Below are 67,176 nucleotides of genomic sequence, written 5' to 3' on the forward strand. Positions count from 1 at the left end.
TGCAGTTGCCCCGTCACCATCGACAAATCCCTCCCCAATATAAATAGTAGAGCCTCCGCCGTACCATAGCGTGCCGTTGCGGAAGTCCAGACCCTTCTCCTCGCCGACCACCCATTCGCCTCCAGGCATGATCAGGTGTCCTTCCTGGGGCCAATACTCTGCTTCAAGCCACTTGTTGATTATTTCGAGCTCATTGACCCAGTGTCTTCGCATTTTGATGTCAAGGGTCACGGTCTCGTCCAGCGGATCTCCTCCAAACACATTTGGAGAGTTGAATCTGGCGATAGTAAGATGTGCCGAAGGCACAACATATCTGGAGCCAACCTGAATTCCTGACTCTGTGATGGTAGCATAAGTATCGCGCCGCAAATGATGATATGTGTAACGGTCATCATCAGCCGTCCGACCATTTGAGGGTGACTCTCCGGCAGCGGGCAAAAAGCTCAGAGCAAGAGCCGCCGAGTCGTAGCTCAAGAGAGGCTTGACAAGTCTGGCTCGGTGCGAGCACGTGTGATCAGCAATCGCTTTGAAGTGGTCCTTGAGCGTATTCATGAGGCCAGTGATCTCAGCTTCGGTTTTAGAGTGAGCGACTTCCATCACGGTCATATGTAGATTGTCCAGAGGCATAAGCCAGAGGTCTGTATAGTGAGCAGAGGGGAATTTCCCAGCAGTATGGAGCCATACCTGGAGCAGCATCTTTCAGCTTGGACTGTATGACGTCGACCAATGTCTTGACTCTCTGAGGCGGTCTCCCCCAGAAGACGAGACAGTGCCGAGGGTCTATGTACGATGTGTCCTTCCTGGGTCCATCAAGCTTGACCAGATGCTCGTCAAGGATCCAGCCTTTGAAGTCATCGCCAAGGATCTTCTCTCGCTGTTGTGCATTCCGTGTTGTCCGATGTACAGCGTATCGTTCCTGAATCTGCTTCTGTGGCCATGCATTAGGTACAATCAGAACACACAGGGGCGAGTGCGGCTGACAGGGTCACCATGACAAGCATTGATCAGGCCGTCGAAAGGGTTTGCAGTGACAGGAGTAGACGTTCCGGACAGATCTTCAAAGTCAACTTTAGCCATGGCTTCCTCCTGCCGCCCGTTCTATGGTCGGCCTGACCTAGATGGAGGGGTCGAAGACGAGGTTGAAGAGCACCTAGTTGTGACGTCTATGCAGTGGCATGTGTGTCTCGGAGAAACAAAAGTCCGCTCCCCCCCATTACTAAGCGATCGTACTTCGGGTCACCTGCCCCAAATCTCGGCGGTTCGCACATTTTCGCACTGTGCGTCTTGGCATCTGGCCGCGGTTTGCGCTCAATCCTCGAGGTGCCAGTCGACAAATTCAGTCAACAATAACCACCGAACCCTCGCTCAAATCTTTGCGGCCAGTCACTCAGTCAAGATGGTGAGTAGCTCTTCTGTCCTCAATATGTGATGTGCTATGTTACGATTGCCCCCCCGGACGACACACGGTGCCGGCAGTCGAACGATGAGACGCCCGAGGAAGCGATGGGTCACAATGCGAGAAGAGATGGAAAGCCAAGTCTGTTGCTCAGATTCGGGTCCAGGATATGAAGGACTCTACCATTCAGATCTCAGCGGGACTTTTGGGGCCGTGCAATTTGAGGCCCTTTGAACTGGACTATCTCGACCAAACTGCGAAACCTTAGTGGCTCTGGAAATGCTAATAGGTGTCTCTTACCATCAGGTCAACGTTCCCAAGACCCGCCGCACCTATTGCAAGGGCAAGACCTGCAAAAAACACACTCAACACAAGGTCACACAGTACAAGGCCGGCAAAGTACGATTGCCCCTTCTCCGATCCGATCCGTGTATAACGACATTCGGTGAGATAAACACTGACACGCCTTTGCATAGGCCTCGCTATTCGCGCAAGGAAAGCGTCGATATGACCGCAAGCAGTCCGGTTATGGTGGTCAAACGAAGCCCGTGTTCCACAAGAAGGCCAAGACAACCAAGAAAGTCGTGTTGAGATTGGAATGCACAGTATGCAAGACCAAGGCACAATTATCGTTGAAGCGATGCAAGCACTTCGAATTGGGGTATGTTTCCAACTTCTGCCTCGACAGAAAGCATCAAGGCTGACATGAATTTCTCTGCAGTGGTGACAAGAAGACGAAGGGTGCGGCTCTTGTGTTCTAAACGTGGAGGAGATTTTGCAGTGCTTCGGTGGGACGGCGAGATAAAGGCACAAGTGCGATCAAATATCGAAGATTCGTCTCAGAGGACATCAGAGAGCACGATGCAACTCGACAGATGGAATCGAGATGGCGATACGACCATCCAGCACGACTGCTTGTGAGGTCCTCACATCCGTTCCAATTTATTGCCTGAGGGTCATGATAGACTGGACTGGCGCTCTGTAAGAGCAGCCTGCAATCTAATGGCCCGCGTCCGCAATTGAATGCTACCGTCCGTTCTGTTTTGGTCTCATTGAGGGTTTGAGTTGCTTCATGTGTTTCCAGCCCCCGGCCCCGAACCTGTCCTCTGGAAGAATGGCGGCCGTCTAAGGCTCTAGATTTCTTCCCCAAGGATCAATACGTTCTCATATGCGACCACACTAAACTTAGACCCTCATGGCAGAGTCTGTAGGTTTCTGGTCTGGTGCCCAACTCACAGGTAGCCAAGACAACCCAACTGATTGATGCTCAGGGCCTGGCCCAGCGGAAAAGTCGGCACCCCCAAATACGTGGCCCCGAATACGAAGCCCAAATAACGGGTGATCAGCGTGAGTGAGTGACTTTTGTGGCTTACATATTGTTACCCCGCGAAAACAGGCTCCGTCAGGTAATAGTAGGTCGAACAGCACTCACTTCCGGCATCATACTAACTTCTCCTCCTCAACCAGGAGGCGATCCCCTTCTATTATTATCAAATTCACTCACCGCGACTTGATCGACGTCGTTTGTGCATTCCACGAGCGAAAACGACTCACCTCTAAATAGGAGCGAAGGGTGCAGCAGGCAACTCGTTGACTCGATCGATTTGATCAATCCAACTTACCAGCCTCCCTTTCCTACAGGCCATCTTTCCCCCTTAATACAGTGATCACAAGGCTATACTGTACATAGACACGAGGACGGAGAAGTTGGTCACCCCACTTGGCAGCCTCTATCGATTTCAACAGAAAACACCCTTTTTCCCCAGGGCCCAGCTGGAGTCCCAACCATCATCGCAACCGAAGAGGCTCGAATATCGCCGACATTACTTCTAGTCCGAGCACAGAGCCATTTCTCAAACTCCTTCCTGGACGAGACCAACAAGTAATACTTGTCGCCTCTAAACATCATCACAAACACACCAACCTCAAGATCTCCCCTCCCACTCTCTGTCTCTCTCTCTCACACACACAAATCGAAGAACAGAATGCCCACTATTTTCACCAACGAGTACTCGCGGGGCCCCCTGTACCAGTACTGGAAGGAGCGGAACCAGGAGGAGAAAGCCCTCCGCGAGCAGCGCATCGAGGAAGCCAAACTCCGCAGCAAGGGGTTCCGGCCCATGGGCCCGGCGTTTGGTCCCAGCAGCACGGATTCCTACGCTCACCGCGCCACGAGCGGGCCACCGGCTTACCGTCACGACGCCGACGCGGGCGCCGAGGAAGGGGCCGTTGAGGGCTCGTTGGCTCGACCAGGACGCCAGGGATCGGCTGGGCAAGACGACCCCCTCCCTTCGTACGGCGCATCGACGGGACAATCTGACACTGCGGCCGACGCCTCACTTTTCTCCGCCGAAGAAGAGAAATCCCGCCTGCGCCACCTCGAGGAGCAGCGCCAACAGATCCAGTCGGACGCGGCGCTCGCCCAGACCCTTTCTGCCCAGGAGGAGTCGGAGGAGGACCAGGAACAGGCCGGGAGCAAGGGCAAGCAACCAGCACGGCGCAAGAGCACGGCGGGCAAGATCGGGCGGTGGCTGGCGGACGCGGCGACCGGGTACACCAGGAAGCAGGAACGCTGGTAAACCATTAGGAACCGACCGACCTACATACCTACCCAAAGATACCCAGTACGAGGTATTGTGATGAGTTATGACTTCCATGAGCTTTCTAATTAGTTCTGTACCTCAAAAAGGGGATGATGCTGGGGGGTATTTTCTCTTATTGCTGCGTTGATCTGATAAGGGAGGGAGGGAGGGAAACCGTCGATGACATGACAGGGCAAGGCAAGGCAGGACGAGCGTGTCAAGTCAGTCAGCCAGTGCTGTTCATACATTAATTGTCTTTCTCTTTCTTACCATTGCCGTTTGATTCAGTTGATTCGTCGTCGAAAGGGACCATCATGTATGACCACCATGAGCGACACATTAATCTGATGTCCTCCCTCACATCATTTCACACCTGGACCGTGATCACAACCAGAAATAGAAAAGAAGCAGACGCTGGAGAAAGATCTTTCTTTCTTATTCTTCATTGGCAAAAATAAACCTTGTGAGAAATTATCTAATTAATCAGCCATTCCTCCATATTCCCAAGGACAACAATCCGAAATCGTGAGAGACTGGCATGATAATTAATCATCACCTCCATATCCCGTCTGTCCCACGTCGTGGAATATTTCATCTTACCGGTTGGCAAGTGTCGTCGTGTTCATCTGATTCAATCCCTTCGTAAGACATTCGTGATCATGATCGAGAAATTTCCCAACGCTTGAGTGGCCGTCATCACTTCATGATCCGTCAAGAAAGCCGAACTCCAAAATCCTGCTCTTCACAAATCCAAGGAGACTCGTTATGTGTCTGTGTTCCTTATTTCTCTCTAAAATGCTCAACAGGGGCTCCGTCTGAAACATCCTCATGCTTATCTGCCTCGCTTCCTCCGGCCATCGGGCCCAAGCAACCCATCTAAGAAATTGCCAAACACCTTGCCTGCTGCCCCCTTCCCAGAAAGGATCTCAGTTAATCGTTCCGCGAGGGGATCTTCACCAGGCTCGGGTTTCTTCCGCCCCTTCTCATCGAATCTAGGAGGTAGCTCGATCGTGGCATCAGAATCAGTGGGACTTGTTACGCGTTCGAGTTCTGGGCCTCCTCGAGATGAGCTTGGTTCATAGGAGCGCCGGCGATGGTGATGCCGCCGTCGATCTCCATTTTCGCCAGAATCTGGATACGATCGCGAGGAGTGTTCTCGGCTTCTTCGGCGTTGTTCGTCTGGGGTTGAGTCTGTGTCGTCCTCTGCTTCGTAGCCACGCGAGCGTGAGTACTTGTGTCGATGACGGTGACGTTCGGGACTTGACGCTTCAGACTCGACCGCTGCGGCATCAGAAACCTCCGGCGTCTCGACGAATTGAACGCTTTTACGGTTGGACGGCGCCGGCTGGGATTGAGAACGGGGAGGAGACACACCTCGTCCGGTCGGCGGAGGATACGTTTCCTGACGCGGAGGGTTGGGGGGCGGAGGCGGAGGGATGGTCGGGTCGTTGGAGGAAGGGGCCTGTGTACTTGAGAAGGGTGGAGCCGGAGCCGGCGCCGAACGGTTTACACCTAATGACCCAAACTGTTAGCCAGGAGGAACTGTGTTGTCTAAAGGGGGACGAATTCAAAAGGTACATGACTCTGACGTACCATCTGGGACATGGGTCTGGTCATTACTGGGAACAGTACGTGCAAAAGGATCGCCAAATATAGGATTCGGCTCAGCACTCACATTTTCAGGACCACGTGGTGCGTAAGGGTTCGCACCAGAAGCATACGCGTCGTATGGTTGAGCAGGAGCCGGCGGAGCACCAGGAGGAGGCGGTGGGGGAGGATAGTTCTGTGGAGGGTACGGGGCAGCCCCAGCTGGAGATACACCGGGGCCCGCTTGCGGAGGATACTGTTGAGGTACTGCTCCTGGTGGCGGCGGGAACTGGCTTGTCTGAGGGTAGAACCCTTGTTGAGTAGCATAAGGATCGATAACGGGAGCAGGCGGTGGCGGCGTAGGAGCATATTGGGCACCGGGGTTATAGTTCTCCTCGTAGGGATCACGGCCATATCCTTCCTCTTCTCGGCCTAAGTCGTGTCAGTAACTCACAAGCCGTCAGGGTCGAATCACTTACGTTTTCTGGCGCGGCGTTCACGTCTCTCTTGCTTCCTCTTTTCATACTCGCTGGCACCGATTGCTCCCGCTGCGGCAGCCGCTGTCATCTTTGCCGCGTCCCGCGAATGCCTGCGTCTGCTCCGGTCTGGCGAGGAACTCGAGCTGCGGGATGATCGTCGACCACCTCGTTCACGACTCAAACTCCGGCTTCTGCTTCTCGTCCCGCGTTGGGCCCCGTAGCCGGCTGCAGCGCCGGCGGCAGCCGGCACAACAGCATTCGAATAGTATCCATCTTGCGGCGGCGGTCGCCCATAGTAATCGGGGCCAAAATTGTTCCCATACATTGGTCCATTTCCGTATTCGATCAGCCCAGGATCATTGACGGCACCCTGGGGTGGCCCGTCGTAGTACGCATGCTCAGACCTGGCCCTGCTTCTGGACCTGGAGCGAGTACGACGCCGCTCGTCCGCGATCTCTTCAGCTTCCTTCTTCGCTTTGTGTTTCTCATACAGCCCGGCGACCGCGGCACTACCCAACCCAGCAGCGACAACGGGAAGTGCCTGTCTGATGCGGCTCCGGGAACGCTCCTTGCCATCTCGAGCCCTGGACTTGCTCCTAGCATGTTCAATCAAGGCTGCAACGATGGCGCCACCCGCACCAGCCTTTGCAATGGTGTTTCTACGATGCTTGGGGTTCCGCGCATCGTCAGATGGCGCATCAGGATCATTTTCGAGACTTGACACAGACTCCCTCCGGCGTCGAGAGCGAGATCGACTGCGAGAACGCCCCCGGTCGCCGTCATCGTTGGACTTGTTCATGCGCTTGGAAGCAATAGTTGCGGCAGCCGCAAGGGCGGCAGCGCCGAGACCGACCGCTCCAAGGGTCTTGAGCTTCGATGGGGATGAGGACCGAGACCTGCTGCGATGTCGGGAGCCAGATCGAGAGCGGTGTCGGCTCCGACTACGGTGCATTGACCTCGCACGGTGGATGCCTTCGGCGGCAAGAGCGCCCAGAGCGCCAGCACCAATATCACGCCCGACACGGCCGACACCGTGGGAGACGTCGCGACCTTCCTTCTTGTTATGATTTCGGAGAAGTTCTGCAGCACCAACGCCAGCGAGGACGCCGGCAGCGAGGCCCCGTTTACGCTCAGGACTAGGGCTTTCCTCGCGGACCTCTTTGCGGACATAAACCATGCTGTCATCACTGCTGTAGCCACGGTCGCGGCCTCGTTGGGACACCGAGTCATGAGGACTCACGGATCGTCGTCGGCTTCGGCGTTCATAGTAGTCATCATCGTCGCGTCGGTCGTCAATGCGCTCTCTGACTTTCTTCTCGTAGAAAAAGTCCTCTTCTCCACGAGGCGAGCGAGGTGGGGGGTCTCGCCGGACAATGCTGCGTTCTTCGTCAATGTCCGACTTGCGGACGATCTGATAGTCGTCGTCGCGCACTCTCTCTCGAATGATGATGGGTTCTTGACGAATGATGATGGTCTGTGGGGGAGGGGGAGCGAAGTAGTCGGTAGTACGGGTGTATCGTTGCAGATCACGGTCGTCATAACCACGCGGCGAAAGCACCTCGTAGTCGTCCCGGAAGCGGGTGTCGACGACTTTGCGGTCGTCGTACCGAGTCACCTCGAAATCATCGCGACGGGGGTCCTCGCGTTCAGTGGTGCGTCTGATGACGAGTTCCCGCTCTGCGACAGGCTCCTCCCGTCTTGTGTCATAGGCATAGTCTCGCCGAGGTTCCTCATCTCTTTCGCGCTTGATAACCAACTCACGCTCTGTGTAGCGGGGTTCTTCACGGCGCACGGGTTCGTCAATCTCGCGGCGAACGATTCGGGTCTCCTCGACCCGTTCACCTGCACGTTCGGGGACAAACCGCCGGTCCCGGCTCACAGAGGAGCGACTGTCATCTTCTTTCACCACATATCGCTTCACCGTTGTGTACCCGCCATCACGTCGGCTTGACGAGACTGATGTTCGGGAGTCGTCGAACCGCTCGCGGTATACGGAGCCCATTGTGGGCTTGGGCTGGAGGCTGGAGGCTGCAGAGGTTGCAGCAGTTGAAATGACTATTCGGGTGCAGTCAGGAGGGGTTTTCACATGCACGGTTTGTCAGAGTGGCGTGGGGGAAGAGAACAATGAATGTTGCGTAAGGGACTTCAACCGTGTACTCAGACGTCGAAGATGGTGCCCAGAGGTGAAGAGGGACAAGTGAGACAAATGCAAGAGCCGGAGACAGAAGACAAGAAGAAGGATGAGCGGTCGAGTTGAGGTGGCAGCAGGTGACAATTCACTGCAGAGTTGGAAGGATCAGATGGTGGCATGTAGCCGGGCTGCGGATGGTTGAGACGGGGGACGGACGAGCCGGACCTCCCAAGGGTGTGTGCGCGTGTCCAGATTTATCTTGTCCCCTTTCCCACAGAGGCCGACTGCGCCAGAAAGCCGGAAACTCTGGACGATACGAGGTTCGAAAGCAGGCTTGGGCAGCCGCAACGGTCATGCGAAAAGTGGGCTTGGAGGGGATTGAGTCGGCGAATGGAGAGAGGGAAATAGAGGAATGGAGGGGGGCAGAAGTGGTGAAAGAGAGTAGAGGAGAATTATAGTGGCAGGTGGAAGGTGGAAGAAGAGTGCGCCAGCAGCCAGCAGCCAGCAGCCTAAGGGCCACCAGGCCTAAACCGCCCAACTAACCAGCCAACCAGCCTCCCGTTTTGGAGGCCCTGAGAGAGAAAACAACGGGCAAAGTCAGGCGTGACGTACATGGCAGATGGGATGGCCCCCCTGTCCAGCCACGCCAGCCCAACGGTTGACCTGCTTGGGGCCCGCCCAGTCCCAGTGTGAACAGGCTGCCGCTGCACTTCGCCCAGAAGAAACCGCCTCGGTCTGACATGTCTGACACCGGGGCCAGTCGGCCCCCGTCAATGCAACTGGCACCACTGGGTGTCAACAGTAAGTTTGTAATGACCAAAGCCAGAGACCATCACATTTGCTCGGGGGAGTCCACGTTATGCTGCGGCCCAACCTGCAGTGCGAAACCGGTCAAGGAGAAAGAAGTGCAACGCATACTCTATTGGCACTTTTCATTTGGGCTTTTGATTGTCTCTTTGCAGAGAGGGTCACCGGCATGTAGATGCCATCCATATATATATATCAAAAAAAAGGCGGCCGTCACCAAGGAAAAACAACATGCAACTGACGGTTGCGCTGACACAAGGCTCGATCGATTCCTTTTTCCACCCAGTTTTCCATTGCCCTTACGCGTGTTTGCTTCGCCTGTTTCTTCGCCGACCATTGTATAGCCAAGCATAAGCTTGCAATCCCAATGCTTTTCTCTTTCCGGGACACGGTCCTTTGGGTATCGCGGTCGTTAAATGCCCCCTCGCAATAGTAGGCGGGTCTTTTTTGCATGCACAAAGGAGATTCGTCCCAATCATAACTCCCAAAATGGTCTCAAAACGTCTTATGCCTTTGGTTCCGTCGGATCTCCCCCAGGATCATCTCCAGATTTGTCGTCGTTGGGTAACACCTTGACCCGGCTGCCAATCTTGGCAGACCTCGATTTAGAGCTCAGAGGTAATTGATACTTGATCACGCCTCTAACAATAAGATCAAACGGATGTTGCAGCACTCTCTCCCAACGTGCAGATCCGCCGACTTCAGTCTTGTTGCCCGGCCTCGCGAGCCGGATCTCACCAACAGAAGAAGTGTGGCTGTGTCGCAGTGGTGATGCATCAAAGACTAGCGGCGAATCGAAGACGAGAACTCTTCCGAGCAACATTTTCTGTGTGCCTGGCTCAGGGTCGTCGATCGGATCGGTACCTTCATCTACCCCATCATCAGAATGCCACGGCGGCCACTCGAATCCCAGGGTGTCTGCGCTCCCTCGTGTGACCCATCGGAGCGCACTCCTTTGGTCAGACCCATCCCAGTCAGATGTCGAGCCAACATAAGGGCTCTCGGCAAAGAGGTTGACGTCGAGATCGTTCACCGTGATCGGGAAAAGATTCGTGTTGATCGCCAGCACATCCAGATCCAGCATAAGCTCCTGCTCCGATGCAAGCACGTTTTGGATATGTTTGATGGAGACATCTACCAACGGGCGGTTGAGCGCCATCACAAACGTTGTAATACCAACACAGATCAGGAGAATAACAAGCCCAAGGAGAATGCAGCCACTGTACCCGCCACACCAACTGCGGTCGTGGATGTCGTTGTACTCGAGATGCCGAAGACTCACACTGTGCGGACGACGACTGTGTCGCGTGCGATTAATGCGGACTGATCCAAGTAACGGGGCCCTCTCGTCGTCGGCGACAGCATCCTCATAGGCATCAAACGGTTCCCCCTTACGCAGGGTGCCCGTCACTCGTCCGTTGGAGGTTCGTGGGCTATTAGGCCGAGAAAATCGGGAAGGATTGTTGGTCGTCGAACGCGAAGAATTCGTCTTGTTAGCCTGTGTAAAAGGTGACTCCGTGTCCAAGATCGAGGTGTGGTGAGGTCGTCCATGCCGACTGATGTGATGATGACGAGGCGTTGAACTAGAATTGCGTTGGCTTCCTCGTCCTTCGGGTCCAGACTCGCCATCCAAAAGATTGTTGTAGGTGCTACTCGAGAACTTCATGCTCTTCTTCCCCGTGATTGCTTGACTGCCACTGCGGAGGCCATGTTTACTGCGGTTTCCAAATTGTTCTTGGCTAGCCAGGGACGTCGCGCTAGGTGTTCGAGAGTGATGTCGTGCAGGCCTGCTGTCTGGTGGGTTCGACTCGTAGACAAAAGTCTCGTCTGAATCAGAGGAATCCGCTTCGTCCACCGCGCTGGCAACTTTGGCCTCGAACAGGTCGGCTTTGGAAGTTACTGTGCCCGCATGGAGCGAAGGAGTCTTGCGGGATTTTTTCTTCTCCTTTCTCGGCCGAATGGTCTCATTGCTCGGTTTGGTCCTTACACTACCATTACCATCCCTGCCTGAAGCACCTCGGTCGGGACCCAGCAATTGAGGCATGGAAGTGACAGTCTCCGTCTCCACGGTCATGGTTCGAGGGGGGTCACCCGCGGGCTTGGGCTTGGCCACCGTCAAGCTGGTAAAAGAGCGTTTTGCTAAATCTGAAGCTGAGCGGGAATTGCTTGGAGCCCTTGACCTCCGACCACTTTCTGTTTTGGCGGCTGTGACTTTCGAAGGGCCGTCACCACCACTGCCTTCCCCATCCTTGGCGGAAGGTAGATCAGGCCGCGACTCTAATCGCTGGTCAAGGGATGCTACATCCATCTTGTGTTCCAGTGGCGAAGTCGAGATCGGACCGATTGCAGGAGTCGTGGGGACACTATTTTCTGCCACCGTTTCGAGGGTAGTGCTTGGGCCGCGGCCTGATACCCTCGAGTTGGAATGAGGGCCGGTTTGTTCATGGACGTCAGGTATCTGCATGGCAGCGGCTTGGTCAGGGTGAGAGGGAGGTGCCAGCCTTTTCAGCGAAGTGTTTGACGGCGTCTGGTCTGAATCATTCCGCTTGACTGACGGCGCCTTCGCGCCAGCCTTCGAAGGCGGAGGAGACTTCAACCGGGGCGACGTGGGCCATGATGGCGGATTCTGACCTGTCTTCATTTGTCGTTCAGATGGGCGGCCACCCTCAAGCACGGAGTCAACGCTGGGAGGTTGTAAAATCGGCCTCTGGGCAGACAATGCTCGCTGGACGGCAGCGGCTGAAGGTACGGTTGACAGGGATCCTGCTATCCCACTGTTCCGTGTCGGACTGAACTCCTGGCTTCCCTTGCGCGACCGCGAGAGCTGAGGGATGTGAGACGCGCTGCGAGAAGTGCGCGCTGGAGACGTCTCGCGAGATGTTTTGGATGGGTCAGGTTGACCAGGTCCCAACGTCGGAATATTCTCTGATGCCGGCTCTGACATGATTTGACGAGTATATCTGTTTTTCTATGTCGTTTACTCCTCCACTGACTGCGGCGTTCTGGAAGGGTCTAATCGACAAGTCGGATCTGTGGGATCATCGCGGCCAAGGTGCCCTAAAATCGAGAAAGGGTGAATTGATGGGGAAGCCCCGAGGTGCAGGACAACGCCGTTCGCAGAGGCGGAAGAATGTCTATAGGGATCAACGAGGGCAGGGGCGTCAAAGTGGCAGATCGTACGATGGTCGTTCGACGGCTATACTGGGCGATTCATTGGGGAAGATTGGGCGAGAAGAACCCGAACAGGTGGTCCTGGGACCGTTGAAAAGCACTGCTGACGAAGAACAACAGCAAATCGAGTCGGGGTTCGGAGGCAACGGCGAAACAGCGAGGCGGGTTTTGATGGGGAAATAGATTGCGTGAGGTTCTAAGAGTTGAGAGGATGTAAATGGTGGTTAGAAACAGGGGAAAGAAAGAATAATGGGGATCGCAGGTGGACGGGATGCACCAACAGCAACGTAATGGTAAATGGGCAAATGGCGGATGGGAAAGGGAACGGGGAAGCGGTTACGAGTGGACTCGCATCTGCACAGCGTCATCTTTGGTCTTTGCTGCTTGGGCGTAGGCGGCGGCCACCGTTGCTCAGATGTGGCTGCAATTGGTGGCTGGCGCCCCCGTCCGCTCAGTTTTACGCATGGTCTAGGCTCCCTCCGGCTGCTGCACGGCTTTTGGTTTCAACGTGGCATTTTGTGCTGGCGAGCCCTGCCTGGGTTGCCGCTGGTGCCACCATCCGTCCCCTCTTCTCGCGCCTCTACCGCTCACAATGAACTTGCTGATGATCTTCTCACATTCAACATCAACCCTGATATTGTCGACCAGGTGTTTAGTCTGACGTTGAACCTTGTACCCCGGCTATCTTTCCCTTCATGCAGGATCTGCTGATAGACTAATATGAGTTCCGAGCCGGTTCTTTCGGTCATCGATTTCTCCGTCAATTGATCGTCATAGAGCTCGGAGGAGACTATTGAGACTTTCTTGAATTTATTAAAGCTTGAATGATTCGGGCTCCAGAGTCGATGGCAGGAGGATTCCTGAATTTACCGAGTTCTTGAGCAGTAGTATGAAGAGAGTCACTGAGGAGTGAAAAGTCAGGCTGCAGCCAGATGCATCCTTGAGTATTTGCCATAATTAACAAGAACAACTATCAAGTCCGGAGTACAGGTGTTCGTCTGTTGGGGCCGCAGGTTAGCATGGTTGTAAGCCCACCGGGTCCGAGTCTCGGTGGCAGTCACACCCTTGAACACGTGCCTCCGGCTGCAGCTTCTAGGCGTAGCGAGGGCTAGTGCTGGGTTTGTGTTTTCGCTCCTCCGTTCTCACCACCACCATCATCCCTGCTGCCACCGTTGTCCCCCATCAGCCTCGGATTTGGGTCCAACCACATCGTCCGATCCTCAGCTGGCACCCACCGCATCCACGGAGTTGGCCTCCGGTACCTGTTGTCCCTGACCTGGGGATTCTTAGGTCGCTTAGAGTCTTGGACACGTTTCGCTGACAGAAAAAATTCCGACGAGGCAACATCCCGTGAACGGAAACTGCGGCTATGGCTTCCCAGAGCCAGCTGTCCTTCAGCCAGCGTGCTCAGAAACACCCCCATCCTCTCGTCAGGCGACTCTTTGAAATAGCCGAGCGGAAAAAGACCAATGTGGTGCTGTCAGCAGACCTGACTACGACCAAAGAACTTCTTGCCATTGCCGACAGTAAGTGGATCGAGGGAGCGATATTCCAGGCTCTGTCTCCCATATATCAACTGTGCACTTTGGGAGATATAAAACATGGAAGGCACCGATCGAACACTATCTAACACTTCTGGTTCGTCTCGTAGGTTTGGGTCCGCATATTGCTGTCCTCAAGACGCACATCGACATTGTCTCAGACTTCGGCCCTGCCACCGTGGAGGGACTGAGCCAAATTGCCCAACGCCACGACTTTCTTCTGTTCGAGGACAGGAAGTTTGTGGACATTGGCAACACCGTCCAGAAGCAATATCGGGGGGGAGCACTCCGGATCCACGAATGGGCTCATATCGTCAATGCCACGATTCTTCCCGGGGAAGGCATCATCCAGGCGCTGGACCAGTCCATCCGTGATGGTGGGATCCCTGAGCGAGGCATTCTGATTCTGGCCGAGATGACCTCAAAGGGATCCCTGGCAGTGGGAGACTACACTCGAATATCGGTCGAGATTGCAAGAAAGTACCCCCAAAGTGTCCTGGGCTTCGTGTCAACGAGGGAGTTGTCCAGCCATTCTCCTGGCGCCACGCGGGATGAGGATTTCGTAGTGTTCACCACGGGTGTCAATATGTCCAGTAAAGGAGACACGCTGGGTCAGCAATACCAAACGCCTACAACGGCCGTGGAGGGCGGGTCTGACTTCCTTATTGCCGGAAGGGGGATATATGCTGCCACTGATCCGGTGAGTGCAGTGCAGGAGTATCAAAAGGCGGGCTGGGAGGCATATGAGCGTCGGGTAGGCTAAGCACACGAGAACCGAGTCAGCAGGTTGGGCATGAAGATGCCACCATCGCGACAATGGACGACTCGACCGTTGCAACGTGGGCCTCTTAGATCAAAGTGGACAGACACCTGTCAGGGAAGCAAAATCTAGCGCTGAAAACGGTAAGGGTCCTGCAAGGGTCTGGGAGCCTCACTTTTGGGGATTCGGACGTGGCAGCGGGATGGATGCAAGGCTACCGACACAATAATAGCAGAGTGATTAGTGTGACCTGGTCATCCTCATAGATTCTACTGCGTACTCGGTACCTTAGGCATATATGACCCGCTGACAGACCCCTCGGATCCCGCTGCACCGCCAGTTAGGGGCATTGTTTACATACTTTCCGCTAGACTCCGCCAGGCTGATGCTTGAGAGCAGATCAAGCTCGTGGGAGAGGAGTGGCATTCGTGCTGGACTTATGTAGGACACCAGACAATTCCAGGTAAGGATCTCCGACGTTGCACAAGGGTAGAAATTGCACAGCTGGAGGGAAAATACCTGATTTCGCGTAGAGGCCAGAGACAAATTGCTCTGGGGGTGGAGGTGCCGGAGTGAAGTCAGCTGGTCGACTTGCTCAGTACTCGGTACACAGTACTGAGTACAAGGCACCCACAAGGTACACCGTTCAGAGTACCCTGCTCGGGAGCCTGTGGGAGGAATCCTCCTTGTCTCCTCCTCGATCCCAGATTGTCGCCCTGAAAAAATGACGATCCATGGCGGCGTCGGTGGCGCCCAGCCGAGCCACGCCCCTAGTCTGTTTTGGGCTTTGTTTATCCTTGGCGCCTGCAACCCACCGCCTGGCACCGTGGACGCGTCCTGCGCCTGACACCCACCAAAAAAAAGCGTGTCGTGGCCTCTGAATCTTCTGTCCGACGACATGACCCGAAACTCGACCACGACAGATCTTGCGATTCGCCCACTTACAACGCGCATCCAGCGCCTTTTGCTGCAACTCTCTTGCTTGCCTCCTATCAAACCCCTCCTCCTCCAATTGGCACGACCTCCTTCCCCCAGTCCTCTTCGCCACAAACAATATTCGTCATCCGCGCCTGCTTCCTTCCCATTGCGCAGCGCACGCGATCGCTTCGAGACCGTGAACCCTGAGAGGATAGACTCACCACCGATTGCCACCCGACCTCCCCGGCGACCAGAGGACTAGAGGGGATCAGCGAGCATCCTTCTCTGCTACCTACATACATACAGTCAACAGCCAGCATTCAACTGTTGCTAGCTCCCTCTCGTCCCCGACTACATTCCACCACCTCATCCTCCTGACACTTGGTCTTCCGTCCATATCGCGTTGACAGACAGCTGCAACCTCTCAAGTCCTCCGATCCTGTCCTACCACCCTCACTTTACCAACTATCCACGAAATATTACTCTCCGAAACGGACCATTATCCCCATATTATCGTGGCTGCGCCTGGACCTCTGTCTTCTTGGGCCTCCGCTGGCACCCGGCACCCCCTTCTCTAGACTCATGCCACTCCTCGCGCGATGAGAATGCGAGATCTCCGGTAGATCCGTTCTGTCAACGATCCCCGCAGCAACTATCCTACACCCAAGAGTGTGCACAAGTCAAAAAGAGCCTCGTCTCGTTGAATCTTCAGGTTCATGGCAGACTGTTTGGCAGAGAATCGGTTTAGTGTGCTGTGTTGAAACAGAGTGACGTTGGGCCAGCCATGATGGCAACATACTCTCCTCATCGTGAGGAGCACTCACCAAAGAGTCCCTTCTCACACTTCGACCCCCATTCGGCTATACGCGAGATACGCCGTTCACTGTCTCGCTCACCCTCCAAAAGTTCGGAGTTTCGCCAACAGTCACTACGATCCCCGGGACCAGGCAGTTTGCCTTTCTCACCTTCTCCACTGTCACCATCGAGAAACCCGGCAGCTGAGACCTTTCTGCACCTGAACAGCATGGCCTCCCAGTCAAATCGAGGCACCTCAGCTTCGCGCTTCTCACGCCCTCCGCTTCGTCGTACCAACCAATCTCATGGGGTATCTCGCCTCCGAACGTCACCCAGGAGTCCTACAAAACGTGTTCTGGCGGATTCGAGCGACAGCGGGAATTCATCTCCCATGCCACTTCGCAAGAGGAGTTCGGCAGAGGCAGAGCGCGAACTGGCATTAAAGAGCCTAATCGGAGGGGAGGAAAAGGAGAACGACAAGTCAACCAATGAACCACTGAGCTGGAAGAGTGTCCATTCTCGACAAGAGAAAAGACGAAGTGGTGGTATGTTGATTACAGCGGTTGCCCCTCTGAGTCCTATGAAAAGATCGGATGGCTCGAGGGCCGACGAAACACCAGGTTGTGAGAGTCCTTCAGCCAAGAGAAGAAGTCTTCACGGACCGGGCCTCGATTTCAGCGTGTTCGAGTCCGACGGTCTGGAGAACGGAATGTTCGGTGACAGACGAGCGCAGGATGACAACGATTGGTGTGTGGGCAACTCTTTACTGTCATCGTCACGATTTTCCACAATTCCGAAGCGGTCGTCGTCATTGAGGAAGTCGACCATTCAGCAAAGACAGGTCGACCGGTCAAGCAATTTCAAAACACAACATGCCAACGAGGCGGACAAGTCTTGGTTGGACTTTTCTCCAGCAGCAAACCCCAAAAAGGAGATACGAATATCGCTGGATAACCACATGAATCCGTTCCCACGCGATAGTCCCTTTCCAAGCCAAGGGAATCTCTTGAGCGCGTCTATCCACCCGGTGAATGCCAGCCAGAATGGCTCATCCTATCAGCCTCGACATCCCCTTTCTCGAACCATGACCCAATCATCGTCGCTGCAAGACGAGCAAGACGATTCGCCGACTCATGAACCGATGCACCGCCCGAACAGGCCTCGTTCTCATGATTTTTCGAAATCCTTGCCAGTCGGCTCGTCAAGGCCAATTCCATCGCCTGGAGACAACGAATTCTCCTCCCAGGCTTCTTTCGCCACGCCAGGCAACTACAAAGCTGCCAAACCCTTGCCGGCGGCTTTCATGTCGACTGGGCTCATCTCGAAGAAGAACCGTAATGTGGACGATCCAAACGCGGGCCTACCAAAAGCCCACATGCCAGATACTCCCTGCAAGAAACAACCTGCCATTTTCCAAACCGAGGAGAAGTTTGCGCCCGCCAAGAGTGCTGTCAACAGAATCTCTCGACAATCTTTTGGTGTCCCCCCGAGTCCACTCGAGGTGAGCCACGGAGCTTCCAAGGTCTCGGCCTTTCCCTTCTCCAAGAGCGTTGGCATATTCGGACCTCGCCCCAGTCGACACAATTTGCTTCGGGACGGAAGTTTCGCATCCATCGACCCCGACGACAAAGCGGTCGGTCGTTCCCCATTAAGTCGCGCGAATAGTCAGTCGACAGACTCTGACTATCCCCCGACACCGACCAAGCACTTGACAGAGCCTCATGATAGGAGTTCAGTTTCTCCATCACCCCATCACTCAGCCTTGTCCACCAACCGAGCTGTCGCTCCTCCGACCCATGTAACTCGTTTGGCAAGCAGTAAGTTATCTCCTATTGTGGCATCGTCAGGATGCACCGATGTGGACAGTGACAGCGCGATGGAAGATTCTCCGTCCGCCAACCTGAGACCAAAGTCGGCGCTGAATGTCGTCAACCTGCCGGGCCCCTCTTTTACCCAAGGACGAGCTTCGAAAGGTCTCAGAGATCCTCTTTCGACAAGGAGGGCACTTTCGATCCTGGCCATGTATCCCCCTGCTTTGGAACGTGCTAAAAGAATCTCTGTGCCACCAGTAAGCCCAAGAGTCGAACGGACGGACCGTGGATCTCCTCACACACCTCTCGACAGCTTCTTTCCTCCTGATCCGAGCGGCTTGACCATATCGGGACGCGCCGAACGCCCGCCGACGAGACAGAGTAACATGGCACCTATCATTCCAGCGACACCAACTGGGCCGCGAGAGTACTTTACGAACTTCTCCAACCGCCCAAGTCTGAACCTTGCCTCGTTAGACGCGGCAAATATTGATAGCAGCCTGACATCAAGATTTGACAAGGTTGACCTTATTGGCTCGGGAGAGTTCTCGCAAGTATACCGGGTTTCGCAGCCCCCAGAGGCATCTCCATTCCATAAGATCTATTCAGTGTCCACCAGCCGCCCGTCCTCAAGAAGTTCTGTTCCTGAAAGAATCTGGGCCGTCAAGAGATCCCGGCATCCTTACACTGGTACCCGAGACCGTCAGAGGAAGATTCACGAGGTGGACGTGCTCAAAGCCCTGGGTCATTCAGATCACATTGTGACTTTTGTCGACAGCTGGGAGGAAAACGGTCATCTTTATATTCAAACAGAGTTCTGCGAAGAAGGTACACTTGACGTCTTCCTTGCGCAAGTCGGCCTGAAAGCGAGGTTGGACGATTTCCGCATCTGGAAGATCCTTCTTGAGCTTGCCATGGTAGGTCCAATCCCCTCCATGCTCTCGTCCAAGCTGACAGCCACTAGGGTTTGAAGCACATCCACGATTCAGGATTCATCCATCTCGACCTCAAGCCGGCCAACGTCCTCATTACATTTGAGGGCGTCCTCAAGATTGCTGACTTCGGTATGGCAACCCGATGGCCGGCAAAAGCGGGTATAGAAGGCGAAGGGGACCGCGAATATATCGGACCCGAGATCCTGATGGGTCGATACGATAAACCTGCCGATATCTTTGCACTCGGTCTGATCATGTTGGAGACGGCTGGAAATGTTGAACTACCGGACAATGGTGTATCCTGGCAGAAGCTGCGGAATGGGGATATGAGCGACGTCCCCAGTTTGACGTGGAGTTCTGGAACCAGCGGGATTTTAAGGGACTCGTCCGGTAACCCTGTGTCCAGAGAACATTCCTTTGAATTCCGGCTGGACAACGACCAGCATGACGTGGAAGTGATGGACGGCGACGATTTCGAGTCGACTACGCCGGAGCCTTACCAAAAACCCCCACGGTTCGAACGAAGCGGCGAGCTTGTCGATCCGCCTCAGTTTATGGTGGATCCTGCTCACGAACAAGCTCTCGACCGAGTTGTGCGCTGGATGATATCCCCAGATCCAAATGACCGCCCTCTTGCCAGCGAGGTGCTCAACACCGAAGGTGTTCGGTGGGCAGAAACGAGGCGGCGCGCAGGAGCGACTGTCTTTGAAGGCAACTGGGGGCCTGCCGACGAAGTACTTGCTGAAGATGCGGAAATGATCGATGTCTAAAAGCCATCTATTCAGCCAGGTGATTCAAACCCCTGGATACCCAAACACAAATCGTTTTGGACAAGCGGGGGGTTGGGGGGGGGGCCAATGGGCGAGGCTATTTGACGCAGAGGAAGCATTGATTCTGGTGGATTTCCGTCCTTTTATTTTCAACGATCGAAACGACATCCCAGCAAGTACCACAGCATGTTGTTATGGTTTAGAGACCAGTTTTCAATCGTTTTGTACACCAGAGCGGGCAAGCAGGATTTTGTTGGTATCGGTCAGCTATGGATTGTTTGGTCATCTGACACAGGTTTGATTTCGACATCGACATTGACATGGAATACATGTCGGACCACGATCACTCGACAGTGAAAGACGATTAGCCACAGCGCAAGGCAGGGAGAGGACAAGGCCTCTTCCAATACTTTTTGGTTTGGGAAGATATGATATCTAACTCGGGAGGAGGCCCGATCATCGCCGAAACACAGACAGGTGGCAGGTCGACGAGGACATCAGACGGAAATACAGCTGACTGCATGGTGCTCTCTTGGCCAATGTCCCCTGGAAGGAGAACTCATTGGGAAAGGGGAAGGGAAAATGAAAGGCGAAAATAGGTAGCAGAGCTGCAGCCAGTCCTCAAGTATACTACTGCCAGCATTCCAGAAATGAAAAGATGAATGATGACATGAACCCTCAAGGAAAAAGGAACGTGCCCTGTCCCCTCCGTCACGCTTTCTCGAGTAGAAGAAGGCTGTAATCGTCGCTTAACGGAAGCGGGATAGTAGGAGGCTCCCGTCCAGGGTAATAATATCAATGCATGTGAGTGAAAGTGAAAGTTTGCGAGGGAGGGGGTATTTGATTGATTGAGGCCCGAGGAAGCAAGCTCGACAGAGAGGAGGGCCGGCTCGAGTTTTCTTGGTACATAATAATATGACATGTGACATATATACAGGACATACATACATTCTCGATATGCAACGAGGGTTTATGAACAACAAAGAGCTATGTAAGCTAAAGCAAACCTATGGGATAATACGATGTCTAAGCGCCGCGTACATTACAGTAAGTACTGGAGTAGTAGAAGAAGTAATACGTTCCCGCGACCCCCGGCCCCCCAGCGGAACCCAGATCTCCCAAATGCGCCATGTGTGTCACACAAACAAAGGAAAGCTGTCTGCACGTTGTGGGGAGAATCTCTCATCCCTTGCGGCACCGCTCAGATCAAGTAACCATCGGGGCTGCTCATGCCTTCTGCTCGTCGGCGCTCTGACGCAGGACCTTTCTCCGCTCCTCGGGCTGCAGGTGTCCGTTGACGTCCTTGGGCATTTGCACCATCCAGCTTGGCGGAGTCATGCCGGTTTGTTCCTGGATCGTGCTGAGCAGAGGGGGCAGTGACTGCATGATATTCTTGATGGGCGCGATGCCTTCGCCCATGGCGCCACTGGCGTCTCCGCTGCCGGTGTTCCACACGGTGATCTTGGGCTGAAGACCTTGAATGGCTTTTGCGTTGGCCAGGGCCAGCTTCTCGTAGACGTTCTCCTTCAGCATCATGAATTGCAGCAGACCCTGTGGTCCGCCGAACGCGTCGGCCAACTCTCTGTACGCTTCTGCTTGTGCCTTTGTGGCTTCCGCCTCACGCATCTTGGCGTGGTACATTGCATCGGCTTCTTTCGTTTGGCGTTCCACGCTGGCTTGGATTTGACGCTGCTGCTTGAACAGCTGAGCATCGGCATCCTGCTTTTCGGCGTAGGCCTTGGCATCGGCTTGCTTGGACGCACGGTAGAGGTCGGCATCAGCCTCCTGTTGGGTGGTTTCCTTTGAGATCTGGGCACGGACGAGGTCTTTGGCCCGAAGACGCTCCAGCTCCGTCGCCGCCTTCTTCGTCTCGACCTCCTTCTGCAATTCAGCGTCGCGGGCCTCGGCCGCTCTCCGAGCTTGGATTTGATTGATCTGGATGGTCATGTCCAGTTCCGTTTGTCGATTCGTGAGCTCGGCGTCTGCTTGTGCCTTGTCGGCTGTGGTGGTCGTGTCAGCATTTGATACGTTGGGACGGCGCGGTTGTCTCACCTCTCCTCTTGGTCTCGAGAACAGCAGTCTCTGCCTCAATCTTGGAGATTTCCTGCTTCGTATGACCACGCTTCCCCGCCTCGCCGATTTCACCTCGCATGCGAGCTTCAGCCACATCGATACGGGCTTGATTGGATGCTCCTTCGTGGGCTTTGCGGGAGAGAAAGGCAAAGTACTCGGAGCCTGGTGTGTCTTGAAGTTCCTTGACGTTGGCATTGTAGATTCGGAGACCAAACTGGTCCAATTCGTTCTGGACATTCTCAATAACCTAGAACTCCAGTTAGTGGCCGTGGTCTTGCATCAGATCCGATGGGAGGCATACCTTCTGCTTGAAGACCTGTCGCTCCTTGAAAATTTCCTCCATGGTCATGCTCGAGACGATGACACGGGTCTCACCTTCAATGATGCCCTTCACGATGTCTTGCACATGGCCTCTCTGGGTCGGCACAATGGCCATCCCCGGCTTCCTGCCTGCGGAAGGCGTGCCATCTGGGTTCCCGCTGAGGAGCAAGGCGTACTTCTTGAGGGCTTCAGGCTTGTTGTCCGGGCCAATGGTGAAAACGGCAGGTAGGGCAAATTGCAACTTCTCGATGGTCATGGCCTGCAGGTTGAGGGAGAAGTCGAAGGGGGAGACGGAGATGCGAGCGACGCGCTGCCACGGGTAGACGAGCGCTTTCTTGACAATCCGGACATCATCGACGCCAGCGCCGGTGACGACGAGGTACTCGTTCGCATTGGAGATGTGATACCACATGCCGGGCATGAACGTTGAAGTGGTAATTGGGTTAAACTAACGTATCAGTAAATGATGTGGACTAACAAGATGGTATCAAGCTGCCAGGCCGATGTTGTTGCTGTTGTTGTTGGTGGTGTGGTTGAAAAGAGAGGAAGTAGGGTGTCACAGAGAGACGCAACCAAGTGATACAAGAACGTTGTCACGGGAAGAGCTTTATTTGGCAGGGATGTAAGGAGAAATGAGTGACCGGATACAGACTGAAGGAAGGTGAGAAGGTGGAATAAATAAATACCAGGACTCTGTCTGCCGCCTCGTATGCTGGGCGGTGTTTGCCAATGTGATGCACTGTTACTCAAAGGTACATGGCGTGGGAGAGAGATGTCGGTACCTCGTTTACTGCCTGACGGCAACCGGTCTGCCATGTACTGCCACGACCCTTGTCTTGGATTTCGCCCGAAACGGTCGGTGGAGAGTTTCAATGTATGTGGAGCCACGAGGCAGATAGATGGAGAGAGAGGGTCACAAGGACAGGATTGGCGTTGGGACAAGTTTCTTGGTTTTGCATTGCAACCGAATACGACAGAACAGGGGGCAGGGAGGGGGATACGGGGGGGGTTAGCATTTGGCATTTTGAAGATGGCATGATGGATTGAGGAGGAGAAGGAAGAGGAGGAGGAGGAGATGGTGGTGATGGCAGTGATGGTAGTGGTGGTGATGGAGATGGTCAATGTGGTGTCACAAGTTGGTAGGGCGCAGGCAAGGCACCGGGGCACCGCAGACAGACATCAGTCGATAGATAATAATAATAATAATATTAGTTAGATGCACCAAACAACACAACAACACCCGCGACCAACTCGCTATTACTGCTATGTTGTACTGCATATTCACTCACCAATTAATTATTGCATCTCTCGTCTGGAACTGGCAGGGGACGGGGCATGCTTTTTCCAAGAGTATTAGTGAGTGAGGCTTTTCTGCTGCCCGTCTATCTGTCTGTCTGTCTGTCTCTCGGTCTGTGTCTGCCTGGCCCCAAAGCACACCGTCTCCAGTCCCCCACGTCCTTCGTTCGCTTCTCTTCTCAACCTTCTAGAAGCCGACTATCCGTTTACTGTTGCCACTAAAGTCGGGCAAATCGTCTCTGGACGGTTCGATGGTGATATTATTTGCGAATCAGCCCTGACCGGTCAAGAATGCCAGGTTCGGCCTCTCCAGATAGCACGGCACTAACACTTCTTCTTCTCCTACTACTTCTTTCTTGAGCGAACCATTGCCTCTCCCGGGCGGGCAGTGATGGTCAGGCTGATCCAGCAGGTTCCTCATGCCACTTACTCAGTTCCACCCCCCCGGTCCTCGACTTGCTGCTCACACATACACCCACCCACCCGCCGTGCCACAGACAGACCGAGCACAACCCATACCAATATCCACCCGACCGACCTCAATCTTGCCCAAGACCGGTCTCCTATTGACAGACCATGTCCAAAACACCCGTCGACATAGATGCCAACGATCGCATCCCTACGTATGAAGAGGCGGTCGCTGGCTCGCCCAAAGGCTCAAGACAGAGAACAGCGTCGAGTAGTGCCTCGTCGATCCGTCAACAGCGTACGCGACGCATCTACGAGCTGGTCGTCGAATCTCTCATCCCCTGTTTCGCAACTCACGTATCCAACCTGTGCAACCATCTCACCATCATTGTCGTCCCAGCCGACGTCCTGCGAGAAACAAGAACTCTGACTGCCCAGAACGTGGTCTCTCCCTCCCTACCCAGCCACCAGACCACGGGGGTCGTCATCACGCTTCCCGGACCGGAGAACCACTCCTCCTTCTGGACGCAACAAGCCGTGGTGGAAGAACTGGATCTCTTGCTCCGGAGGGAGCTGGCCAACCCGTCCGCGCCCGAGGAGACAGGGTTTGCAAGGCCGGCGGATGAGAAATCTCAATCTCAACCTCAACCTCAACCTCCATCACGGTCACAGTCACAATTGCTGCCACAGTTCGAAGTCCAATCGGCACCAGGAGCTCCATTACCACCCCGTCCCGCCAAGACGTCGTGGTTCAAACGAGCCTTTGCTCTTCCCGGGCCTGACCACGATCCCACCGGTGAAACGGGCAAATGGAATCTGGGATGGCGCAGCCCGGGATTCTCTGAATCGAGCTTCGGAGACAGTATTGATGCCATGCCGTCGAGACGACGTCAAGGGAGCAGGAGGCTCCTCCAGACCGATGAGGTGGCCGTGCAAACACGATTACATGGTGTGAGTTTTCGGACAGAGAACGAGATGGGGCTTTGGGAGACGACCACGATCAAGTGCATATGGATAGAAATCGAGGTTGGCTTATAGCATGGTCAAATGGCAATACCATAATAGACACATCGAATCGTTGTTTAAAGGTTCGCCCTCACAGCCTGTGGCCGAGGGTCGGCCAGTCATGGCACAAACACCGTTCTCTCCTTCTTGGCCGCCCACGCAGCCTCGGCCTCTTCCAATTTCCTCACCTTCAGGTCCATGTCAGGCAAGTCGGCCACGGCGGCAAGCAAATACGGCACCTCCTTCGCATACTGAGGCATAGTCCACGAGCCGGGCCCCGCGCCGCGGAGTGTGATGTTCTTACTCCGCAAGATGGCGCCGGGCAATGCGATGTCATTCCCGCCCACCGTACCGATCTGTACAAACTGTGTAGGGACGGTAGATTTGAGTTGGGCGAAAAGGGCGGCGACGGCGGGACCGTAGAGATAGTCAAGGATCAAGTCGACGTCCGTCAAGGATGAGAAATCCGTCTGACCGGGGTCGTTGGCCAGCACGATGCGTTCGTCCAGGCCGGGAATCGACGCCAACTCCTTTGCATTCCGTGCCACACCAATGATCTTCGCAGCACCCTTCACCCGCGCAAAATGTACGGCCACTTTGGCACTGATCGCGGTCACCCCCGTGATCACGACGGTAAAGTCCTTCGGTAGCGGGGGGTCGACGCGAGCCGCAAGCGCCATCCAGCTCGACATGCCCGGGTTCATCAGTCCCGCAATCGCAACGGGGTCTGCACCTTCAGGAAGCGGCGAAATCGTGGCTTTCGGCACCGTGATGTATTCGGCAAACCCGCCGCCCACGGCGATACTGGTGAAATACACGCGTTGACCATCAGGGGTTTCACCGACGCCGTCAGCACCGGGGACATAGGGGATGGGTGCATTTTTGGTGCTGTAGTGACCACCCTCGGCTTGAGAGCGGACGAGCTGATGTAGGCCGCTCGCGAGAACTTTAAGAGTGACCGTGTCGGCAGATGCAGGTGCCGGATCGGGGTGGGACGAGGTGAAGTGAGGAGCAGTGCCCCAGGAATCAACGGCGATAGCACGCATATTCTTACTCGGTGGGGGTGGTGCTGGTGGCGTGAGTTCGTAGCTCCGGGCTGGATGAGGACAGATAGAGATGAGGGCTAAGTGGAGGGGAAGAGAAGAAAGGAAACCAACGAGACGGGAGATATTGATACTTATACCCGTTGACTTTTTTTTCTCGTTCGTACTAGGTATAATATGGCGAAAGTATTCCTAGTTCTGGCGACGAGAGCATGAAGGAGCTCCTTAGGTAAACCTCCCACGAGTCTTATCAAGCGTAGAGTAATGATAGGCCAGGCTCGCTGCTCGCCGCTGGAAACGGAAGTCTGCTTTCACGTGCAGACTGGCGGGCTGCTGAATATTCCGCCTTGAACTTTGTCATCAACGTGGCAGGGTCACCAGTGGGTGACCAGGGCCGGCCCCCGCTCCGTATGGGGCGGGATGGTGTGTTGATGGGCGGACAGGGCCTTTTCAGGAGCGAGGATAAGGCCGCAAGGAGACACGGAGATTCGTGATAGCCAGGGGGGACAGCTGCAGTGTCGTCTGGACCTCGTAAAAGACATAAAGGAGGATTACAGTAGAGCCGAATATTGCCTAGTCGCTGCCAAGACTGTGCGAAGGAGCCACCGAGGCGGCTGAGCCGGGTGACGTCATTTCATTTTCTTCCGCGTGCCTCTGATCTTTCTCGGCCGTGTTTCTTTTCCCCACATGATCTCGCGTCCCGCAGCCTATGTCTGTACCGGATGTACATCCTGCCATACTGCCATACCGCCATACCAGTTCCTCTGTACAGACCAATCCTCAAACTCACAGAGAAAAAAAAAAGCCAGAACGGAAAAGATGCCGCCCTCCCAGATCCAGATCGCCACGTCCTCGCTCCAGCGGCTGCTGAAGGAAGAAGCCTCCTACTACAAGGAACAGGAGCAGCAGGAGGCTCGTATCTACAAGTTGGAGAACGAGGCTAACGGCAGTGACGAGAATCATGACTATACCTTGAGACAAGAGGTGAGTCCATAATTCCACCATGATGGCCCTGCCCCTTTTTGGCGCAACTGTTGGGAGTGGAGGCTAACATCCCCTGCCCATGGGCTTCGACAGCGCAAAGCCCTCGAGGAAACCAAGGTAGTCATCCCGACGCTGCGTGATCGCATCACAAACGCGAGAGAGAAGCTGGAGAACCTCCTGGTGAGTTTTCAGGACTTTGTCGGCGCTGACATGCCAGCCAGGCTGAGTCGCTAACAGTGGTTGGTAACCCGTTTGTGGGGGATATAGGATACAGCTACCAACGAAGACGAACGGAATGCAGCAGTGGAAGTGCTCAAGGCGGCGAAGGAAGCACAGAAAGACGATCCCATCGCGGGAGAACCGAGAACCATGTCGTGATCGCTCGCTAGCCTTACTTCGGCATTCACTGTCTTGAAGACGGGCTGTGGAGATGGGAGATGGGATGTGAAAGCTGCATTGAGTTACAGCTAGCTGGCTTCAATTATGGAACGACTGAAATGAGCATTGGAGGCATGACATTCTCCGCTCCTTGGTCACCGATGCCTACTTCTTTGCTCTCATCCCCCTCTCGTCGCCGTTGACGTTGACGTTGACGTTGACGTACGAGAGGGAGATCAGCATCCACATATCGACAAGCTCTTTGTAACAGAGTGCCCTGTCTCATACAGGCACGAGGATCCTCGAGGTCGGTGCCAACCAACCGAGAAATAAGTCGTTCTGGGACGTGTTCGAGTTCTCATCTCGTCCTCGCCCATAAAACCGATATCGTTGAATGCTGTCATGTACGAGCCATCGTCGTCGAACGAAAAGGGGCGTGCCACGTGGCTATGTTGTGTCCATGTCGTCTGCAGCGTTCTCAAGGGCAGCCGCCGCGGCCTCCTTGATCCCGTCTTCTCCCGCAGAAGATACTCCAGTGTTGCCGTGCATATCAACGTCTTCGTCTGTCCGCCGCGGTGTAGCCCCTCCAGTACTAGCAGGTCCTTCCTGCATATGTGACCGAGGTGTCAGCGCGCCGCTGCCTCTGAGCCCGGCGGGGAAGGGGGTCGGCGCATCGTCTCCAGGTCGGGGTGTGCCGGCCGTCGACAGGCCGTCTCTTTCCCTCTCCCCGTCATCGCCATCTCGTTCCCTCTCATGGTCAGCGTCATCCTTCTCGCCCTCTGGGTCTGGCTCCTTCTCGTCTCTCATGACCCTCCTCAACCTCGTGCCCTCCTGCATGACCCGGTCGAACTGTTCCCGCCTCTCACCCCACGCGACCTTCAACTCGGCACTCTCCCGTTCCAGCTCCTCGATTTCCGCCTTGAGTTTCTCCAGGTTGACATGCTGCTCGGCCCGCGTGACCCTCAACTTCTCGTCGCGCGTGATCTTCTCCGCCAGCACGTCGTAGGTTTTCCGGACCGCGAGCGTCTTCTGTGCCGCGTCCAGCTGCACCCGCAGATGCGACAGGTTCGCCCGCACGTCGTTGGCGGTCTGTTCGATCTTGAGCTTTTCCGTGGCGTAGCGCTCGCGTTCCCGGGTGTTGGCGGCGCGGAGGAAGGCGGTGCGCGCGATCGAGGACTCGAAGGCCGCGAAGTCGAGAATGATGTCCTCGCGGAAGCGGGTCAGGGATTGGAGGAATTGCTCGTGTTGCTCGGCAGACGACGACTCTGGCGCGGGGGGGTCGTCGTTGTCGTTGTCGTTGTCGTCGTCGGCTGACGGGCTCGGTCGGGCCAGGAACGCGTTGATGGGAGTGGTGGGCGCAAGAAGGCGTTTGGAGACTCGTTTGAAGGGCCGTTCTTCGATACCTAACAGCCGGGTCGCGTGGAGTTTGTCTGCAAGAAGAAAAAGTCAGGGCCGTTGGGGTGGTTTTAAAAGTCTCAATCGGGCGACGACGGCGACAACGACAACGACAACAACAACAACAATTCTTTCTTACCTTCTTCAGCTTGATCTAATACCGTGAATGTCGCCATCTTGTCTTGATTCTTGGGTCACTTGGAAGGAGCAGAGTTGTGTTTGCTGTATTGCTGCGCTGTCAAGGGAGAATCAAGATGATCGTGAGGCGGAACTAAACTGTGTCCGGAAGCGGAATCGGGAGGCCGCAGGTTCGTCGTCTGTCACGATCCAGGCTTCACACGATTCACCTCTTTCCATTGTTACGGGACTAAGGGTGACCAACATGCACACAAAGATAACCAACAGTGACATCCTTTCGTCGTGATCTTTATCTGCATATACCACAAGGACCTCTTCTGCTTCTTCTGCTTCTTCCTCTTTTTGGTCTTCAACGTCGTCAAGAATCCTCCCCCTCTTCCCACCATGCCTGCCGACAGCCTCCTCGACATGGCCCGGAGAGCCTGCGCCCGCAACGTCCACCGGATCACCGACATTGGGGATCTCGACTATGAACTGATCCGACCCATCCTGCTGAAGATCGAGAGCCCCGAGAAACTCGTAAGTCCTGCCAGTCTTGCAACACTCCATCCTCACCCAACCAACCTCCGCACGTCCTGTCTGCAGCTTGGGGTCAGCGTAAATATGTGATTCCCGATACTAATGCTGATCGTCTGCGGCTTGCTAGCACCAACTCGAACTCTCGTCGCCGCAAATCATCGGCCACGACGCCGAAATCTGGCTCAACTTCATCAAGCGCGACATCCCCGACTGGGATCGGAAGCGCCACGAGCCGTCCAACCCGAAGAACTGGTACAAGGTGTACCGAAAGTTGAAGGCGGAGGCGACCAAGGACTCCTCGAACGACGAGGCTATGCTGAAAGCCGCGCTGGCGGACATCCAGAAGGGAAAGGAGCAGAACACCGCCGAGATCGCGAGCACGTCACGCAGTGCGGGCTTGTATTCGAGCAGCAACGCCCCCGGGCCGTCGCGACGGGCCAGAGTCGGGTGGAACTATATCTCTGGCAAGACCGGGGCGAAGGGCGCCCATAAAATGACCCTGATGCAGAAGATCCGCAAAGAGGCAAAAGACGCAAAATCGAGCAAGATGAATCGGCCCATGCACGAGCTACAGAAGAGGCAGACGGGAGTGGTCAAGGCGCCGACGCAGTTCGTCGAGGAGGTGAAGAAGATGAAGGTCCTGCAGGCGACAGAGGCAAAGACAGCTCTGAGTCCGCCGCCCAAGAGACCAGCGTCGGGGATGGGAACAACCGGGACTGCGGGGACATCGAGGCCACCGATGTTTGCACCCTCTACGCAGACACCGAAACCGAAGCCTCAGCCTCAGCCTGCCGTCGCAAATGGTGGGAAGCCTTACGATCTAATGAGCGACCGGGAGTCAAGGTTACGGGCCTTGAAGTCGGGAGGGTCGGTCAGCAAAGTCGCTTCTCCGACCTCGAACTCGACGAGAGGCATGCCATCTTCTCCCAATGGTGCCCGGCGGAGGTCTCAAGTTGGGGGAGACAGCTTGACCCTCGATTTCCTCGAAGATTCAGACGACAATGACGACGGTGGTGATGATGATGATGATGATGATGACTATAATCGGGACCACCCGCCAAAGCGAACACGGGACCAGGGAGACGATACAGAAACGCCGCAAAAGAGGCTGAAACCCAACAACGCTCGACTCGACGAACTCATGCCTCGAGCGAGGACTCCCCTGAGGCTCTCCCCGTTGCCGAGACCCCGAACACAGGGGTTGCAATCGTTCAAGGGGAAAGCATGAAATATATTGATGGAATGTCCCTGTAGCGTGTCTCGCGCCTGTCGTGAGCTCAAGACACTGATGCGAAATGATATTCTGGTTGTGGTTGTATCGTCTGATCTGGTTCTGCCTTTGGCTCTTGCCAAATGGCCTTCGCGGTGGTTGTCGCTTAATTTCCTCCGGCTATCAATCAATGTGGTGATGAATCAAAGCAGGAGGGCCTTGTCATGGTTCGTGCCACCTCACGAAATGTGCCATCTGATGTTGTCGCATCCTGCCTCGTCTCGTCTCGTCTCGTCTTCCATCGAGCCGCACATAACACATCAGCTCCTCATGCCCCCTCGCTGCCCCGTTTCCGCCTCGCACAGCCTGAGTCCGGTCACCTTCCTCCTCTCAGTGCCAGCACCAAGTGTAACGTATTGCCACCTTCGAGTCCGTAATCCTCGGCGGTTTTCTCATCGGCCCTGTTTTCCAACCCCACACACGCCCAACATTAGCTTACTTCGCAAACTACCGCCACCATCCCCAGAGCCCGGTCCAGCCCAGATGTTTTGTGTATCCGTGCGGAGGAGGATGGAAAGCGGGGGGAAGGGGGGACCCAACAACGTACATCTGTTTTCCACCGTAGATCAACCGCTGCTGGACGGGCGGGATGCCTTCTTTCTCTTCAACGCGCTCTTTGATCCGGTACACCTGTTTAACCGTGTGCCGCCGCACGGCGTCTTGTCAGAACCCATTCACTCTTTCATTCATCATCGCGACCGCCTGTCTCCCAAAGCGTGGGTCGGTGGTGGAAAGGAAGGTAGGAAACGATCGTTGTAGCGTGATATGGGCCAAAGCACACCTACCTTGTAGTCTGGCTCAATGTCCAACTCGATCTCCTTGCCCGTCAACGTCCGCACTCTGTTTGACAAAACATGCCCGCGTCAGCCCTCCGGATTCATTTACTGCGGCATGCGCTGTTCCCAGCAAGCCCAGAAAAGGATGGGGGTAAAGGAGGAGGAGTGTGTGCGTGTATAAGTGTGAGGAGGATGGATTACTTGATCAGCATGTTGGCGTCGTGCTCGAGCCGGAGGGAGAAATTCAAGGCAGGCGACAGATGGATGTCGGAAGGGGAGAGCAGGCCGTGATCGGAGAGGAGGCGAGATGCTTCTAACTTTGGGAGAAGAGAACGTCAGAAACACTGGCAGAGAAAGGGATCGGTGAAGAAGAGCAAGGACCGCAACGGGTATTATTTAGACGATAGAAAGAATGGTGATTGTCGTTTGTCAACGCCACATTAAACCAATGGAGGGGTGGATAAATGAGTGAATTGGTGACTTGAGGCCGCAGCCTGACGACGACGGGTGAATTCGCGGGGCTTGTTGTTTACATAATCAACCCATCCATCAAATATGTCACGTGATCCATCTATACACATCAGTCTTGTATAGGAAAGGTATTGACTTGTTCAACTGACAAAGATGGTGCCACATGAAAGTAGCAATCGCTTCAAAGTTGCATTGTAACGTCGCCGAGCACCCAAACAGCTCGATTCAACAAGATAACTCGCTTGAACGCCAGAGAGCACAATAGCCTACACGCACAAAACACGGGGTGTATGTGTGAGAGAGAGAGAGAGAGAGAGAGAGAAAGATATAGGTACAGATGCAGCAAAAGCTTCCTCCCATACCCAGGCGTGGGCCTATTCGTCCTACCCATTCTTATGCCACCAAATTCCCTTTTGGCCCATACCCAATCCCACAGGTCCAGTCAAAGAAAAACGCCATCTCCCGTTTGCCGGAAAAGGGAGGGTGAGATTGATTCAGAGCAGCCAAAATACGATATTCCAAGCTGGGTCGCTGGATTTCGTCCTGTCATCCACTGCTTGCGCAGAAATCTGATTCTTTTTCCATCATTGTCACTTGTACACATTATGACTAAAAAATCCTCTTTCAATGGGTGGGGGTCAATGTCAGGAGGGAGCAGGTCAGGCGGGAGCATTCAGAACCCGCGCCATGGATCTCTCGACTCGTAGCTTCCCCGCGTGGAGGAGCTTGCTGCCATCATCTCGCTGTGGAGCAACGAGTCCACGGGGCTGATGCTCTCTCTTCCCTGTTCGGCGCCCCAGTAGCCCATGTCTTTTCTTTTGACCGGCCCTGATCGGAAGAAATTAAAAGAAGGCCGGCCGGAGGATGTGCCTTGCTCATGTTCGATGAAGGCGTCCATCCTCATGGTCGTCGTATGGTTGTTATCCATAAAGGTCGGAAGGGGAGGCCTTCCCGAAGCACTTGCTTCACTGCCTCTCCGACTGCTGATCACGCTTTGCATTCCCAGGCTGGGCGTATATAAGCCGCGGTCGGAGGAATACACTGCGGTGGAGTGCACGCTTTGCGAATAATTTGACCCCGGTCCGGGTAGACTCGGGGTCACACCGTTGGTGGAGAAGCTCCTGAAAGAGCTGGGCGGCGCCCGCGGTGCCGTGTTGCTTCGCTTTCGAGAATGGCGGGGGATGGTGGGTGGTAGAGCAGGGTCCGTCAACGGATCATAGTAGTCGCGTGTGGGGGGCCGCGAGTCTTGTACTGGCAACGAACCATCGGTCGTGAAAGATCTCGTTCCTGGTGTTGACTTCGCAAGCCCCTTCGTCAATCTGATCGAGTCCCGAATTGGTCGTCGGCGAAGCGACCCCGCAAGTGATGGTGCTGGCGCAGACGATGCTTCGTGTTCGGGAAGGGGCGGCGGAGGAGGGATAGCAGTAAGGTCGTTGACACTGAGAGGAGAGTGTGACAAGAATGACAACGCAGTCAACCATATATAATGTCGCTCTTGAGATGTTGCTGTGAACTTCAACGCACGCTGAGGAGTCAGGATGAGAATGGATCTGTTGAAGTTCGGTCCAGTTACTGCCCCCTTGGGCATGGGGTTGTCGTCTTTGACGTCGAGCACGGACTTGATCATCACTGGTTGACGACAGTTAGCTTCCACATACGCCCCAATTGCTCGTATCGAACTTACATTTTCGACCACTCTTGCCCATCAAGGCTGTCCCAGATGTCGGCTGCTTACTGCTCCACATGACGGCACGTTCATACGGCGCAAGCCAGACCCATCGTTTGTGACGGACACCGTTGTTGGTCACACTCTGAGAAATCTCCTCAACGCTCTTATTGGCATCCCAATCCGCCTTCTCGGTCACTCCAAAAGACTTCCGTCTCCTGACATATTTGTACATCCATTCCCCGACCATGGTCTGTGCGATAGAGTCCACCACCGACGTCTGCTGCATCGACAAGACGTCGGAATTCTGTTTCGTGTGGCTGCGTTGTCGACTAGGTCCGGTCGCGATGGACGGTCGCGGCGCACTCGCTTCCCGTGGATTGCCGTACCGCTCAGCAACGGGCGCCGGGGTCGTCGTAGGCATCTGGAAACTGGGCATCTCTGGCACAATGGATACCCTTGGTTCTAGGGGTGGTGATCGGCTGCGTGATTTTCGGGCTTGCGAGTGAGGTGAAATCGCAGGTCCTGACCTCGCCTTTCGCAACATAGGTTTCGCATACTTGCTGTTCCTCGGTCTCTTGGTGGGCGATGCGTTGCTGCTGCCGGGTGAACTTCTTCCGCCTTCACTGATAGACTTGCCGACCTTGGCCGAGCTATACCGTAAGGGAACGGGGAAGGGCGGCGGGTTGTTGCTTTCCAGAGATCCGGTGGTGGATTGCGAGTGTGAAGACTGGTGGGCGGCGGCCCCGCTCGATATCAAGGCCGCTCTCCTCATGTTGTTGGATCTGGCAGACGGGACTCTCTTCAATTTGAGTCCCATATTCTGCCGTTGAGAACCTCTGCGCGGGCTCGTCCGAGTTTGGAAGAGGATGGCCTTCATTTCCGGCGGTAAGCTGTCTTCAGACAGCCGGAGATTCTCCAGAGCAGCGGCTTCGCCTGCAGATATAGCCGCGCTCTCGTTGACATCTTCCAGGCGAAGGTCCTGGGAGACCATTTTTCCAGATTTGAGAACAAATTTGGCAGTGGGGCGGCTAAAGATATCGTCTTCCGCAAAGGTGTCTTCTTCGATATAGTCATCACGGTTGTCGGCATCGTCCTCAAACCCGGCGAAGAGACTACTTGACCGGACAGGTCGGGGCATATTTGAAGCAAAATCTCTCGTGAGGGGTCCATTGTCGTTCACAGGAGGTATCTTGGACGGTCCAGCCATCGCCGACCGCCTCGACGCAAACATGGAGGTACCGGGAGATACTCTGCTTCGAGGGATTGGAGGAGGTATGGCCCTGGAAGAAATTGGTGGCCTGTAATGGCTTGACAATGGAACGGGTGGCATTTCGGAGGGTGGGACGATGGCTCTTATGTCGACTCGAATTTCTTCCGTCTGCATAGAAGACGACTTGTATCCTCCCAGTAAGTGAGTAGCGACCTGGGTACCTGCGTTCTTGGTTCGGGGTGGTAGCACAACATTAGTTTCAGGTGTGGCAGGCCTTGACGCGGGAGGGATGATGGCAATCAGGGGAACCTTCAGATCTAAAGTCTCATCACTTCCTGTATGCTTGTGGCTGTATTGGTCGAAGATCGGTTGTGTCGGTTCGGTCTGGGTTCCAATGGTGGCGGTTTCGACTCTTTCCAAAGCACTTTCGGGAATGGTAGCCAGCCCTGTGTCGCGCTTGTCAGGTGTAAGGGGGGGACTCGGGAGAGCCTCGACGGTCTGACAACCCGAAGATACCATGACCGGTCGTTGTTTTTCCCAAGCGATATCAATGCTGTCTTGCGGACTGACGGGGCTTGGAGTAACATTAATTTGTCTGGCATTTGCGATCGAAATTTCCAAGGGTCGGTGGCCATTGGCCTTGGGTCGTGGATCTGTCATCGGCCACGGAGACGGCGGTGGGGAGAACTGAATGGCAGTGTCTACATATTTGACGCTTGGTCGACGACGGTTCCCATCGGCCGACATGGCTCCCGAACGGTCATGCTCGACACTGTCATTACGTTCCATGTCCTCGAAGTCGACAGGTAGACCCAAGACCCTCCTCGCTTTGATAGACAAGCTGGAGGCGGGTCGAACGTGTTCCTCGGGGAGTGCGTCGGGCGAGACCCTCCCATCGTCGTTGTCTAGTGCATTCAGCATGTCTTCTTCCATTTCATCAAAGGCCAATTCGTCTGCCAAGTTGATCGAAATGCCATTGTGGAAACTCAACACTGACACTCGACCCCCGTGAGTGTCACTGTTAACCGACGTCGCACTGTGCCTCCGCCCTCTCCGAGCAATGATGGAGCCTTTACTTGGAGAGTCCATGATACTGTTGCGGCTGTGTGCGCGTTCGGTGGGTGAAGCAGGCACCGGATGCTGCTGAGCATTGGCGAGTTCACTCAGCACGACTTTCAGGCGGCCTTCAGCAATGTGGACCTTGGTTTCGAGGCCACGCTTTTCAGTGAGCCACGCCTCCTTGTCCTTCTCCCACAAGGCCTGGGTCTTGTCCGCGGTTTCCTCCTGGCTTTTGGCTTTCTTCTGGGTTTGTTCGAGACGCTTTCGCAAATCGGTGACGTCGCTCAAGGCATCATCTCGTTCTTTGGCGAGGTCGTTGAGGGCTGACAGAGTGCCCCCTTCGAGCATTTGCATCTGCCGCTTGACTGATCTCGTCTCCTTGTTGGCCTGCAAGAGGTTGTTATTGAGGGCCTCGTTCTGTGTCTGCGCGGCATGGAGGCTGATTTCCAACTTTTCAATGTCATTAGTGCGACTCTCCAGGTCTCGCCGTAACGACAGGATTTCCGAGACCAACGAGGCATGCAGCGTGGGCGTAAATCGTCGAGGGTCGAGAGGAGAAATGTTCTCATCCAGGGCAGGGTTGGAGTGAATGGAATCATTGCTTCGTCTCTTGCTGGCTCGATCCTCGGGCATGGGGGGAGGCGTAGATGAGGGCGACATGTCTTCGTACCGGCGGGAACGGAGGGATTGAGAACTGGACGGTGTTCGATATGGAGTATCTGTCGGCGAAGGTAGCGAGTAGCTGACCTCGGGGTCCATTATTCGTCGACAGTCGCGGTGCTCTTGAGGCCCAGATTTCAATGCAGCCCGCTCAGGGCATACACATAACTCTGGGGCTGATTGAACGGGTTCTTCTCTGCAACGAATAGTGACATGAATCACTACTCAGCGAACCCTGAAACACATGACGGGAGGAAAGATACAAATCGAACGCAGCAACGGTTAGAACCAACAGGGCGTCGTGAATTCGCACAGCGGACTCGGGAGGGTTCTCGAACAAAGAAGGGTCATGCAAGATTGACGAGACAGACAGAACAACAGCAAGGCTCATGCAAGCGCGGTCAAAGCAATGAACGCCTGCGATAGGATTGACAGATGAACAGGAGAAAGCTCGCTGATCTGGTTCCAGCCTAGTGTAAGGAATGGGGGGGGGACCAGGGTAACGATTGACGAGGAATAACTGCTTTGAAGCGAACAGAGTCGAAAAGGGACCGACGAGGTCAGGCCTGATCCTCTGATTTGGGACGAGCGAAGCCCGCTCGACTGACAGTGATGCTCGAGTTTTTTGCTCAGAGGGAAAGGTCATGTCGCCCACAGTCGCGTCTGGGAGCGGAGCCATAGCCTCTCCTGGGATGCTGCAACTGCTAGGAATGATCGGCCGGCTTAGGCACAAAATTGGGCGTGGCATTGATTGGGCCTGGGGGCATGAATCGCGGGAAAATCATTGCTCAGGGGCATCACTGGACGCAGGCGAGCATGTCTTTTCTGACCAGGGACTGCATGGTGGAGACCAACCCGACTCGTAGGGGCGTGAGGCTCGAGCTTCGGCCAGCGGGCGCGGGGCTAGCCACTGACCAGGGCTGCTGGCGACGGGGGCATCCGCCCTAGCCTGGAGGAACCACGCAGCTTTTTACGGGCATCCTCATGCCTGGACCTCGTCCTCGTGGGCAGTAGTAGCTGGTCATACATAGTCACGGCGACGTGTGACGGACAGATATCCAATGCACAGAAGCTCTCTCTACCATTACTCAAACAATACCTCGTACTCCCAGAACCCATTCCTGGGCAAGACCAAGACTATCTTGACCCTCCTTCGTAAGATCGGAGTTCCAGGCTTCAAGCCACTGCAGGTCCGATTGAGCTAGTCTTTCTCGTAGAGTGGTTTTAGAGTCTTTCAGCAGTAACGGGCCGGTCTGGAGTCAAGTTCCTGGTGGCATGTCTAGTGTGTTTCATGTTCCCCACCACGTTCCCACCGCGCATGCTAGGCTGCCACCGCCCGGAAGATTCTCACCAGTAGATGGCCACTAGCTAATCCGTCCTGGGGGCTAGTTGAGCTCGGACCTGAAGCTTGCGATTTGATCGAGGTACCAAATTGACAATTTCCTGGCCGTTGGCACCCAGCTGGTGCACCTCGTGGATGATGGAAGGGGGATGGAACACCAGGAAAGAAATGATGACGGGGGAGACTGGCCATAGATTGGCTGTGATTGTGCCAGTGTACGTACATACTAGCATAGGTAGGTACATGAGTATGCAAAATATACTCGTACATGCGTCCTGTATGTTTGTTTGCAGAGGTCCACTAGCCACTCCCTACAGGCACCGGTTAGTTGCTGCATTGCCCTCCCCGTCCCTTACCCTGGTCAATACCTGCTACTAGGTACCTACCTAGTAATAATGCACGGGGAACAACCACCGTCACCGTCACCGGCCTGCGGCATGAACTGTCTGATGCAGTGACGCCCACTACTGGACCACACCGGTTGGGCTGGTGTTGGGCTTGGCTGAGGGTCACGTCCGTGCTCTGCTTCTCACTCTCGCTTCCGCCGGCCGCTGTGTCTATCATCCCAGCACTCCTGGAGAGATTCAGCTGCGAAGCCCATATTTAGGCTTCAATCCTGTGCAAATCTTCTTTGCAGCAAATTCTCCGACCTCAAGGTTTGCGCCTTGGCCCTGTTTTCCTACTTGTTTCCGGGGACCCAGCCTGGCGCCCAACGTCACATAGTCGCATAGTGGCAGGATGGTCGGACTGCTTTTTTCATCACACTTTTGACATTGGTCTGTCACGTCCATCAGCAATAGTTGTCTGCACGTGTGGCCCTGTCCATCACATCCTGAAATCGAAACTCAACTGACCTGGCTGCCACCATTTAATACGTCCTTCCCTATCCTTCCCCCCCCAGGTCCACATGCCATCTGCTTCCCCTCCTTTTGGTGGCTTTCTTGGTGGCTTCCCTCCGGCTTGCTCGCCTCGACGAGACCTGGTCAACGTTCCCTCCTTGTCTTCGCTTCACGTCAAAGTGCCACGGAACTAGGTACTGCTATCATGTCGTGTGTGTGATGTTGTTTCACTTTGTCTTGCCATCTACCAGGTTGATCCACGACTCGTTGGGTATCGTGCCCGTTATTTGATTGCCCACGGGTTCTTGCCCCTGCTGTCGATCAAACTGGAGTGAGTTGACCACCCCAAGGATGCTTGTAGTCAGTCTTCAAAGATTGAACAGAAGGAATGGGGCTGAACAACTCCGCAAGATTCCCTCTCTTTTTCTAGTAGCTGGTTCATCCACCATCTCATGTCCGCTTAACACCTCGACATTACCTTCACAGTGACACAGGATCACGATAAGGAGAAATGGAGTCCTCCCACACTGTAGCTCGGAGAATGTCCGACGTCAATAACAGTAATTGAAGACAGATAGGAAGACGACAACCAAGCAAGCCACCGGTCTTCGTTCCATCGCATGCCGAGGGTCGGAGTCTCCAACCACCATCTCCAAACATTCGAACCACAGTTCATGCGATATGCCCGGCAAAAGACGCCATCTTTCGTCGTCATCCATCTATGTTTCGACTTCCCCATGCCTCTGCTTGTACCGAGTATCTGTGCTTAGGCTAACACTGACACAGACACACACAGATAGGTTCACAACACCAGTCCACAGGCAGTGCATGCATTGAGACGATCCAGCTAACTCAAAGTTATTCTCACCACTCAGTCACCACCTTTTATCCTGGAAATCAAGAAGAGAAGGGAAAACAAAACAAAACATGTCCACCACCAATCCCCCCAAAGCCCTCCTTACCGACGTCTTTGGCACCGTGGTCGACTGGCGCTCAACCGTGACCAAGTACTTAACCATCTCGGCCTCGGAAGCCCTCAATTCCCCCACTGCTTCCATTCCCAGCGGCGTGCGCGCTGCGGCGGCACAGATTTCCTGGGGTGACATCGCCATGGAGTGGCGCATCTCCTACTACAACTTCACGCGGACGTACGACCCCGCCGAGGCGCAGAGGGACCCGTCCAAGTTCAAGACGGTGGACCAGCACCACGTCGAGGCGCTGCACAAGATCCTGGTCGATCACAGCCTCGAGGGCCTGTGGACGGACGAAGAGGTGCAGAAGATGAGCCTGATCTGGCACTTCCTGGACCCGTGGCCCGACTCGTCGCCGGGCCTGGCCAAGCTGAACAGCCGCTTCGAGACGGCCACCCTCAGCAACGGCAACACGGCCCTGCTGCAGGACCTGGCCAAGCACGGCAACCTACCCTACAAACATGTCCTGTCCGGCGAGGACTTTGGCGCCTACAAGCCCCATCCCAGCGTCTACCTCGGCGCGGCCAAGAGGCTGGGTCTGGATCCCGGTGAGTGTGCGCTCGTGGCCGCCCACCTGGGCGACCTCAAAGCCGCCAGGGCCTGTGGCTATCAGACCATCTACATCGACCGGCCGCAAGAAGAGAGTTGGTCCAAGGACGAGAAGGAACAGGCCAGGCATCAGGGCTGGGTGGACATGTGGATCGGCCTCGACGACGGAGGCTTCCTGGAGATTGCCAGGAGGTTTGGCATTCAGTAATGATGAATGACTACCGACGTGACGATGACTATGCATGCTGGTGCCGGTATTCTTGGGGAGGGATCGTCTTCCCCTGAGACACTACTAAAAAATCGGATATTGACAGTATGTGGTATTATCCATCACGCAGTTTCGGGTACGATTGCCACAAAAGCTCACAAGAAGTAACTTAAACAAAAAACAAAAAAAGATATATGGCCATGGTGATTTAGTATATTATTCTGACTCTTTATATCGCCCGTGGTTAAAAGAACGCTTTTCCTTCCGACCTGCTCGCGGGTGGTCGACATTAATCCAGACTTCACAGGTACTCCGTTCACTTCCCATGAAGCCAGGTCTCTTCCCGATCTCCTCGCGTCAGCGCCATCAATCCTCCAGCTTCATGCCCGCCCGCCCCCTATAGAGCCAGATGCATGCTCGGGGCTCCCATCTTCTTCTCGGCCTTCTTGGCCGCCTTGTACCACTTGGCATTGGCGTCGCTGTACGTCGTCCTCCTCTTGATCACCCTCCGCGGGTGGAAATCACCGTTCTCGTCAAAGCCCGCGTCTTCTTCGACCTCGTCCTCTCCGTCCCTGGTACTGGAGGGGCTGCCGACACCCTCATCACCGCCGTTCGGGGAATCCACCTCCGCGCCGAAGATGGCGCCCATGCCTGCCTTGTCTCCATGGGCGCTGAACGGGTTTGCCGAGGCGCCAGCGTTGAACCCAGACGGCAAGCTCTCGAGATTCAAGCCGTTCAGTTTTCGAGCGGTGCCCTCGATCAGTTCCTTTTCCTCCTCATCTGTCAGTGGCTCGATATCTGGGACCGGCCCGCGGGGGATGATGACTGGCCATCCATGGTCACTTCCTCCGTGCATCTGGCGACCTTTGGCCCGGAGGTAGCCATACTTGTAGACTTCGAAGAAAGTGGTGTTTTTGAATACCCCGCCGTTTGTGCGGTCGGACGTGTCCCAGTAGAGATTGCGCAGCCATTTCGAAAGGCGGGGGTAGTCGTGCCGGATCATCTTCAGGTTGCAGTTGAAAATGTTGTAGTATGCCACGTCGAAGCGTGCAAGGGTGGTGTATAGCCTGACGTCCGCCTCGGTGATGTATTCGCCAAACAGGTATGGTTGGTGTGAGGGATCCTTTAAGTGTTCTTCAAGACGGTCAAGTGATTTGAACAGAGGGTAGACGTTGGCATCGTAGGCCTCCTGCGTTGCCGCGAACCCTGTCTTGTACACACCATTGTTGACCGTAGTATACACCCACTCGTTCATAGCATCAATCTCGTCCCTTAGATGCGGGGGGTAAAACCCTCCACCGGGTTTGTTGGCTTCCCTCTGGTGGGGTTCGAGGAAGTCGTCGAATTGATCGTACAGCATGCGGATGATCTCGGACGACTCGTTGTTCACTATTGTCTCCGTCTTCTTGTCCCATAGCACGGGCACGGTGTAACGGCCGACATAGCTGGGATCGGCTTTCAAGTAGAGCTGCTTCAAGCCTGTGAAGCCGTATAGAGGATCTGCACCCTGGCTGCCGTTTCGTCCGCTGAAGGTCCAGCCGTTCTCGGTCAGGTCGAAGTCGGTGGTGATGAGCTGGATGACGGGCTCGAGCGATTTCAGTCCACGGACAAGGATGGTTCGGTGTGCCTTGAACGAGATGTCAGTCTGTAACTCCCGCGCACACGGGGGTGTTGGTGGGAACTTACCCAGGGGCAGCCGTAGTTGCCATAGAGGGCGTATCTGCCCTTCTCGGGAGTGAATTTGGAACCTGGCTCCTTGGATATCCAGTTCCGGAACTGGCTATCCTTCCGGCGAAAGTGGCCATCGGCGTCAGCATGTTGATGTGTCGGTCGCTGGCATGATGTCAGTTGAAGTCAGAACGGACACATATGGCCAAGCTTACCGAATCTCCCATGGTTTCGTACTGGAACTTGATCTTGAGGATGTAGAGGAGGTGCAAGCGGAATGTCCAAACGTCAGGACTCCAGGTGCGCCGATCAAGACAGACGGGATATTCTCCAGCTTATAGGACCCTTTTGTGTTTCGACTGGGGGGAGATAAGTGATGTGCAATAAACTCGGTCACACCATCCAGCACACGACAGCTTCAATATATGCAGGCGGCCACGGCAGGAGAAAGAGAACACGAATGAGATGATTTCAAACCCGACTCGAGCCCTTCCGCAGGGCAATTGTTCAGCTGGATCTCGACCGTCTCAGCTTCGGACACGGTGCTTACTCGATGCTTTCAGGCGATCGGCGCCCAATTCCGCCCCGCAAACGGGCGTGAGTTAGCTGGGAGCCTACACGTGCAGGAGGCTGGGAGAGCCGTTCGGAGTCCGTACTTCTCGTTCGAGTCTCTGGACATGGCACAAGATGCAAGTGGCTGATAGACCTTCATCCGAGCCATTTTGGGGGGCCAAGGGGAGCTTGTTTTGTCGGTCCATGGCTGGTTGTGTTGGAGCTTCATCCGATACAGGGCAATAGAGGCAAGAGTGGCACCAGTGGGCATGGGGAAATATCACCGACGTCATGGCCGGGCACCCCAGGGGCCGACTCTCGAGGGATCGAGGCAGAGGCTGAGCTTACAGATAGACGCCAATTGTCGAGGCAGACCGTTGGTCGTCTATATCGGCCGAATCTCGAGCCACAATCTGACATATCACATGGTGGGCACAACCACGACAACTTCGTCCATCAGACAATAATCAATGCCGTCTGTTCTCTCAAGGCGTCTTTGAGATAGCGGGGTGAAGGATCCTTTACCCAACACCCTCACACATCGCCACCACGGAGATGAATAATAGGCGCCGAATATTCCGCTGCCGTTTCCCATTGCCGATTGATGTGAATATGAAAGATGTCAGAAAACAGAAGGCAGAAATGCCAGTCTCCCTAACGTCAAGAACACACACACACACACACACACACACAATATCTTGTGACTTGAATTTGGCTCGAGGATTGCAGGTGTTGGAATGTGAAATCTTCGGACGACCAACCTCAGCTGCACCGAGACCTTGTATGCCCGCCTACGTTCGGATGGCAGAGGGTCGCTGTGTAAGCTTGACCAGTGAAGAAGAAATTCTGGACAAGCAACGGCAATGATCACTGAGCAGGTACAATCTAAAGATATCCCACGCTGTGTCACTCGGTGTCCCTACGATTCCAGGTAATTATTGCTCCACAGGATATTCCTTCGGCCTCTTGGACGTATGCTTGACTCGAGGCCTCGATTTGTGCCTACCGAGTCTGCTGGCCGCCTCATCCGAAGTGCGCTAGATGCAACGATGGCGGTGAGGTTGAGCCACTCATTCAGCTCAAGAACTGCCTTCTCTCCTCTCCTGTGGCTCTACTTTGCTGTCACTTCTGCCTTCGCTAAAGTCCGGAATCGGGTCTATTGCGCGGGTGTATGTGTGTGCTGATTGAGAGTCTCATAGCGCAAGAGTCCCAAGCCTGAAACAAATGCCTAGGGCCAATAAAAGAAGAAGGTGGATGACCATTTTACATGAATCGTCTGACCACGGATGGCCAAGATATGGCGATCGGCAACGCCTCGCATTGATGACTCTGCATGGAACATCGGCTGTGATAGCCTGTGGAAGGGAGAGTGAGAGGAAGATGCGACCCCACGTCCCAGAAACAAATCCAAATCTGTCTAGCCGCAGGACATGCAGTATCAAAGTCTCGCAGCACCCGAAACCTTTGTTGACCTGGTTTGGATTTGTCAAAGAAACCACGTTATCGACCCTCCGAGCCGGCTTGATAGAGAGCTATCTTATCCGATAAGAACGGTGGCCCGTCCTGCAAGATGGCGAGACGTCGAGCTTAAATCAGCATCAAGGGTTTCGGATTGTTTGGGGACGTTGGGATGAAGGGAGTGCTGTTCACCATCAACCCCCGACGAAGTTGCTTCTGCGCGCATGGAGATAAGGGCAGGCAAGAGCGGGGACCCTATTTCGCTGAAGAAGGCATCAGCCGTTGAAAATATCCGCGGAAGAGGTGGTGTTAACCTTGAAGAATCCTTAACAATTCTGATTTGCCTGCTGCGGAAGAAGAATAATAGGCCTGGGCCAGGAGTCTCGCACGCATCGTTATTCGCTGCTCTTTTCCATTTGTTTGCTTGGAGTTTCCTTTAGAGCCCCAAAACGTTCGTGTTTGTGGCCAACCCCGTCATCATGTGGCGCCTGCATCATGCGGGAAAAGCTTTCCCACTGACGAGTTGTGTCCCTGGTGCTGGGGGATTGGCTTCTGGCGGATCCTGACGCGCAAGCTGAAGATTCTTGCATCAAGCGATGAGTTGGCGAAGGATTGTCATAGCTTCACCGTACTCGTCAATCACGCAAACCGACATGATCTGCAAAACATGGCCTTGATACCTGAAACCCCCTCCGCTTGTGCAAGTCACCGACAAGGTGGGCGGGTTGCGCGTGGCCTGAGTCTGACTACCCAATCCGGGCATTCGCCTGGCTTCACGAGCCCTCTGAGTTGCCAACCGGATCCGTCCTCGATTATTTCTCCCGCCGTCGCATTCCCTGTTTGCTCTTTTCTTGTCCTGCAGGTTCTGACACAGACTCTTCTCACAGGGTTGCTGGAGTTCCGAGATTCGGGTAATGATGACCTCCCTCCAACAAAATGATGCAACCGTGGCAGGGATCTGGGGCAACTGGGGATCGAGGGCGGTGGAACTGTGGCTCCCTAGGCAGGGCCCTCCTCCCGGAATGGACCCAATAGTGGTCCCTCAAGATTGGAATGAGGTCGGGGGTGTACGGATGTTATTCCGGTGGACAGGTTAGAGGGTGTATAGCCATGTTTCATCTGCTGGTTAGACCGACGGGGAGAGAAGGTTCGGTGCCCAAAGTGCTTGACTTGGGGTGTTGGCGACAGTGACTTTGGCTCCTCTCAATCTGTTGTTCGGTGGTATCCGGTGCCGGAGGCAGACCCGAGGACGCATATCAGCAGGTGGCAGCGAGAGAAGCCCGAGGGAGATAGAGAAGGTAGAGGGAGAGGTTCGAGACGAGACGAGACGAGAGGCCAAGTAACGAGAAGAGGTAGGTTGGTGCCTAGCTAACTGCAGCCATCACTACCTGTATCTACTTATGGCCAAGTACACGATCCTCGGGACAGTGACTATGACCTATCGAGACGACTGGTTGCAACGACTCGAATGGCTACTACGCCGTCATACATACCTAGAGACGAATGTCTTCGGGTAGTTGCAGGTTATAACTCCCATGGCCATGAAGGTGCGGCGCCTGGTGTTGGCGGAGGTAGGCGCAGGCACAGGCACAGGACAGGACAGGCATAGGACAGGCACAGGTTGCAGCTGCAGGTGCAAGCCTCCGGCAACAATTCGAGTAGGCTTTAACTAGTAATGCAGGTTCTGCAGGCGAGGGGGTGATCCATGTAGATGCCCTTGAGGCTTTTTGGGGGGCGAGAAGGGGGGCCGCTTGGGATGGGTAGAGTAGGTGTGCACTTACTCGGACACCCGGTTGTGAATGACACCACTGGCACCACTGGCACCGCCGCCGTCTAGCCTAGGTATGCTTCTCCATCCCCGTCCAGCGTCCTCTACCTGCCTATTGTACAACCAAAGGGTGGACCTCCAAGTAAAGCCTTACCGAAAAGGATATCCCAATGCTCGTGGCCCTGCAGCTGTCATATTGCACACCCGCACCATCCCCAAGCCGTAAATCTGCAGAGAAAAAATTGTCCCTTGTGAGTGTGGTCCAGTGCCTGTTTTCTTTTCTTGCTTTTCCCACCTTTTTCTGAGCAATCATCTGTCTGAAGCAAACCACACCCTCAGTCCCAGGGACGCCCTTCAACGCCTCGCATACATATGTCTGATCGCCCATATCGACATCTTACTTAGGCCTCTCTGCCACTGCCAGCGCCCTCCCCCCCCCCATTGGCCCGCAAACCCCCGTCGCTCCCACCACATTCGCCCCAAAGAAGCAACCCATCGCAGGGTACTCCTCGAAAAAGTCATCTCAGCCTCGAGACATCTTCGAGACACAACCCGACCTCTCAGGGTCGAGACGATCCCGCTGTCATTCACAAAAGAAGGGCCTCGAGTTCCCGCCCCTCTGACTCGAAGCAACTTGCAATTCTTCCGAACAATCGGTAAAAACAACATCGGCTCCTGTAAGGTTTGCTTTCTCCCAGAGTCACCCCTCAAATACCCCGAACTGCAGGACTGATCAGCGACCTCTTTCCCGACGCCAGGTCTCCCATCAGCAGAATCCTCCCCTGCGTCTCGTTTTCCGTTGATCGACTGCCGACCTTCAGAGATCACCACCCTTTCTCCTTCCCGATCCCTGTGCAAGTTGCAGTCCCTTGCATTGCTGTTAAACTTGCTGCTTGCCGGTCAATACCTCCAGCCAATTCGTAGCGACTGACGACTCTCTGGTCTGCGTATAGCTTGTGTCGGACATTATTTGACTGCATTTCGAGTCAGAACAACATTCACAAAAGGAACTCCGCCGTATTACCAGCCGACCGCATTGGCTTGCCTTCTTTCGACTGGTCTTTGGACACTCGGTTCTGTCGAGGTCTAGGCCAGACCCTTATACAACACCCTCCTGCAGCGGGTGACCTGTACTAATATACAGTCTACAACCCAACGCAGTTCGCACGAGCGGATGTGCCAGTCTTACCTGTCAAGTGTGTCAATATCTTTGTGAGACGCTCCAAGCACGGATTGTCAGACTTTACCATAAGCCCACCCCCAGTCGACATCGAGGACCGGCATACATCATGACGGGGAAAATGACCCTTTATAAATTGGTGGTGCTGGGAGATGGTGGTGTTGGGAAAACGGCTCTGACCATTCAGGTTTGTTCTGCACAGAACCCCCTTGCTTCGAGTGGATTACTGAGCGCCCCTTGCAGTTATGTCTGAACCACTTTGTCGAGACCTACGACCCTACCATTGAGGACTCCTATCGGAAACAAGTCATGATAGATCAGCAGGCCTGCATGCTTGAAGTTCTTGATACTGCTGGACAGGAAGAATATACTGCTCTGCGCGACCAATGGATCCGGGATGGTGAAGGATTTATCCTCGTCTACAGCATCACCTCGAGAAATTCTTTCAGCAGAATCCAAAAGTTCTATTCCCAGGTGCAGCGAGTCAAGGAGTCAGGCCATCCGAATTCTCCTACCGGCGCGAACTATCTCCAGTCTCAGATGCCTGGACAGTCCACGTACAATGGGCCCCCCATCATTATGCTGGTTGGCAATAAGAGCGATCAGCATCATGAACGCGAGGTGCCCTTTCAGGAAGGCCAAGCGCTGGCCAAAGATCTTGGGTGCGAGTTTGTGGAGGCGTCGGCCAAAAATTGCATCAACGTCGAAAAGGCCTTCTATGATGTCGTGAGACAGTTGAGGAGACAGCGACAGTCGCCTATGAAAGCAATTGACCGGAAAGGCACAAACTACCTGTCCCAACCCACTCCACGGAACAACTTTGATTCCGATCATCAACGGATATATCGCGATCACAACAAGAAGCGCGGTACCAAATGTGTTATTCTATGAATGTGACCAGGCTTAACCGACAACCCCAGGGATCGGTGCTTGATATGAAGCTATGAGTCATTCATGTCCAGAGCTGGCGACATGTAAAACTGTCAGGACCTGTGGTACAATCAAAAAACTTCCTGGTCATCCCCCGGAGCTCTACAGCCGTCTTCCTCGAAGGACATATACCACACACCCCTTACCCATGTGGTAAGAAAGAAATCCAAATCTGTCGGGACAGGGACATCCTCGGCAGTTGTTGTCCACACGGCGTCATTGTCGCTCGCTCCTCTTCTCCTGCTACATACCTCGACGGCCACTTGTGTCTCCCACTCGCCTTGGCTGGCTTGAGAGGGACCATCGGCCCGAAGAAAGCTTAGAACCAGCGACCAGACCTGTTTCTATTGGAGAATACCGTATAGTACAGCAGCACCAGTTATCAAACTCCAGTGTACAATATATTCACGCCTAAGATACTAGAAAGGAATATGTCAGAATGTCAGAAGCTCTCCATGCCCTGCTTAGCTGTGAGCAAACCTGCATTTCTGAGGCTTCAGCTCCATACGACCGCTCTTCGTGGAGTAGGAACAGACAAAGAATCTTTGGGTTGGGAACGGTGGTTGTCATAGTTCGGGATTGACGACTGCCACCCTCCCCACGACGTCGGCATAACAGCTCCATCCGGTATGGCTACCTGGAATGGTGTCGGGGCGACGACAAATGTGGCGCGGCCCTCAGATTTCGAGATGCCCAATTGAAGCCGAGGCCGTGTTTGACCTGGTATCAAGTTGTGTGGGCACGAAAGGGGGACGTGATATCTACGATACATGCATGGCAGGGGACATCGTATGGTTTGTGCTCGGGACTAGAAGGGACGGGGATCAATCAGGTCTCCAGGAATTGATTTGGTTTTTGTGGGACCAGAAAAAAGCCGGGCACAAAACTTGTTGTAGGCTATTGTACTTGCAGCTAGCTAGACGGAACAATTGTCGTTATACTGTACATAGACAAGCAAGGGACAGTCGTCGCGTGCTATCAAAAACTTAAAACGCCCTGGGTCATTTCCGTCTGATCCCCAACACTCAACGCCCAACGCCATCGGCTCCCCTAGGAGGACGGCCCAGTAACGGCGACAGCCGAATGAGCCACGACCAGCGCCGACAGGCCGGGACCGGAAGCGGAGGAGGAGGGAGGGGACGGGGAGTGGGGAGGGGGGAGGCGCCAGCTCGTATGTACCGAAGTACTCGTACGGTATGTATATTCCCTCGAAAGCCGGCGTGGAAGCTTTCTCTCCGAAGCATGGACAGACGAGTGAAGAGGGGGAGGAAGCAAGACAACATTGGTCACTACATACCTAGGTATGTATTATTTATTATTACTACCACTATTACGAGGATGACGCGTTAGGTAGTAGTCAGGTACTGTAGTTAGGTATGTAGGCGGGGAGGTAGGAGAGGTACTTTCACCTTAGTTGACAAACAGTAATACTCTAATAATAAAAGACCACATTGACACTCACTTATTCTCCCACTTTGCGAAAGAATGAGGACACGAGAGCGAAGGAATTCCAATTCCAATTCCCATGTCCACTCGACCGCCGACAACATCCATTTCCCCCCATTCGCGGACCAGCGAGTCTCGCTACGGTATTACTGGTAATAATATTAGGTGGAAAAGGGTCTGAAAGCAGGGCGGGGGGTAGATCAACCATCCGACCAACCAGCTAGCCAAGCATAGTGATGGTTGTGATGGTGGTGGTGGCTTGAAAGTTCTCAACGGACCAAAGAAACGAATCAAGCAACCGAGGCGGAGAGGATCGAGAAGGAAAGCCATGTGTGTGGCTCTGAAACTCCTCCTCCTCCTCCTGCTGCTGGAAGTACATTCGAACCGAGAGTGACGAGGACTTGGTAATGGCATACATAGCATACCATATCACATGAAACATTGTTGAGTCAGTCAGTCAGTCTTCTGGGTAGATAATGACTAGAGTGAGGGGGGAGGCTCGGGTACTGTAATTGATCAGCCACATGCTGGTAATAATATTTATTTCGAGAGGAGGAGAGAGCATCCACCACCTAATAGTATTACCACGAATGTAGGTACTCGTATTTGGGGCAATATCTGCCGCCGCTACTGCTTGTGCCTCTTTCCTCCGCTCTTCTCCTCCCTCCGTTCTCTTGATGATCATTCCCCTGCAAGTCCGTTCTTAAGGGTGCAAAGAAACCTGGATATATTCTCCTACCTCAGGCCCCACTGCACCCCTGGTGGTGATGGTGCCCCATTCTTTCTCGTGTCTGTTGGCCCTTAGTTTGTGGTCCCTGGTGGTAGTCCGTTGTTCTCGACGTTGCAACTATAACAACTACTACCGGCAAGAGATAATCCCTTTCCCCTTTTTGGACGTATGGAGCACGCCAGCCAGCCAGCCAACCAACCCAGCCGGCTGCCGTTGTTGTCGTTGGGGCACCCAGGGACTTGTGCATTTGCATGTGCACAGATCGGTGCACAGACCGCAAGGGAAAAGATCCGCGTTCCATCCCATCCATCAAGCCATCAAAGTGCGTTCTGGTGGTGTGTGAACCATGTGCCATTGCCGCTGCCCACACACACGTTGCAGATCCCATGTGGCTTCTACATAGGGACCTGCATACGGCGTTTGTCCGCTGTGTCGGCATTGGTTATTCCAGGCCGCGACAAGCCGACCTCAGTAGATTCACCATTACCCAGCCCAGGGGTGCCCAATAGCGACGATGTAGCCTATATATTAGATGGCTGATGTTCACTAATGGGTCCAAGGATCCGGCTGTGTCCATCATGACACGGAAGCTCCTATAGTGAATAGCGAGAACGCCAAAAAGGTGCCATGTTGTGTCTGAAGCCGGCAAGGCTGCGTAAAGTGTTGAGATGAAATGGTGACGCTTGATGGTAACATTCCACGCCAGGACTCGTGAGGCAGCGTCTTCTTCACATGCACCCTTCGGGGACAGAACCAGTCGTAGTTTCACAGAAGACCGGGCTCTACCATTCTCCGGCACCGTTACTGCAAAGATGGATACGTCAATCCAGCGGATATGCACGATCATTAATGCGATTGTATACATTTGACCTTCGAGCTGAAGGTGATCCCTGACCTCGATTCCAGTTGAACTGATGATCCTTGTGTCGCCATGGGACCGCGGGTATACGCAAACAGAGAACTGAGCGCACTTCAGAAGACTACCGCCTTGCATCGTTAGCCTGTCCAGAGTGACCCTTAGCAACGCAACACTGCCCCATATGTCGCCGGTACTCGGTAAGGCTGCTGCCGTTGGAGGGGAAGGTGTGTGGTACAGAGGCTGGTGTCACACTTTCCCGCGAGGGTGAAAGCAGGGAATTCAAAGACCGAGTTCACAACATTGCATGCGAAGCCCACTCCAGCCCTTGCCGGCAAAACGGGAAACAAGCGACCATACACCCCCAGAAAAGCAACAGGGGCCGAAGGAGCCCTCGTCGAGGCTTCAAATGAGGCAAATGCCGTCGTTCGCTTCCCCAACAAGGCATCTCAGCATTTTGGCAGATGGAAGATACCACTCCTTAAAACGGAAACAGTGGCCTCAGGGGGCCGTAATCGCTTGGATGCATCTGCAACGTAAGCGAAATGGCAGAGTCTACAATCCCAACTGCCGTGCCGTGTCGCAATGTAGGTGGTGGGCAGAGGATTGAGCTCGATCAAAAGTACCGTAGTAATACGTCTCGTTGAGGAGTGGAGCCGAAGATTCTGACGATTGAAAGGCTGTACCGAAGTTCTCTCTTCCAAGCCTTCCACTCCGTGGAGGAGATTGCCCTCTTCCAGATTGGTCTTAAGTGTAGCCAACAAACTTATCGTATCAACATATAACCATCTTCCCCTTTACTCGGGTCGACATGGCGAGTGCAGCAAGGGGCATGGTATCCATTCCTGAGTGTGTGAACCCGACGACTCCTTCTGGCAGAAGTCTATCATGGTCGTGATGCTAAAGGGCCGAAGTTTTCGTCCAGCCCAGAACCAGGAAGGAAGTCGAATGCCGTCTCTTGTCTTCGTCCAATGAATGGCCACGTCACACGCCAAATGGAATAGTCTTTCTATGCTCTGCAGGTCGGGATGTCCGTTTTGCGTCCAAGAGGGTGGCGTGACCTTGCCGCCGTTGAACGGCATAGACGAACCAGACGTTAGATCTCACAGGGGCGGCGTCCAATCGCATGGATATATTGCTTTTTCTTCGCCAAATCCTCAAGCTTCTGGCTGTTGTCTGCGGGGTGCATTCCTGCCTTGACCCTTCCTTGGAGAGGCAGCCATGTCATGTTTTAGGTGTGATATGACTCTCTTGTTTGTCTCCTTTTCTGCTTCAAGTGTCGCGATTCGAGCTTGCAGCTCTGCAATCTTCTTATCCTTCGCCTGAACAGCCAAACGAGTGATGTCCCGGCCTTTGATGATCCCCTGAGTACGCAGGTCGTGCCTGTTGAGAAGATCCACCAGTTCTCTCTCGACAGCTGGATCGATCCGTGAGCCTCTCAAGATGTCGAGGACTTCAGAAGCAAGTGTGGATGGCTCTGGTTCAGGCAGAAAATGCTGCGTAGCTCTATTAGCTGGAGTAGTGGATGGTGAGAGCAAACCGCTACTCATGGATTTGTGGGTTGCGCTGGGAGTGGTGAAGACATCGTCGCTGAGAGGCCATGTCTCGTCAGCGGTGGCAGTCTGTGCTGTCGTCTGAGAAAATCTCCTTTTGCCTGGCGATGTCAGACTATCTGTCCGAGGAGCTTTCTTCGGGGTCTTGAATGGCGGCAACTCCAACATGTCTTGCTCAGCCTTGAGGAGTTCTTCGTCATTGCTGGACGACCAATCGAAGCTGTCTTCATGTTTAATGTTCGCAGGCTCTTTCGTGTTTCGTCTGTCCGGGACGTCGTTTCTTGTTTGCGGCGTGGGGGGTAGAGCGAAAGGTTCTTTCTTTCGAGGAGTGACTGGAGCTGGCGCATCTGGCTCTGTTCGAGAATTGCCGAGAACTGCAGCTTCTTCGCGGACTTTGGCATCATCGTTCCACAGGAAGAACTTGCATCGTTTGTGCTGCGGCTTTTGGCAGGTGTAGACTATCGCCATGCATCAATACCAGCGACCAATGTGCAGACAGATTTCACCTACACCATCTTCCATGATTTTTTCCGCCATTCTTCACCTGAAACTTATCGGCTGGCATCCGTGGCTCACAGTCGCAATGCCAGACACCGTCGAGGAAGACCCCTCTTTTGGCGGTGCGGCCATTCCTCGTGGTGTAGGAGTTGGTCATCTCTGGCGTCTCTGTCACACGACGGCTTCCCTTGGTGGCGACTGTCTTGTCATATGATGTTGCAGCATGGCTGTCTCGTTGCTGTAGATGATGTTTTTCGATACCATATGTTGGGGCGGCTGGCAGCAGGTCACCAAACCACGGACACAACAATGAGGTCGCAGGTTGCTTTGTTGACGCCATGACGCAGTGGCAGATGGGTAAGGAAATGATCGAAGTGGGGGTTCTCGGCACGGGTCACGCCCGTTGAGCCTGTGAGTTTGGTGGGCTCACTGGGCGTGCTGGGCATGCTAGGGTTGCCGTTCAGCCACCAGCAGCCGAAATGCCAGGCACGACGTCGGTGCTCGAGGTACCCATTGCCAGTCCTCGCTTCCCCAGTGGCGCCAATAGGGGATTCCTTACTTAATTCAATCTCCAACTCCCATGCCATCTTTACACCGGTATCCCCAACGCGACACGCTCCTCTTCCAACGCCTCTCGACACACAGCGGCCGGCTTACCTGAACGTTTCACGAGGCCGTTCCTTGACATTGACGATTACATACTCGCGACCTGCCCTACCTTACAGAAACGTGCGCACACCGACAGTTCCGTCACGAGCCGAACAGCTCTTCGTCCACCCGAATGATGGTCATCCAAACACCCATTTTCCCAGACTTATAACATAGGTACAACCATGGCGCCTACGGGCGGTGGAGGAGGAGGAGGAGCAGGAGGAGGAGCAGGAAGCATCGGCGGCCTTGGTGGAGGGGGGAACATTAAGGTCGTGGTCAGGGTGCGACCGTTCAACAGTCGCGAGATCGATCGCAATGCGAAATGTATTGTTCAGATGCAGAATGCCCAGACCATCCTGCAACCACCTCCAGAGGCAGAGGATCGTCTTCGAAAAGGTGGAAAGGACGGCGGAGGCGCACAACGGACTTTCAAATTCGACAAATCCTACTGGTCTTTCAACAAGGCAGATCCAAACTATGCTGGTCAGGACAATCTGTTCAACGACCTGGGCGTTCCGTTACTCGACAACGCCTTCCAGGGCTATAACAACTGCATCTTTGCATATGGACAAACAGGCTCCGGGAAGTCATACAGCATGATGGGCTACGGCGAGGAGGCTGGTGTAATCCCTCGAATTTGTCGAGAAATGTTTGAACGGATCAATGGATTGCAGTCTGATCCACACCTGACTTGCACTGTCGAAGTCTCCTATCTGGAAATCTACAACGAACGGGTCAGAGATCTTTTGAACCCGGCGACCAAGGGCAATCTTCGGGTCAGAGAGCATCCCTCGACAGGTCCTTATGTGGAGGATCTGGCCAAGTTGGCCGTCCGCTCCTTCAGTGAGATCGAGAACCTGATGGATGAAGGTAACAAGGCACGGACAGTGGCGGCGACAAATATGAACGAAACCTCTAGTCGTTCTCATGCCGTCTTTACCCTCACCCTCACGCAAAAGCGCCACGACGCCGAGACAAATATGGACACTGAGAAAGTCGCAAAGATCAGCTTGGTCGATTTGGCTGGTTCCGAACGTGCGACCTCCACCGGTGCTACCGGTGCTCGCCTCAAGGAAGGCGCAGAGATCAATAGGTCACTCTCGACCCTTGGTCGGGTGATCGCAGCACTCGCCGACCTTTCCTCCGGCAAAAAGAGCTTGAAAGTGCCATATCGAGACTCGGTTCTGACTTGGCTTCTTAAAGACTCACTTGGTGGAAACAGCATGACTGCGATGATTGCTGCGATCTCACCAGCAGATATCAACTTTGAGGAGACACTGAGCACTCTCCGATATGCCGACTCGGCCAAGAGAATCAAGAACCATGCTGTTATTAACGAGGATCCCAACGCACGTATGATTCGCGAGCTCAAGGAAGAACTTGCCAAACTCAGGAGCCAGTTGGGGGGGACCACTGCTGCAGGTGCCGAGGAGACGTATCCTGAAGGCACCCCGCTTGATAAACAGATGGTCTCAATTGTGCAGACGGACGGCTCAGTCAAGCGAGTCAGCAAAGCCGAAATTATGGATCAGCTGAGCCAAAGTGAGAAGTTGTACCAGGACCTCAATCAAACTTGGGAAGAGAAGCTTCAAAAGACGGAACAGATTCACAAAGAGAGGGAAGCTGCGCTAGAAGAACTGGGTATCAGCATTGAGAAGGGAAACGTGGGGATGAGCACCCCCAAGAAGATGCCTCATTTGGTCAACCTGAGCGACGATCCTCTGCTGGCTGAATGCCTCGTCTACAACCTGAAGCCAGGGGTTACCACGGTTGGTAATGTTGACTCGTCAGAAGCTTCCGAAATCAGATTGAATGGGTCCAAAATCCTGGATCACCATTGCAAGCTCGAGCATGTCGACAATGTGGTGACAATCATCCCACAGGAGGGCGCCGCGGTCATGGTCAATGGCGTCCGTGTCGACAAGCCCAAAAGGCTGAAAAGTGGGAATCGTATCATCTTGGGGGACTTCCACATCTTCAGGTTTAACAACCCGTTGGAGGCCAAAGCCGAACGTGCCGAAAGAAGTCTGCTCCGACAATCTGTCACAGCCAGCCAGTTGAGCTCCCCAACGCCATTCCGTCCTGGACACGAAAGGAGCTGGAGCACGGTGGGATCGGAATTCGACGGTGAATTAAGTCGAGCCCAGTCTCCAGGATTAGGCAGTAACAAGGACTCGGACTGGTTCTTCGCTCGTCGTGAGGCCGCTGGCGCTCTGCTTGGGTCAGACCCCAAAATCATGCAACTCACTGATGAGGAGCTGGACAATCTCTTTGAGAATATTCAGAGAGCACGGGAAGAACGACGAGGACGTTCCGACAACAAAAGCTTTGAGCATGATGAAGATTCGGACGATCTCAGCTCCTTTCTTGTGCGCGACAAGTACATGTCGAATGGTACCATCGACAACTTTTCTCTCGACACGGCCCTAACACTCCCAGGCACGCCTTCTGTACATGGCAGTTCACAAGGAGATGGCGAACCGACCTTGACCCCCGGCCAGTTTGGACACCAAGCTCAGCACGAGACGCAGAAAAACGGAGATGAGGAGAAACAAGGAGCCGCCGAGAACGCATCCAAAGACGCTGAACGGGAAGCCCAGGCGGCTCGGATGCTGCAAGAACTGGAACGGGCGAGGCTGGAGTTTGAAGAAGAACTTCGAAAACAAAAAGAAGAGTACGAAGCACAGATCAAGAAAATGGATCAAGACGTCCGCATACGAGAAGCTGCTCGAACGCCGGCTGGGTTCCTGCCTCTGGAAGCTTCTGAGATAGCCATTGCCCGGAACGTCGTGGAAAAGTGGCAACAAAGAAACTACATCTTGATAGCAGAGGAGGTATTGCAAAACGCCGGTCTTCTCAAGGAAGCACAGGTCATGAGCAAGTTGTTGGATCACGATACCAACTTCCAGTTTGTGATTCTGGACAACGGACAAGAACGGGGCTCTTCCTATGATCTCATCCTTCAAGATATATCTGGAGACGACGATGATGCTCTGGCGACTGCGCGCAAGCCGTGTCTCGCCGTGAGGGTTATTGACAACGAGCTCAGCTGCATTCACCTTTGGTCGCTGGAAAAACTTCGACTACGAGTGGCTAAAATGCGCCAAATGCGCCAGTACCAGAACCAGCCAGAATACCTGCAGCATTTCCGAATGGACAACCCGTTCCGTGACTCTGACCAGCCCTTGTTTTCGCTTATTGGCGATGGGAGCATTCCTCTGACCGCTGTCTTCGAAACTCGCGTGCAAGATTTTGTGGTGGAGATAACTTCGCCATCGACGAGACAAATTGTTGGCAAGGTTAGGATGTCCCTGGAACCATCATTGGCCGAGTCTCCACCTTCCACCATCAAATTCAACATTGTGATGCGTGACTTTGTGGGCTTCGCTGAGCACGAGGGCACACAAGTCCATGCCCAGATGACGGTGCTAGGAACTGACGACGAGAGCGTGGCGACCACCCAGCCTATTCACGGGTTTGGCGACGGTCCCGTACGTTTTGAGAGCATCCACAACCTGAGTATTCGTCGCTCGGGTGAGAAATCTGCGATTTTGAAGATCGCCATTTTTGCTCAAGTCAGCTCGACGCATCTAGATAAGCTGATCAGCTGGGATGAGCTTCGTGAAATGAATGAACACCCTGCCGATCAACAACCTGCTCCTCGTTTGGCCGAGTCTGAATACACCGTTGAAGAACGACATGACGTCTTTGCAAAAGTCCAGATCCTCGAGCTTGCAGAAAACGGCCAGTACATGCCAGTGGAAGTCATTCAAAGCAACCCAAACGATTGCGGCGCATTCCAGCTGCATCAGGGGCTGCAACGTCGAGTTTCTGTCAATCTAACGCATGTCCTTACCGAGGGTCTACCATGGGACGACCTGAAGTCTTTGCGAGTTGGGGAAGTTCATCAATTAGATTCGTCCGGGCGTGTGACCGACATTGCGTCCATCACGCCAGACATTCCCCTTAAACAAATCCAAGAACCTATGATCAAAGACAATGCCGACGGTACCTCGAATATCACGATCGTTGGACAATGGGACAGCTCATTACACAAAACCCTCCTCCTCGACCGTGCCACCAACGAAAACTGTAGAGTTCAGATTTCTTTGCGTTGGGACATTGTCTCCAGCCGTCTTGGACATGATCATCCGATGACGTTCTCTATCGACCAACAGCTACAAATTCTGCCACGATCCTACGTTCGTCCCCAGTCTATGTTCAAGTCCTTTTGGAATCAAACACGGGTGACCCACGCTACAGACGGGTTGTTCTCGATTGTCGTGCGACCAGTTAGCGCCAAGAGAGCAGCCGATCTATGGCGTCTAGATACTTCGAAGAATTACATCAACGGGGAAGAACTGCTCGGCAATTGGCAACCGAGAGGGATTTCGTTGGTGAAAGATTACTTGATTGCCCGAAGGAAAAGGCGTCAATTGGAGGATATAGAATCCGCGAAAGCTGCATTGGGGTTGCGCAGACTGAGTGTAACCGCAAACAAAGCACGGTCTCGCGCAGTATCACCGTCTCAGCTGGATTCTCGGGAGGAGGAACTTCTACGCAAATACCTCGCGATTTGGATGAAACCGAGTGTGGAGATGAAGAACCCTATCTTTGATGAAGGCGACGAGAGCACACGTCCCCAACCATCGGCAACAGCGGTTCCTGAGACATCGGCATCACTGTCGACCCGTTACCGAGCCACTGTCAACCACGTGCCCAAGAACACGGTTTCCCTCAAATCGGGCTATCTGCTCATGCCTTCGGAAACCTACGAGTCCTCTCCCGCTGGCAATCACGCCAGCACCATGCAATGGAAACGACGATTTGTCGATCTGCGACCTCCTTATCTTCACATTCAGTCCGTCCCTGACGGCGAGGGAATCAACGCGGTCAACCTCACACACGCACGAATTGATCATGATCCGGACTTCAAACGCTTACTTGGTGGGGGTTCATCTGTTTCGCACGACGGGGCCGATTTCTCGTCAGCAGAGCAGCGTGGTCACAGAAGAACCGGTAGCAACGCGGAACTCCATGGTCTGGCTCACGTATTTGCTGTGTATGGTGAGCAGAATACCTTCTTGTTTGCAGCGAGAAGTGAGAGTCAGAAACTTGAGTGGATTCTGAAGATCGATCAGAGTTACTTCGCCAACGACGGAGAACAAGATCAGGTTGACATCTGAGAGACAACATTTTCAGTCCCTCTGGGCTGGGATGGAGGGGTTGGAGGATGGGGATCAGGGCGATTTGGATTCTGAGCGTGGTGGTCGAGGAGGCTATTTTGATGTGAATGTGATTGCATGCTGATTGAGCACCAAAAAACTTATGACTTGGACGTGGACTGAGCAGAGTGATTGTAGATCTGACTTGAAGATACCCCTTAGTTGTTACCAATATCGCTTTCAACATCTGAACTGCGCACAGCTTCTTGGTTCCTGTGACGGAGGCGTGTACACATCTCAACGGCGTTGAGGTTCGAGATATCGAGATTTGGTGGGCATGTGCAAGGGGCTGTACACAGTGGGCAGTAAGCATAACACAGCCTGACTTGACCGTAACAAAGGTGAAAGTAAGTCGGCAGCCCCGAGGCTAGCAACAAGCTGAAGATCATCAGCGGAACCAAAAAGCTGTCTGCGATGTCATAGACATCCAGAAGAATCGCCAGCCCCACAAGTAGGAGCAGAAGTGAATGGAGGGACCGGCGACAAGGTAGCAGCACTTGACACGGGCGCCATTTGGCTCAGATTCTCGCTTGCTACCGTTGAAAGGAAGTCCAGAAGCTCAGAATAGCCTAGGAATCATTTCTGAGACCCGGCACCGTTGGAAGACAGTCTTTATCGAGGTTCAGGTCGAGGTCGAGCTCGAGGTTGGGCAATTTCCCAACTCGGGCAAGGCTTGGTCGCCTTGCATGGGGAGTCAGACTGGGCCCCATGGCATCGAGTCAGCCTAACAACCTGGTGTTGAGTATTGAGAGGAACTTGTCTAGCCTGATTGTTGTCGACAACGAGGCTGTCAAAGTAGGGATGCATGACGTAATTTATTAATCAGCGCCCTAGAATCCCACTGTGGGGTCTTGGCACTAGCATTTGGTCTTGGCACTTCCGCTCCCCTTTTCGTCTTCTCTCTTTACTCTCTTCTCTCTCTCCTCGACATTTTGCACCCCTTACCTGCCACTGCTTTTGTTATCCGCGTCAAACTGAAGGCCGTCCCCGAGTGTGCAGCCGGGTTTTTTGACATTGCCAGCTGTGCCAGGACACACTGTTGACTGACAAGATTTTGATGTCATTCCAGCCGCTTGGCGCCATGTCAGCGGCTCCCAACAAACCTGCAGTTTTGCCTACCAGGGTCCAACAGGACGGATGGCATCTCCAGTGGCAGCCGGTGACAACATCAAAAATTCAATGACAACTACGGCTCCCGCCGACCGGCCTGGGGCGCCACGACGGTCGGCGAGACATCGTCCTAAGGCCTTCCGTCCCCTCGGAGCCATTTCTGGTGTCCACTTGACTCGCGATCAGCCCTTGGGCCCTGTGTCGCCCCGCAGGCGATCGACAAGGAGCTTTGACAGTGAAGTCCACATGAAAGGGAAAATCGAGATACTTGTCCATCTTTGCACATAGGCCATTTTTGCTTGAGCCGTGTTCCATTTTCACCGCTAGCTTTTTCCCCGTATACAGCAGGTAAATCGTTGACATCATCCCCCTTCCTCCTCCTTCTCCTCCTCCTCTCAACCTATGCTCCCTACAAATGCAACCAGTACTCTTTCTGTTATCCTTGCAGAGGATTTCCTGATCCCTTCATCCCTTCCAACATGCCCCGCCAATTCCCTCATTTCTCTGCTCGACGGCACAACATGTCCAGTTCAGGCGCAGCCACGGCGTCGGCTTCCAACACTCAAAACACCCATCACCACCACCTCCCCCACAACAATGACCCCGATCGAGACTTCCTCTCTCGTCGTGCCCGCGCCAAAAACCATGTCATTGCCATGGTCGGTGAATTCGTGGGCACCACGCTCTTCCTCTGGTTCGCCTTTGCTGGCACTCAATCCGCGGCCATCACGGGCGGAGGTGTAGCAAATACCCCGACCCAGGTAACCTTGACCAGTCTGGCATTTGGCTTTTCGCTGCTCGTCACGGTGTGGGCATTCTACAGAATCTCCGGAGGATTGTTCAATCCCGCTGTATGTGCTCTCTGCATTACCTGGCGGCGATTTCTGCTTGTGTGTGTCTCTCTCAGAAAACTGACCGAGGAACCGAACCGTGAAATCAGGTCACCCTGGGTCTCGTGCTTACCAAGAACCTCCCTTGGGTTCGTGGACTTCTCCTGTTCCCGTCCCAAATCCTCGGCGGGATCGTCGCGGCAGCTCTTGTCAGATGCATGTTGCCCGGCCCCCTGGTCGTGGGCACCACGTTGAGCAACGACACCACGCCCGCCCAAGGCGTCTTCATCGAAATGTTCCTGACCTCGCTCCTGGTGTTCACCATCCTCATGCTTGCCGCCGAGAAGCACTACGCCACCTTCATGGCTCCCGTGGGCATCGGCCTCGCGCTGTTCGTGGGCATGATGGCCGGCCTCCCCTACACGGGAGCCTCGATGAACCCGGCGCGCAGCTTCGGCCCCGCCGTTGCCACGCCCTATTTCCCGGGCTACCACTACATTTACTGGTTCGGACCCGTCATGGGCTCCCTTATGGCGTCCGGCTACTACGCCTTCGTCAAGTATCTCCGCTACGAGGAGGCGAATCCGGGCCAGGACGCCGTCAGCCCTGAGGAGAAGAGCAGGGACGAGGAGATGGGGCCTTGAGCACAGGCAAGAAGGGCTGACTAGCTCACGGAACGGGAATGATGTGATTTTCACATGGCTGTTTCATGAGGGCTCCATATGGGACGGGAGACAGGCACAAAAAAAAGGAAGGGAAAAGGAAAGGGGCCAGGAAGGAAACTGGCTGGCCGTATTGTTTGTGTCACACAACAGTGGGAAAGGATATATGATTTAATCTGTCTTGTGCTGCGAGATGCCCTCCTGGCAACTAAAAAAGGTGGACGTCACTGGTATAATATGTAACATGTGGAAGAGTATCATTGACACTCATGATGGAATGATATACAGCTTCTTCCTCTTCTGCCACGAGGAGTGTGTGTCTTGGAGTTTGCTTAATAAACGTCGCAAAATTGTAGTCCATGTTTGGGACGTGTTTGACATCGAGGCTATATTTTCTGCAACAACAGACGGCCAGAGGCAATGCTAAAGGGAATCGCATGCATAAAAGCTCTGCAGAAGTCCTGTGGTGCTGGTCCCCTCGGATTGAGACCCTGCAGTCTTCTCATCGTCACCAGAAGCAGCACGAGTCAGCAATGGAATACCACCACTCCGGTACTCTGAGCGAGGAAGTTTAAGCTCGTTGTCCATGGAGAGCTCATGCATCCCAGTGCCAAAGCAATTCGCCTTGCCCGTGCACCAGTCCCTCCAAAGGACGGCCTCATTGCTGTTCCCACCAGCTCGTCCATGCATCGAGATCAAGCCTTGCACACCTGATTTCCGTATTCCTTCTCTTTCTAGTATCACAAGGATTCGGGAAGATGTCAACCTTGTGCAAATCCCGTTGCGCAAAGGATTCCTTCAAACAGATATCAGGCAGTCTGAAAGGTGTGCAGCCCTTGCAAGATGATGGCCAACTTTTCGTTTCCACGCTCAAGCGTTGAGTATTCCGCCTCCGTCCCTGCTCTTGATATAAACTTGCTCAAAACGCCTCTCCATAAAGCAACCTGAAAGGTCTTGACAACCATGTCCTCCCCTTTGTGGTCTAAACTCCATAACCAATAGCTTGTAACATCATAAGTCTTCTGTCGTAAATCATGATCTCATAGTGCCAACAGTGCGCCCGCACCTTCAAGAGATTTGTTCAGAGCTCCGAGCCTCCCTTTCTATCTTCGTACCAAATTCTCTGTACACCAATATTTGACTTGTTGGTCATAACTTTTCACAGGCCGTCGCTTGATGCGACGGTGATCTTTCCCGGTATTAACGCCGTAACCATTCGAACTTTTTTCTAGGATCCCCCCCAGCCTGTTGTGGTTCAACCTGTACACTTCGGTCGTATAGCTCGCTGCGTGGGTCTGCAGAATCCTGTAGTCATCAATCAGAACGGGGCGCCGCGCATTGAACGCGGTCAAGGTGTCTCACCTCTGATTCTTCAACGATCTTGGTTTCCAAGATCAATTTCGTTATCTCATCAGTACGAACGGATCTTGGCGGGAAGCTGTAGGGATTTTCGAGACTTCGTTGGATGCCAACAATGACGTCTCCCATGATCTCAAATTTCTTCCAGTTGACGTTGGTCCCGATAAATGTCTGGTTTGCTGAAGCCGCCATGGTAAGATCTTGTCGTACAAGGGGGAGAAACGGAATCCGTTCACCCGGAGAATTGTCCCAAGCCATGCGATATGCGGCGTGAGATCTTGATATCCCCATAAGAATGGTCAGTCTCAGAAATTGCTTCTGGACCTCTGCCGGTATCAGATCTCGGGTGGCACCCAAACGAGCAATCTCATGACCATTGATACCCGCCACGATAGCGCCAAGGGAGTTGTAATTGTTCAGTTGCCTCACTTTCCACGCGAGTGCCATAAATTTCTCCAAAGCTCTTGCTCGATGCTTTGGCTTGTCCCGGAGTAGGATCATGCCGGACACAAATAACGCCAAATGATTGAAATTTTTCACCATGGCGCCGATGTTGTCGGACGAGCTGGATTTCCTTTTCTGCGAGGTGGAAATAGAGACGTGCCGAACAAAATCCCGGGGCCTGATTGCCGAGTACACTGTCCAATCGATCCGTGTAATTTCCCTAGCAAGGTCATCGAGGGTGCTTTCCATAAAGAGATGCCACTGAAATTTGCTGAGACGAAAACGGGGTACGGGCCTGTATCTTTCTGCTTCCAGTTTTGCATTTTCCAATTGTACAAAGTTTGCATAGGATTGACTGGAGGGATTACTTGATCTCATCATGCTGGAAGACGTTGAAGGCACATTGGATCCGCGTGCAGATGAAGTTGTCCCGTCACGATCGTCCTCACTGTCGTCTTCTTCTCGTCGTCCCTTACGACTTGACCTCGTCATATTCTCCGTGCTCGGCGAAGGAACCAGGGTTGAAGCGGACGACAATATACTTGCTTTGTGGTGAATAGTTGCGCCACTCTTCTTACTTGATGAGGAGGGTAAATCATCAAATGCCCAATCCAAGTCTTCGTCAGGAATGATGGTGTCCAGGTTGTTACTAATCTCTCTGGCAGCTGGGGCGAACACCTTGCTCTTTTCAATACTTTGCACAAAGGGGATGGCGATATCACGAGCAGGGCCAGGAGAAAAATCCCCGGGGTAGGTGGCAGTCCATTGAGCCAATACCTGCAGGTATCGAAGCATCTCTGCGACTTTGGAGAAGTGAACCATCTTACTCTGTTCCACCTTCATGAATTGGTCGATAATGGCGGTGAGCAGTTTTTGTGGAGTGGCAAAGGCTCGGTACAGACACAAAAAAGACGGGACAAATTTGGAATCCGTTTTGCTCGCAGGCAACAAGAGGAGTTTGTCGACCAGTTCCTGGAAGGGGACCCCGCGCTCTACGTTTGAACCTTCCTCAACTTTGAGACCGCCCAAAGGAGGGCACAAAGCTTCCACTTCCGTCCGAGGTGAGAGGTCATGTGAGTCTTCGTCCATGTTGAGGAAGGTTTGATACGCCCGGCTGTCAACGGTAGATGTCGATTCGGGACGCAGCATTGATTTTACATAGTAGGAATCGGGCGTTTCGGGAACTGCTGTCGTTGAAGTCTCAAGAGAAGATACGAGTTTGCCGGTAAAATCACCAGAAGATATTGGCGTGTGGGGTCCTGCTGGACGGCGCTGAGGTTGGGAAACAGCTGTCGTGTCCAGTCTGAGTTTGGCCTTGCGACTGGCTGGAGCTACATCCTCCGTCTCAGAAGATTGACTATATTCGTTCTCGGACTCGACAAGTGCTTGTCGCACTGAAAGATTCAGCAGTAGCTCCTTGGACTTGGAGATTTGCAATCGACTATTGGATCGGCTTCTGCTTCGAGCCGACTTTGGTGAAGGGTCCCTTGAGAGGACGCGCTGACTGTTTGCAGACTCGGTGGAAGTGTATGATGACTTGCTTGCTCGAATAGACGCTGCATCCATTATCAGCTATGAGGGCTCTGTTCGTGTCGAATCATGCATAGGATTGATGATCGGCCCATGGGAATACATTGCATAGCAGCCGTCCTTGGGAAGTCTGCCCATGAAGGATTATAGAAAGGTAAAGCGGGAACGATGAAATCGGGGTGGGGGTTTGAGGAAGAATAGTGTTGCTCAAATGCGGAGCAAAACTTACCTCGAGGAGATGCAATGACTCGATGAATCATTGCAAGAAAACACTGCTTGGTGTTCTCTGGGGATCTGATGGAAATCTCGGCAATGGCAACCTTGGCAAGATTGTGACGGATGGTCTCGTGGAAACGTGGACTGATTTGACGGGCTTCGTTCTTGACGTCGCATTTGGCGGCAACAAGCATACAAGGCACACCGGTATTGGTCATGGAAGCTTTAGCGACGTCGTGAGCAGGAGATCAGACTTGGTCGGGGAAGATATGTCTGCTTAGGACGGGTATACTGTTGGGGGATGGTACTTACTCAGTGCGGCCGGGACGTCGGCGACGCTTTCCTTGTCAGAGACGTCGTATAGGCAAAATACACCATCAATCTCGGGCAGAGGAGCCCCGTTTATGTATGTAGGCCATTCGATTCTTCGCTCGCTACTGAAGTCGACATCGTCGAAGAGCAACTCGAAGAATTGGATCTGATAGCTCCTGTCTCTGATGCGAACTTCAATCGAGGTACGAGACCGATCTTTACCAATGGAGTTTCGAATAAAGGTGGTTTTTCCCGAGTTGCGAGAGCCCAGCACCAGCAAGTTGATGGACGAGGTCGACTCCGAGTCACTTGCCTGGAGACAACCCGAGGTCAATATAGCTGCCGAGGACTGGTACCACCATGGGAACTAGTCGGAGAGGCGAAACAAGATCAGCCAGACGTACCTTGTTCGGGAGCTTCGCCTCGAGGGAATAGCCAGAAAGTTGGGAGCGATCTGAGCGTCGGTTGTTTGTGCCACGGTCTGGAGAAGTCAAAGAGTCGACCCGGGCATGGGGTTTCGAGCTTCGGTGGCTGGCATCTGAGGGTTTGATAACGGCGGAGGGACGCCTTTGGTGCTGGTCTTTGCGTCGATCAACTGTGGGGGCCGAATTGTGCCGTTCCCTGACTCTGGGAGGCGGCTCAACAGCCTTTGCATCGAGTGATCGATACCTTGTGGAACGGGAATCCATGGATCGGGGTTGGGAGGGGGTCAGGTTCAAATCACTGCATAACTACTGGTACCGAAGTGGTTGACAAGCTCAGGTTGGACCTCTGACAAACCACACGTTGCAGATGATTGACGACCAGAGAGCTGGAAACTGGTGGAGGTCATGGATTTCTGGGACATCAAGACACCAAGTCAATGGGTCTTTGTGATGGGCTAGCGGGAGTCGGGAGGAGACGAATCTGGTTAGCAGTGCCAGCAGAGCTCCGTGTCGAGGAAAGATATGGTAAAGGGGACTAGACGAATCCAGCAGGTGGGAGGCGGGATTCGGCTGGTGGTGATCGTCTGTCGGTTTCAGGTGAGGGTAGTGAGCGTGGTCCCAACAACCAGGTTCGGGCAGAGGAACGAGCGTCAAGGAAGTCAGGGTATATGAGAGCAGAAGCGAGGGTCGATCGAGGGAGGATTGAGAAGGAGCAGGTGAGGTCTAGCAGAGGAGGGTCCGTTCTCGTCAGGTATCGGCGGAGAGGGGTGGATATCTGAGAGGGCCCGAGGCTGGCTCAGTGGAGAGGGCAATCTAGCCCGTCGACTTCAATCCGATTTGGTTCTGGGCCCAACAAGAGGAGGAGACACCAGGCGGGTAGATGGACCCGAGTTTTTGGGAGAGTGGGTGAGACCTTGGAGGAAGGACAAAGATGAGATTGAGGCCGAAGCTGTGGGTGGAAGTCGAGGTTGGGGAGGAAGATAGAAGAGTCCCAGAAGGAGAAGAAGAAGGGGAAGAAGAAGAGTTTGGAAGTAACGCTGGATTGCGAGGTTCGGTTGCAAAGGGGAGCATGAAACTGCCTGCCTGCTTGCTGTTGCTGCGAGGAAAAGTGTCGGGTGCAGAGAAAAGAAGCCTTTCAGTTTTGGGAGGGTTGATGAGAAGCTCGGCCCCATGTAAAAAAGCACAAGTTCAGTAGTCAAGTTTTTGGTTACGACCGTCAGGTACTGCACCAGTCAATGCTGGTCGATGCAGGAACTACGCAGTAGTAGGCGACCGGGAGCCAGCAATAGAGGCCACATCGCCTGCTTAGAGGATGCAGCCAAAGCTGCCGGGCTGCTGCGGGCTGCTGTAGGTCGCTGTAGGCTGGTGGTTCCGCGGCAGGACCATGGGTGAGGCCATTGGCGGGGGAGTCGGTTAATGCTGGTTAAGCCGCTGGGATGGGGCCGGCTTGGGGCTAGTGCGGCCTCTTTTAAGGGCTCCCTAGGGTGTTTAGGCCGCCGACATGCA

The 67,176-nt window shown here is 54.1% G+C and overlaps 21 protein-coding genes across 21 annotated transcripts in view; 11 read left to right on the plus strand and 10 right to left on the minus strand.

The window, feature by feature from the left end:
• AYL99_03213 (hypothetical protein) overlaps positions 1-1,077 on the minus strand; it is a gene marked incomplete at both ends in the record, with an annotated part of 1,089 nt that extends 12 nt beyond the window's left edge. The window contains 3 exons of the mRNA XM_018834729.1: positions 1-638; positions 685-928; positions 982-1,077. The exon at positions 1-638 is cut by the window's left edge and continues 12 nt beyond it. Coding sequence (XP_018697353.1) covers positions 1-638; positions 685-928; positions 982-1,077 — 978 coding nt within the window. The remainder of the gene's footprint in view (positions 639-684; positions 929-981) is intronic.
• A 598-nt stretch (positions 1,078-1,675) lies between these two features.
• On the plus strand, positions 1,676-2,157 carry AYL99_03214 (60S ribosomal protein L44; the record flags this gene model as incomplete). The annotated part of the gene is made up of 3 exons (XM_018834730.1): positions 1,676-1,795; positions 1,873-2,057; positions 2,118-2,157. 3 exons carry the CDS (start codon positions 1,676-1,678, stop codon positions 2,155-2,157), a joined length of 345 nt encoding a protein of 114 aa, XP_018697354.1.
• Positions 2,158-3,381: 1,224 nt separating this feature from the next.
• Positions 3,382-3,975, plus strand: AYL99_03215 (hypothetical protein; the record flags this gene model as incomplete). The annotated part of the gene is made up of 1 exon (XM_018834731.1): positions 3,382-3,975. The coding sequence occupies one exon, from the start codon at positions 3,382-3,384 to the stop codon at positions 3,973-3,975; it is 594 nt and encodes a 197-aa protein (XP_018697355.1).
• A 1,038-nt stretch (positions 3,976-5,013) lies between these two features.
• On the minus strand, positions 5,014-8,046 carry AYL99_03216 (hypothetical protein; the record flags this gene model as incomplete). The annotated part of the gene is made up of 4 exons (XM_018834732.1): positions 5,014-5,300; positions 5,353-5,490; positions 5,572-5,997; positions 6,045-8,046. 4 exons carry the CDS (start codon positions 8,044-8,046, stop codon positions 5,014-5,016), a joined length of 2,853 nt encoding a protein of 950 aa, XP_018697356.1.
• Positions 8,047-9,487: 1,441 nt separating this feature from the next.
• Positions 9,488-11,926, minus strand: AYL99_03217 (hypothetical protein; the record flags this gene model as incomplete). The annotated part of the gene is made up of 1 exon (XM_018834733.1): positions 9,488-11,926. One exon carries the CDS (start codon positions 11,924-11,926, stop codon positions 9,488-9,490), a length of 2,439 nt encoding a protein of 812 aa, XP_018697357.1.
• Positions 11,927-13,522: 1,596 nt separating this feature from the next.
• Positions 13,523-14,457, plus strand: AYL99_03218 (orotidine 5'-phosphate decarboxylase; the record flags this gene model as incomplete). Its single annotated transcript, XM_018834734.1, has 2 exons — positions 13,523-13,679; positions 13,805-14,457. The coding sequence occupies 2 exons, from the start codon at positions 13,523-13,525 to the stop codon at positions 14,455-14,457; spliced, it is 810 nt and encodes a 269-aa protein (XP_018697358.1).
• Positions 14,458-16,558: 2,101 nt separating this feature from the next.
• On the plus strand, positions 16,559-19,683 carry AYL99_03219 (hypothetical protein; the record flags this gene model as incomplete). Its single annotated transcript, XM_018834735.1, has 2 exons — positions 16,559-18,895; positions 18,943-19,683. The coding sequence occupies 2 exons, from the start codon at positions 16,559-16,561 to the stop codon at positions 19,681-19,683; spliced, it is 3,078 nt and encodes a 1,025-aa protein (XP_018697359.1).
• A 1,227-nt stretch (positions 19,684-20,910) lies between these two features.
• Positions 20,911-22,498, minus strand: AYL99_03220 (hypothetical protein; the record flags this gene model as incomplete). The annotated part of the gene is made up of 3 exons (XM_018834736.1): positions 20,911-21,683; positions 21,736-22,003; positions 22,058-22,498. The coding sequence occupies 3 exons, from the start codon at positions 22,496-22,498 to the stop codon at positions 20,911-20,913; spliced, it is 1,482 nt and encodes a 493-aa protein (XP_018697360.1).
• Positions 22,499-23,949: 1,451 nt separating this feature from the next.
• On the plus strand, positions 23,950-24,819 carry AYL99_03221 (hypothetical protein; the record flags this gene model as incomplete). The annotated part of the gene is made up of 1 exon (XM_018834737.1): positions 23,950-24,819. The coding sequence occupies one exon, from the start codon at positions 23,950-23,952 to the stop codon at positions 24,817-24,819; it is 870 nt and encodes a 289-aa protein (XP_018697361.1).
• Positions 24,820-24,905: 86 nt separating this feature from the next.
• On the minus strand, positions 24,906-25,832 carry AYL99_03222 (hypothetical protein; the record flags this gene model as incomplete). Its single annotated transcript, XM_018834738.1, has 1 exon — positions 24,906-25,832. The coding sequence occupies one exon, from the start codon at positions 25,830-25,832 to the stop codon at positions 24,906-24,908; it is 927 nt and encodes a 308-aa protein (XP_018697362.1).
• Positions 25,833-26,648: 816 nt separating this feature from the next.
• AYL99_03223 (hypothetical protein) lies at positions 26,649-27,191 on the plus strand (the record flags this gene model as incomplete). The annotated part of the gene is made up of 3 exons (XM_018834739.1): positions 26,649-26,813; positions 26,907-26,993; positions 27,081-27,191. 3 exons carry the CDS (start codon positions 26,649-26,651, stop codon positions 27,189-27,191), a joined length of 363 nt encoding a protein of 120 aa, XP_018697363.1.
• A 447-nt stretch (positions 27,192-27,638) lies between these two features.
• On the minus strand, positions 27,639-28,762 carry AYL99_03224 (hypothetical protein; the record flags this gene model as incomplete). Its single annotated transcript, XM_018834740.1, has 2 exons — positions 27,639-28,621; positions 28,726-28,762. 2 exons carry the CDS (start codon positions 28,760-28,762, stop codon positions 27,639-27,641), a joined length of 1,020 nt encoding a protein of 339 aa, XP_018697364.1.
• A 346-nt stretch (positions 28,763-29,108) lies between these two features.
• On the plus strand, positions 29,109-30,471 carry AYL99_03225 (hypothetical protein; the record flags this gene model as incomplete). The annotated part of the gene is made up of 2 exons (XM_018834741.1): positions 29,109-29,243; positions 29,371-30,471. The coding sequence occupies 2 exons, from the start codon at positions 29,109-29,111 to the stop codon at positions 30,469-30,471; spliced, it is 1,236 nt and encodes a 411-aa protein (XP_018697365.1).
• Positions 30,472-32,433: 1,962 nt separating this feature from the next.
• Positions 32,434-36,457, minus strand: AYL99_03226 (hypothetical protein; the record flags this gene model as incomplete). Its single annotated transcript, XM_018834742.1, has 2 exons — positions 32,434-33,389; positions 33,445-36,457. The coding sequence occupies 2 exons, from the start codon at positions 36,455-36,457 to the stop codon at positions 32,434-32,436; spliced, it is 3,969 nt and encodes a 1,322-aa protein (XP_018697366.1).
• Positions 36,458-39,466: 3,009 nt separating this feature from the next.
• AYL99_03227 (haloacid dehalogenase, type II) lies at positions 39,467-40,267 on the plus strand (the record flags this gene model as incomplete). Its single annotated transcript, XM_018834743.1, has 1 exon — positions 39,467-40,267. The coding sequence occupies one exon, from the start codon at positions 39,467-39,469 to the stop codon at positions 40,265-40,267; it is 801 nt and encodes a 266-aa protein (XP_018697367.1).
• A 397-nt stretch (positions 40,268-40,664) lies between these two features.
• AYL99_03228 (hypothetical protein) lies at positions 40,665-42,162 on the minus strand (the record flags this gene model as incomplete). The annotated part of the gene is made up of 3 exons (XM_018834744.1): positions 40,665-41,894; positions 41,954-42,100; positions 42,151-42,162. 3 exons carry the CDS (start codon positions 42,160-42,162, stop codon positions 40,665-40,667), a joined length of 1,389 nt encoding a protein of 462 aa, XP_018697368.1.
• A 4,840-nt stretch (positions 42,163-47,002) lies between these two features.
• Positions 47,003-47,784, plus strand: AYL99_03229 (protein Ras-2; the record flags this gene model as incomplete). Its single annotated transcript, XM_018834745.1, has 2 exons — positions 47,003-47,080; positions 47,137-47,784. The coding sequence occupies 2 exons, from the start codon at positions 47,003-47,005 to the stop codon at positions 47,782-47,784; spliced, it is 726 nt and encodes a 241-aa protein (XP_018697369.1).
• A 4,228-nt stretch (positions 47,785-52,012) lies between these two features.
• On the minus strand, positions 52,013-53,246 carry AYL99_03230 (hypothetical protein; the record flags this gene model as incomplete). The annotated part of the gene is made up of 2 exons (XM_018834746.1): positions 52,013-52,866; positions 52,985-53,246. The coding sequence occupies 2 exons, from the start codon at positions 53,244-53,246 to the stop codon at positions 52,013-52,015; spliced, it is 1,116 nt and encodes a 371-aa protein (XP_018697370.1).
• Positions 53,247-53,739: 493 nt separating this feature from the next.
• Positions 53,740-58,743, plus strand: AYL99_03231 (hypothetical protein; the record flags this gene model as incomplete). The annotated part of the gene is made up of 1 exon (XM_018834747.1): positions 53,740-58,743. One exon carries the CDS (start codon positions 53,740-53,742, stop codon positions 58,741-58,743), a length of 5,004 nt encoding a protein of 1,667 aa, XP_018697371.1.
• Positions 58,744-60,413: 1,670 nt separating this feature from the next.
• AYL99_03232 (hypothetical protein) lies at positions 60,414-61,366 on the plus strand (the record flags this gene model as incomplete). The annotated part of the gene is made up of 2 exons (XM_018834748.1): positions 60,414-60,743; positions 60,833-61,366. 2 exons carry the CDS (start codon positions 60,414-60,416, stop codon positions 61,364-61,366), a joined length of 864 nt encoding a protein of 287 aa, XP_018697372.1.
• Positions 61,367-62,584: 1,218 nt separating this feature from the next.
• Positions 62,585-65,934, minus strand: AYL99_03233 (hypothetical protein; the record flags this gene model as incomplete). The annotated part of the gene is made up of 5 exons (XM_018834749.1): positions 62,585-62,689; positions 62,747-64,743; positions 64,947-65,156; positions 65,246-65,558; positions 65,650-65,934. The coding sequence occupies 5 exons, from the start codon at positions 65,932-65,934 to the stop codon at positions 62,585-62,587; spliced, it is 2,910 nt and encodes a 969-aa protein (XP_018697373.1).
• Positions 65,935-67,176: the final 1,242 nt, after the last annotated feature.

Source organism: Fonsecaea erecta (genome assembly GCF_001651985.1).
Source record: "Fonsecaea erecta strain CBS 125763 chromosome Unknown Scaff2, whole genome shotgun sequence".
Lineage (NCBI taxonomy): Eukaryota > Fungi > Ascomycota > Eurotiomycetes > Chaetothyriales > Herpotrichiellaceae > Fonsecaea > Fonsecaea erecta.